Source organism: Lingula anatina, chromosome 7 (assembly GCF_051362555.1).
Source record: "Lingula anatina isolate TDL-2025a chromosome 7, LinAna3.0, whole genome shotgun sequence".
NCBI classification, from domain to species: Eukaryota; Metazoa; Brachiopoda; class Lingulata; order Lingulida; family Lingulidae; genus Lingula; species Lingula anatina.
This window is the reverse complement of record NC_141773.1, coordinates 22,060,252-22,132,340: the sequence shown is the minus strand read 5'-3', so window position 1 is coordinate 22,132,340 and position 72,089 is coordinate 22,060,252. Positions and strand designations below refer to the sequence as shown.

Genomic DNA, 72,089 nt, shown 5'->3' with positions numbered 1-72,089 from the left:
ACTAACATGCCACCTGCATGGTGGTATTGGTAGATTCTAAGACAGCCCCATTTCCTCTATCCCTCACAATACACTGGAATGGCTTCCCATTATCTGACTTCTCAAGCTGGACAGTTGCAGTCGCTGTGACAGACGTGGTGCCATCAGAATTACTGGAAGTTGACAGACTTGTCACTTGGTACTCAACATCATCTCCTTCTTTAAAGTAGACGTCATATGGAGCTGTAGGTGGTAGAAGTATTCTTCCTGTGGTACACTGGACACTGATAGACACACCTTCAGTTACCAGTCCACTCAGACCTGTTATCTGGAGATTGGTGGGCCTCACTGGAAGAAAAAAAAAATGAATTTCTCTTCATGGTATTGGCCCAGCTTGAATAATGTACATATCACGATTATCTGTAACACCATTGTTTAGACTTTGCAAATGACCTGCATTCCTTTGTGGTAATAACAAAAAGGAAGCCATGAAAAGGCCACCAAATTGGCACCAATCTTTTGTAAATATATTTTAAAATTAAATGCAATGGTGTGTGGGGGAGGTGCAGTGGTGCATTCTGGAAAAAAAACAGCAAGTATACAAAATTGCATGTGGTAGATTTAATATGAATAATAATGGAAACTGTATTATGTTTTATAATATCATGCATTATAATCAAATTTACTCACCAAATACTGTCAAAATGTACTCCACTACAAGTATTTGGAAATAGCTCTCATCATACACTCTACATTCATATCCTCCAGCATCAGATGCCATCAGACTATGTATTGTCAGGTTTCCTGAAGGTGTCGCCACAGTTGCTCGTCCATTGGTCAGTGGTCCAATATACGTAGGCTGACCTGATCCTGTCCAATAGGCTACTCTCTTGTCAGGATCAGGATCCGTCAGGTACCACTGTATACTGGTTATTGTTCCTGATGAATCAGATCGGCACTGCATTTCAATAACCTCTCCTTCATAACCAATGACTGGAATGGCAGAGGTGGTGTCTGGAAAAAGCGACAGAAACGTTAACAGTCTTTCTTTTCAAACAAAGACATCGATATGTATGCCTATGGTAGATATGGAATATGTTTATTATGAGATTAAACCTCATTTTGCTAAATCGTTCCCATCATTGTCATTTTCTACAGATTCTATTCTGTAATGATCAAACGGGAAAAATACATGTAAAACTACATAATATTGCAATTACCTAAACTTGTAAGCATTTGCCAAAAATGTTTACATGCCTTACATACATGTGTTTGAGTATATTTTAAATAAATAAGGTCAAGAAAATTGTGGAATCCTAAATGCCTCCTGACATCCTGAAAATAACAATATATCTTGGTCTGACAATATCAGTACACTCAATATCTTGGAATTTTTGGATCATCAGACGTATGCAGGGAAAACCCAATAAATGTTGAGAAGAGGTAGGCGTGTGTGTCATCAATGTCCATTCACATTTTCACTGGTTGTCATTTTTTATGCTATTGTTATTAATTCGAATATTGTGCTTAAGGCAAAACTTCATTTTATCAGTTAACAAATAAAGAGAAGCATTAAGTGCATTCAATTCTATACAGAAAGTACGTTGAAACTACAGCGTTGGTCAAATATACCTAATCAAGACTTACGACAGCAGAAAACCATGGAACATTTTTTAAATTAAATAAGCTGAAACATATGTAGGACCTACATCATTCAATTGTGTGCACTAAATATGTAGAAGCATACTAACATGCCACCTGCATGGTGGTATTGGTAGATTCTAAGACAGCCCCATTTCCTCTATCCCTCACAATACACTGGAATGGCTTCCCATTATCTGACTTATCAAGCTGGACAGTTGCAGTCGCTGTGACAGACGTGGTGCCATCAGAATTACTGGAAGTTGACAGACTTGTCACTTGGTACTCAACATCATCTCCTTCTTTAAAGTAGACGTCATATGGAGCTGTAGGTGGTAGAAGTATTCTTCCTATGGTACACTGGACACTGATAGACACACCTTCAGTTACCAGTCCACTAAGACCTGTTATCTGGAGATTGGTGGGCCTCACTGGAAGAAAAAAAAATGAATTTCTCTTCATGGTATTGGCCCAGCTTGAATAATGTACATATCACGATTATCTGTAACACCATTGTTTAGACTTTGCAAATGACCTGCATTCCTTTGTGGTAATAACAAAAAGGAAGCCATGAAAAGGCCACCAAATTGGCACCAATCTTTTGTAAATGTATTTTAAAATTAAATGCAATGGTGTGTGGGGGAGGTGCAGTGGTGCATTCTGGAAAAAAAACAGCAAGTATACAAAATTGCATGTGGTAGATTTAATATGAATAATAATGGAAACTGTATTATGTTTTATAATATCATGCATTATAATCAAATTTAATCACCAAATACTGTCAAAATGTACTCCACTACAAGTATTTGGAAATAGCTCTCATCATACACTCTACATTCATATCCTACAGCATCAGATGCCATCAGACTATGTATTGTCAGGTTTCCTGAAGGTGTCGCCACAGTTGCTCGTCCATTGGTCAGTGGTCCAATATACGTAGGCTGACCTGATCCTGTCCAATAAGCTACTCTCTTGTCAGGATCAGGATCCGTCAGGTACCACTGTATACTGGTTATTGTTCCTGATGAATCAGATTGGCACTGCATTTCAATAACCTCTCCTTCATAACCAATGACTGGAATGGCAGAGGTGGTGTCTGGAAAAAGCGACAGAAACGTTAACAGTCTTTCTTTTCAAACAAAGATATCGATATGTATGCCTATGGTAGATATGGAATATGTTTATTATGAGATTAAACCTCATTTTGCTAAATCGTTCCCATAATTGTCATTTTCGACAGATTCTATTCTGCAATCAAACGGGAAAAATACATGTAAAACTACATAATATTGTAATTACCTAAACTTGTAAGCATTTGCCAAAAATGTTAACATGCCATACATACATGTGTTTGAGTAAATTTTAAATAAATAAGGTCAAGAAAATTGTGGAATCCTAAATGCCTCCTGACATCCTGAAAATAACAATATATCTTGGTCTGACAATATCAGTACACTCCATATCTTGGAATTTTTGGATCATCAGACGTATGCAGGGAAAACCCAATAAATGTTGAGAAGAGGTAGGCGTGTGTGTCATCAATGTCCATTCACATTTTCACTGGTTGTCATTTTTTATGCTATTGTTATTAATTCGAATATTGTGCTTAAGGCAAAACTTCATTTTATCAGTTAACAAATAAAGAGAAGCATTAAGTGCATTCAATTCTATACAGAAAGTACGTTGAAACTACAGCGTTGGTCAAATGTACCTAATCAAGACTTACGACAGCAGAAAACCATGGAACATTTTTTAAATTAAATAAGCTGAAACATATGTAGGACCTACATCATTCAATTGTGTGCACTAAATATGTAGAAGCATACTAACATGCCACCTGCATGGTGGTATTGGTAGATTCTAAGACAGCCCCATTTCCTCTATCCCTCACAATACACTGGAATGGCTTCCCATTATCTGACTTCTCAAGCTGGACAGTTGCAGTCGCTGTGACAGACGTGGTGCCATCAGAATTACTGGAAGTTGACAGATTTGTCACTTGGTACTCAACATCATCTCCTTCTTTAAAGTAGACGTCATATGGAGCTGTAGGTGGTAGAAGTATTCTTCCTATGATACACTGGACACTGGTAGACACACCCTCTGTTACCAGTCCACTCAGACCTGTTATCTGGAGATTGGTGGGCCTCACTGGAAGAAAAAAAAATGAATTTCTCTTCATGATATTGGCCCAGCTTGAATAATGTACATATCACGATTATTTGTAACACCATTGTTTAGACTTTGCAAATGACCCGCATGCCTTTGTGGTAATAAAAAAGGAAGCCATGAAAAGGCCACCAATTTGTCAACAATCTTTTGTAAATATATTTTAAAATTAAATGCAATGGTGTGTGGGGGAGGTGCAGTGGTGCATTCTGGAAAAAAACACAGCAAGTATACAAAATTGCATGTGGTAGATTTAATATGAATAATAATGGAAACTGTATTATGTTTTATAATATCATGCATTATAATCAAATTTACTCACCAAATACTGTCAAAATGTACTCCACTACAAGTATTTGGAAATAGCTCTCATCATACTCTCTACATTCATATCCTCCAGCGTCAGATGCCATCAGACTATGTATTGTCAGGTTGCCTGAAGGTGTCGCCATAGTTGCTCGTCCATTGGTCAGTGGTCCAATATACGTAGGCTGACCTGATCCTGTCCAATAGGCTACTCTCTTGTCAGGATCAGGATCCGTCAGGTACCACTGTATACTGGTTATTGTTCCTGATGAATCAGATCGGCACTGCATTTCAATAACCTTTCCTTCATAACCAATGACTGGAATGGCAGAGATGGTGTCTGGAAAAAGCGACAGAAACGTTAACAGTCTTTCTTTTCAAACAAAGACATCGATATGTATGCCTATGGTAGATATGGAATATGTTTATTATGAGATTAAACCTCATTTTGCTAAATCGTTCCCATAATTGTCATTTTCGACAGATTCTATTCTGTAATCAAACGGGAAAAATACATGTAAAACTACATAATATTGTAATTACCTAAACTTGTAAGCATTTGCCAAAAATGTTTACATGCCATACATACATGTGTTTGAGTATATTTTAAATAAATAAGGTCAAGAAAATTGTGGAATCCTAAATGCCTCCTGACATCCTGAAAATAACAATATATCTTGGTCTGACAATATCAGTACACTCAATATCTTGGAATTTTTGGATCATCAGACGTATGCAGGCAAAACCCAATAAATGTTGAGAAGAGGTAGGCGTGTGTGTCATCAATGTCCATTAACATTTTCACTGGTTGTCATTTTTTATGTTATTGTTATTAATTCGAATATTGTGCTTAAGGCAAAACTTCATTTTATCAGTTAACAAATAAAGAGAAGCATTAAGTGCATTCAATTCTATACAGAAAGTACGTTGAAACTACAGCGTTGGTCAAATATACCTAATCAAGACTTATGACAGCAGAAAACCATGGAGCATTTTTTAAATTAAATAAGCTGAAACATATGTAGGACCTACATCATTCAATTGTGTGCACTCAATATGTAGAAGCATACTAACATGCCACCTGCATGGTGGTTTTGGTAGATTCTAAGACAGCCCCATTTCCTCTATCCCTCACAATACACTGGAATGGCTTCCCATTATCTGATTTCTCAAGCTGGACAGTTGCAGTCGCTGTGACAGACGTGGTGCCATCAGAATTACTGGAAGTTGACAGACTTGTCACTTGGTACTCAACATCATCTCCTTCTTTAAAGTAGACGTCATATGGAGCTGTAGGTGGTAGAAGTATTCTTCCTATGGTACACTGGACACTGATAGACACACCCTCTGTTACCAGTCCACTCAGACCTGTTATCTGGAGATTGGTGGGCCTCACTGGAAGAAAAAAAAATGAATTTCTCTTCATGGTATTGGCCCAGCTTGAATAATGTACATATCACGATTATTTGTAACACCATTGTTTAGTCTTTGCAAATGACCCGCATGCCTTTGTGGTAATAAAAAAAGAAGCCATGAAAAGGCCACCAAATTGGCACCAATCTTTTGTAAATATATTTTAAAATTAAATGCAATGGTGTGTGGGGGAGGTGCAGTGGTGCATTCTGGAAAAAAAAACAGCAAGTATACAAAATTGCATGTGGTAGATTTAATATGAATAATAATGGAAACTGTATTATGTTTTATAATATCATGCATTATAATCAAATTTACTCACCAAATACTGTCAAAATGTACTCCACTACAAGTATTTGGAAATAGCTCTCATCATACACTCTACATTCATATCCTCCAGCGTCAGATGCCATCAAACTATGTATTGTCAGGTTTCCTGAAGGTGTTGCCACAGTTGCTCGTCCATTGGTCAGTGGTCCAATATACGTAGGCTGACCTGATCCTGTCCAATAGGCTACTCTCTTGTCAGGATCAGGATCCGTCAGGTACCACTGTATACTGGTTATTGTTCCTGATGAATCAGATCGGCACTGCATTTCAATAACCTCTCCTTCATAATCAATGACTGGAATGGCAGAGGTGGTGTCTGGAAAAAGCGACAGAAACGTTAACAGTCTTTCTTTTCAAACAAAGACATCGATATGTATGCCTATGGTAGATATGGAATATGTTTATTATGAGATTAAACCTCATTTTGCTAAATCGTTCCCATCATTGTCATTTTCTACAGATTCTATTCTGTAATTATCAAACGGGAAAAATACATGTAAAACTACATAATATTGTAATTACCTAAACTTGTAAGCATTTGCCAAAATGTTTACATGCCCTACATACATGTGTTTGAGTATATTTAAAATAAATAAGTTCAAGGAAATTGTGGAATCCTTATGCCTCCCTGACACCCTGAAAATAATAATATATCTTGGTCCGACAATATCAGTACACTCAATATCTTGGAATTTTTAGATCATCAGACATATATGCAAAACCCAATGAATGCTGAGAAGAGGTAGGCGTGAGTGTCATCAATGTCCATTCACATTTTCACTGGTTGTTATTTTAATTGTTATTATTATCAATTCGAATATTGTGCTGAAGGCGAAACTTCATTTTATCAGTTTACAAATAAAGAGAAACATTAAGTGCATTCAATTCCATACAGAAAGTACTTTGAAACTACAGCGTTGGTCAATTAACCTAATCAATTCTTACGACAGCAGAAAACCATGGAGCATTTTTTAGATTAAATAAACTGAAACATATGTAGGACCTACATCATTCAATTGTGTGTACTCAGTATGTAGAAGCATACTAACATGCCACCTGCATGGTGGTATTGGTAGATTCTAAGACAGCCCCATTTCTACTATCCCTCACAATACACTGGAATGGCTTCCCATTATCTGACTTCTCAAGCTGGACAGTTGCAGACGCTGTGACAGACGTGCTGCCATCAGAATTACTAGAAGTTGACAGATTTGTCACTTGGTACTCAACAGCATCTCCTTCTTTAAGGTAGACGTCATATGGAGCTGTATGTGGTAGAAGTATTCTTCCTATGGTACATTGGACACTGGTAGACACACCCTCTGTTACCAGTCCACTCAGACCTGTTATCTGGAGATTGGTGGGCCTCACTGGAAGAAAAAAAATGAATTTCTCTTCATGGTATTGGCCCAGCTTGAATAATGTACATATCACGATTATCTGTAACACCATTGTTTAGACTTTGCAAATGACCCGCATGCCTTTGTGGTAATAAAAAAGGGAAGCCATGAAAAGGCCACCAAATTGGCACCAATCTTTTGTAAACATATTTTAAGGTAGTAATTAACAGTAAATTGTCAAAATTTGGGTGTTTTTCTGAATTTGTCAGTATTAGATAGATGAAATATCAACTACATATCAGCCTATCTTAAAATAATGGAAGTTTACAAATAAACCCGTAATTTTAGCCTAATTGCTGATTTACCCCTGTGGTAGCATGTCTGAGTTTTAAAGTAGGTCACACTTGTCCATATATGTGTTTGATTGGCAGCTCCACTGTGCAGCTGTATATTTCCCGTACTAGATTGCTGCTAAGCCTTTCACATTCTGTGAGTAACGTCGGTCGCACTTTCACTTGCCAAACAATACTTTTCATTTTGAATTTATCAGTGAACTTAATTCTGACGATCTATTAAAGCTTTAAAAAGCAGACATACAGATGAGACGTATATGGGCAAAGGCACTCCCCCTAGGTGTCACGTGGTGAAGAAGGCTGACGTCACGACTAACATGGTGGCTGCTGTCAATGCATGGAGGGGGCCTCCGGTTGAAAATGTTCAAAAATAATGTTGAAAATGGATGAAAGACATAGTGACAGTTACAAAGGCAGTGAGTAGAGGGCTGAACCAGTATAAATAACTAAATTTCTCAGCTTGCCAATGCAGCTCACTGATTATATAACGTTGGAATCTCCGGGGAGCACTAAAAGGCTGATTTCTCCGCTTCAGTTTATGGCTTCAAGAGGACAATTTAGACCAGTGTCAAAATTAATTAGAACTCTCAACCGATGAAAGCTGGTATTCATTCGTTAGATCTAAGGTTTGTCTGAAAGTATGTGTCTGGGATTTCATAACATCAGCTCCGTTTTCAACTTAGGCATGCTTTAGTTAGGCTAGGGGGTCTCGTTGAACTGGAAACCAAGTTTATTTTGATATCTCTGCTAATTTAACACATATCGCTAATTTGAGGCGCATTCTTGTTGATCCCTATGAGGGCTCACGAGTCAAGCTGTCTACACATGTCCATTTGTAGTGGACTTCTAGTTTTTAAGGTGTAAAGATCATGTTGAGCACACCTATTAAGCATTATATCTCATTACGTAAAGATTACATAATAAAATAAGGATATGAAATGAAGAGCTGTTGAAATAAGCTTTCTATTGATATGTAACATGTTGGTATATCTTGGCCGGTTTAGAAGATAGCTACCCCTGTTATCTACATCCTTAAAATTAAATGCAATGGTGTGTGGGGGAGGTGCAGTGGTGCATTCTGGAAAAAAAACAGCAAGTATACAAAATTGCATGTGGTAGATTTAATATGAATAATAATGGAAACTGTATTATGTTTTATAATATCATTCATTATAATACAATTTACTCACCGAATTCTGTCAAAATGTACTCCACTACAAGTATTTGGAAATAGCTCTCATCATACACTCTACATTCATACCCTCCAGCATCAGATGCCATCAGACTATGTATGGTCAGGTTTCCTGAAGGTGTCGCCATAGTTGCTCGGCCATTGGTCAGTGGTCCAATAAACGTAGGCTGACCTGATCCTGCCCAAAAGGCCACTCTCTTGTCAGGATCAGGACCAGTCAGGAACCACTGTATACTGGTTATTTTTCCTGACGAATCAGATCGGCACTGCATTTCAATAGCCTCTCCTTCATAACCAATGACTGGACTGGCAGAGGTGGTGTCTGGACAAAGCGACAGAAACATTAACAGTCTTTCTTTTCAAACAAAGACATCGATAAGTATGCCTATGGTAGATATGGAATATGTTTATTATGAGATTAAACCTCATTTTGTCAAATCTTTCCCATAATTGTCATTTTCGACAGATTCTATTCTGTAATGATCAAACGGGAAAAATATATGTAAAACTACATAATATTGTAATTACCTAAACTTGTAAGCATTTGCCAAAATGTTTACATGCCATACATACATGTGTTTGAGTATATTTTAAATAAATAAGGTCAAGAAAATTGTGGAATCCTTATGCCTCCCTGACACCCTGAAAATTACATCGGTTGAAATGGCAAATAAAGTTTGAAGTATACTGAAAACTGAATCATAATTAAATGAATAATTCAATAAGAAATAGTTTAAAAATAATTGGAAAAGATTTCAATTCCAGCAATGTTTCTCTGTGTCTATGCACGTGCATGTTATATACTTACATTTTAGCGTACAGGTAATACTGGTGCAAAGCCACATTATTACACATGTCCAATTCAGATGAACGTTCCTGTTGCTGTAAACCATGATGATCTTTTTAAAAAAAATAAACGTATTCGTATCAATAGTGCAAACACATTGTATATGATAGTTATAAATCATCAAAGTTTCAAGGTGCACACCCTTTTTTAAATAAACAATTGAACAATATAACGTGTCAAGATAACGTGAGCGTTTTCACTTTATTGTCCATTTTCTACTCTAATTATAATACCTGTATACTTCTAACAACGTTAATATTCGTGTATGGAAAACTGGAAAACTATTTTACTGGGGTATTTCCGTTGAGTTTAAATATTAAATCAAAATGACACTATTTCCTTTTGTAATAAACAATCGGAAGTCATAACTGTATGTATATTCCGTCCAAAAATCTGAGTAGAATCAAAGTCACATGCACACATAACAGGTCGTGTCCTTATTAGCTTCTGAGGTTTATGTAGCTGAATCTTTCCCTTTTACCCCTTCTGTCGCTGGTCGTTAGCATGTGAAGTTAAAACATTCAAATTCTGCCCAGTATCTGCATTTTTGTAGGTGATCTACTCAAGTGTTAAAAATGTGTATTGACACAAATAACAGTCCTCAGTAACTATTTAGCATATTATTCAACAAAAAGAAGCTGGCGGGCTGCCAGATCTGCTAGCCCAATTAAAATGTCACCGCAGCAAGTGGAAGCCACGGTATATTTGTTCAGCCCCCGCACTTAACACACACACACACACACACACACACACACACACACACACACACAATGACATGTATAGCACGCCGTGTATATCATAATCCAATACCGACTATGTGATACCAATGTGCTTAAACTGTCTGTGATTTCCCGTCTTCCTTGTCTTCAGGAATCGTGATCTGACCTGAAATATGGCTGCCCCTGGTGCCCCTTAAGGGTTATTTATTTAAGATATTGGCAGAACCAAGATAAGTAGATGAAAACCAGGTTGGCCGAGAGACAACAAATGGGGATTTTAATTGACATATAGAACAAACATGAACAAGTCGTAGTGATGCTATTATATTCACCAACTGTACTAATCACCATGTTGCTGGTACTACCTGTTGTGCCTATGACTTCTGTCATAGCTGTGGTGATTGGAGATCCTAAAATATGCATGTTAGTAAACAAGAAACGGGGTTTCTCTCTGAGTAGTTGATTTATTGACTTTCATGTTATCTAAGATAATTTTCTACAATGTTTAAAAACACCGATGGTGTTTTCTTCTGTTAATGACTAACTAAAGCAAAATAGAATATTCTGTTTTTAGTTCACTCTATTATTATCTTATTTTATTCCACAATCCTGCTCTGTTTACAATAAATGCTGTACACAATTTTAAGATTATTCCATAGTCAGAAAAAAGAAAAGTCGGTATGTAAAAAAGATGATCCTATAAATCTGTAATGAAACAGGGCCATACTACATGATATAACTCAAAGGATTTCAAAGAGGGTTTGACACTCATGAATCGTTCAAGTGATATTTATTGAGGTTTGCTTGGAGATATGAAGTGGGGCCTTGTCTGCCTGGTAGAATCATTCAGGTAAAAGGGGAATGTCTGTCTTTAAAGTACGATACAAAGCATGCCTTCATCAACAGGTATTTGCTACTTTTTCTTTTTTACATAAAAACAATTAGTGGAGGTTAAAAGTGGATTTTCAGTATTATGTTTTGAAAAAAAATGAAATAAATTAATTTGACCTTATGGTTTTCAGGAATTTTCCGGCCTGTTTGAGAAAGAAAATGACATTTCTGACACTCAAACAATCGATTCCACAATGTCAGTTATGTTGAGGCATATCGGGAATGAGCAGTGCAGTTTTGGAATCACACAGTTATCCTTTAATGCATTGGTAGCTGTTATGACAATTTATTAATTTATGCACAGTGGTGGGAAGAGACATGTTTTTAGGAGAAACTGAACATGTTGACCCCAGTAAGTGGAACAAAGGCTCCCTCAAATAATCCTACTTAAAGGGTTTTTATTTAATCATCCTTACCTGACACATAATTTATCATAATAACCTTACAAATTACAGAGTTCAAAATCTTACAGTTTGCCATATTAAGTATCATCGCCACAACTTTAATTATCCATTCTTTGTAAAGATGGCTAATATATATATATATATATATATATATATATATATATATATATATATATATATATATAAACAACTGAATATAAAAAATAAGATGTTGTTAGCTTATTTTTAGCACATTTATGTTACATGAAACTAATTGATTGCTGAGATATTGACACAATGCAACTTTTTTTTATTAAAAACTATTCAGACTTTTGATCCACATTCAGAGCTGGGAGCTGATACAATGGATGCTATTTGCCTTCATGTCTGCATGCGTCAATAAATTGTGCTTCATGTTGGTTTGGGTACAACCAATGTTAGTCGATAGATGATGAGGGACAGAGGAAAGTTGTTCTTTCACGACACTTTTCACAAATCCTATGGCAAACATCAGTCGTCTGTCCTCCACTCTACTACAGTAAAGGTGGTAATTTTGCGGTCAAAACGTTTATAAAATGTTATGCTGTCGAACAGACCACAGTACCTCTGTGTAATATACTGTTTGAACCATGTAACTGAAGTCAGTTAACTTAGGTCTTTGATAACATTGGTTAAACATACCTGTATGTGTTAATGTGTCCACATGCTACCCTGCGTTTCTCAAAGAGCACAATGACATACTCGTGAAACTACAAACTCAATCCCCACAGGTAAAAGAATGTCAAGACATTTAGGTTATCGCGAAAGTCATGCACAGCAGTTTCAAAGTCCAGTTAGATTACTCAAGAGACCACTGTGTTGTTCTTTGCACTTCGCAGATGTCGATCACTATTTAGGACAAAACTAAAACTGTGTCGCGTAAACAAGCTCAGTGCCAAATAACGTGCACTCTATTATATGATCTTCAAGAGTGCATTTCAGAAGTGACCACATCCATGTTTAGGTTCAATCTATCAAATGGTCTTCAAGAGTACATTTTACAAGGAAGGGGCATACTGCAATACTTGAAAAGATGCCAGTAAGAAATGTTATTCCCGATACACTCCAGAAACACAGGGTGACCCACCCGAAAGCATCACAGTGTTCTTCATTTAATCATTGCAGCACCCTGTTGCACTGGGTCACTCCAAGATTACACATACCAAAGGTTGTGTATGGTATAGTTTTATAGTCCAGATGGATTACGCATTAAGAGACCGCTGTATTGTTCTTTGCATTCAGGAGGTGATGATCACTTTGAAGACATAACTGAATCTGTGCTGCATAAACAAGTTCAAAGCCACATTAAATGGCCTTCCAGAGAACAATTTACAAGCGAGAACACTCATGTACATGTAGGTGTTCAATCTACATTAGTGGAACAAAGTATGATAAGTGTTACATGTAGGTTCTTTATAACTAAGTATACAGACATATTGGTCAAGATGGAAAATAATGCCTTTAATCCCTTCTCCTCAATAGCTGAAGACGAGACTAAAACGTTCATATGAATCTTCGTTTTTGCCAAAAAATGAAATTTTCTGGAGTAAACAACAAATTTTCCATACTTACCAATGGTTAATGGATCCATTTTTACATTCAAAGTTAGTCCCTGTTTTTTTTTCTAAAAAGTTTGGCTTTTTGTTAAAATCTCTTAAGAGATTATAACTGAGTACAGCCATCAATGGAGGTCACGTGACCTAAAGACAAGCTCAGATATCTGAATAATAGCTATAACTGCCATTTTTGTGGTAAAACAGAATATATTATATATCTATGACTTGTTCATAATGTTTTTATTGTGAAATATAAATATCATACGAAGAGTTATTACCCTTTAAGCCTCGGTCACAACTGGCCGTACGGGCTCTTACGGGCTGTTTGCGTCCAAAATTTGCGCAGAATTTCACGTCCCACGCAAGTCCTTCTTACGAAATTCGAGTTCACAGACAGCCCGTCAGCACGTTTGGAAGATGTTGGACATGTCCAAAAGATTCTACGAATAGCCTGCGAACAGCGAGGCCGCAAGCGTAACTTGCTGCCCTTGCATGGAGTTAGCAAGAGAGATGCGCGTTTTGCAAGACGCACGACGCAAGCAATAAAGGAGCAAGTGCCCTTTGCGTGTTGAGTAAGGCGCACGCCCTCACAACTAACAAACAAAGTCGATAGCACACCGGGAATGCGTCGTACGTGCGTCACCCCCGCTCCTGGTGCATTAAATACGTGCTCACGACGCTCGCTTGTGTCTTTACAATGAGCGTCGACTGCACTGTAAAAACAGTGTTTAGCTCCTAAACACATTTCTAAGCGCCTGTTTTGTCTCATTTTTTCGACGCGTTTAGCTCCTAACATGCTTAGCTCCTTAACATGTTACACGCTTTTAGACCGAATGTGTTTAGCAGTATGACGCGTTTGACGCGTGTGTTTGTTTAACTTTTAGGTACTAAAAGTTTCAACGGTTTTAGTCGCACACACACGCGCCAATGTGCTTAGCTTGTGATAGACTTATTATAGATTCATATACCGGTGAAGCTAAGCACATAGCTAAACGTGCAACACTGCCAACGTGTCTAGCATTTTCTTCCGTGAAACGCTTAAAAAGCTATACGTGCTTAGCTTTTACACATATTTCTAAATGCGTATCTACTTAACGTATGTTGTATGTATTTAAATGCTAAACACTGTTTTTACAGTGTGTGTAACGTATGCAACAAATTTTCAAAATTTTCCAATTTTTGCTCAAATTACTTTCTAATCTGCCTCCAAAAGGCAAAAGAAAGAAGCTTACATAGAAGAAAAAAGGGGGGAGGAAGAAGAAAGAAGAGGACAACAGAAAACAAAACTGACGTACGTCGTCAGCACGTCACCACAAACGTGTGAGGCAAGTGTGAAGCAAAACTGACGCAAAAAAAGGACTACTTTCACCGTGCGTTGCATTCTCTTAGTAAGTGGTGAGTGTGTGCCACGTCCACAGGAAGTAAGACAAACCCAAGAAATTAGTACAATTTCTTTGGCCATTGCTCCTTGCAATTAGCGTCCCTGCTTGAAAATACATCTAACTTGAAAGGCAGACTTTCCACTACCTCTACGACATGATCAACAGCCGCTTGATTCTTTCTCTTTGATTCAAAACGTAATTGGGACCTAGGCTTTAGGAAATTAATATTTAATAATGGATTTCTAAAATGTTTGTTCAAACCATAATTGTACACAGTATGGCCTCTACAATGGCGCCTGTTAGAGACAGGTAAAAATTCAGTAATTCAGTTACGACAAGTGGGTTGCAGGGTTGGCTGTCTGACGGGTCATATTTTATGTGTATTGGAAAAAAGGTCCTAAAAATAGCTTAGGTGGAATAACACAATACTTAAGACGAGTGAACCCCATGACGACGGTTTCTGTGGTCCAGCAAGCGCGACAATCCGCTGTAACTAGGTGTAATTAACAGCAGAATACATCAGCCAGAAGGTCCCCATTGTTTGTTGCGGCGATAGGATTATAGCTTTATAATATTGAAATTAAATGAGGTGCATTGACAGAGGCACAAGGACAATCCAACTCCAACGTACAGCTGGGGGAAGTCTGACTGGGTGATCATACAATATATGAAAGTGCGGTCAATTAACAGCGTAAATCATCAGTTTAGTGGAGGGGGTCTTACTATAGCTCGCTATCTATTGTTAAACGCGACTGTTATTATCCCTCGAACAAGCTTATACCATGCCTATGCAATAACTGTGTCTCAGGCTGCAGAAACGCCATGTCAAACAAAGTGTCGTATATTAAGTAAGGCTAAGTGAAGCCTGTTTCTACTTCACAGTGTTCATCCCAGCTATAAAATTGCATGAAGGATAACAAGACCCCGTAGCGAATTAACTTTCACAATGCCCTGTGCTTCAGGTTTCCAAGAGTCCCGTGTAACACAATAATATCGAAGAGTATGGCCTGAGAGTAATACATATATGAGGCCGTCTATGAAAGATTTTACAAATTAGAAATTCAAGAATTTAAACATGCTAGGTACATGCACATCACTTAATAAGTCATTTCACAAAAATCACATCTAATTGTTTAGATTAACCTCTACTTTTATCGATCTCATCGCCTTGTCTCATCCACTGAAAAGAAATATAGTGAACACGAGGAAAAGTAACACGTTTACATGCAGGCGAAGGAGGTATACTTCAATTTTAATTGCGAACAATATAAACAGCGACTCAAGACCGTTGCTTGTCTTTCACACTTTTACACCAACACACGATATCTATCTCTTTCCTTTGAACAAGCAAAGGGCTCTCCGAAGTAAGCTTTCTAAACTAATTTCCTTTTTATTGTATATTGCAATTACTCCACTTGCTCGCCTCCATTGTCTTGTAAAAGTGACAAAGAATGTGTTGTATTCACACACGAGTTGAAAGAACTTTACACAACTCCTTTGCCTTGTTGCATAATGTATTTCTCAAGGTTATAATCAGTGTGAAGAGGGTGTCTTGCCTCACTTAAAAAGGGAGTTGATCTTCATACTTGTTGTTACTTAACTTATGCTAACCTACTCTGTACAAATATGGTTTCAATAAATCGCCAAAATTATGACGTTAATGAACATTGTGTATCAAACGTTTTGATAGTGATTTAAATAAATGGACGAGAAGGATTACGGTATTAGTTACCATTTTCCTTTGGCGTTAACTTCACCCTGCTATATAAATGAACAAATGTTGTAGATCGTAACAAAAAAAACTTTCTTATAGTGTTTTTATGACATATGATTTACATATTTGATAGTGAAACAACCCTCGGCTTTAACGAATCACCTAACGTTAACTATGTCTCCCCCCGACCCCGAAAAACTGCTTCTTTTAATTTCAAAATGAATTGCTTTTAAGACAAAGGAGTCCATTAACCCTTTTAGGACTCATTGTCATTGTACAGCATGTTGTAATCGATATTTAAAAAAGTTAATTTTTGTACTCCGCTTGTCAGTGTTCAATCTGGTGCTTTCATCAGGGATACCTCAGGTTGAGGTTACAATTACGTCGCTCGCCTAAATCCATATGCTACTGGAATATATTTAAGGACAAATAAAGTTTTGTAAAGTCCCTATTGTCACACACCATAGATACTAAATTTTGTCTTGAATGAAAAAATACCCTCAAATTATTGTTTTGTGCTTAAACCTTTCATAACTTGAACCAAGATCTTATAAACAGTGTACTATAGCTACTATGGCATTCCTCAAGTTGGGTCTGCTGGAGGAGGGGAGCATTTAAATGATAAACGAGGAAGTCTACCTGTAAAAGCAGCACCAGTGGTTTAAATGATCGCTATCTCGGCTCCCTTTTCTTTGACAGCAACATAGAAAGTGTTTAGGGAAAAAGTCACGCAAAGACCCGACGTTGTTTTGTCTACAGCATTTCCTCTTCCTTGTTTACTGCAATTACTATCGTCAATTAATGAAATCGAGAAATCAATTAAGGGACGGCACATTGAATATAGTCACTAGGTGCATTTCGCTGAGTGTTTACAAGATGTAGCGACACATTTTATCGCCACGCGTTCTAGTCTGATAAAACAGTGGGTGCTTATTCTGAATCGGGGAATCAGGAGACATGTCCCTAAATGGGGAGATTCTCGAGGAGACCGGTAGTGTTAAAAGGTCTGGATAATTTTGTCTGAAAAATGTGGAAACTAGCTTAGATTATCATACAATGAATGGTATCATATGGCTATGAATCTGACATCGAATTTAGTCGAAAATATTAGTAAATTCAAAATTATTAGCTAAAACGTAAATTGACATCTGCCCTTATTTGTGAGATAACCAAAAATGCCGGTGATCCTAGCGGAGGGTATGCTTTCCTGAAGGTAGCGGCGACGATATTTTTCTGAACAGTGGACCTGTATTAGTTACGAAAAGCCCCCTTTTCAAAAGGCGTGTTTTATTAATTACTTCATGTCACAAAGTAAATTTATACAGGCAAAACTTTATTCAAGGAACTAATTTCACGAAATGAACGAGAGTAAAATATAAGTCGGCACAAATATAAGTCATACAACAATGAGTCTGTATTTAAAGTATACTCATCATGTATATATATATATATATATATATATATATATATATATATATATATATATATATATATATATATATATATATATATTCAAACGGCTGGTGTAATATATATTCAAACGACTGGTGCAATAGGTAGATAGCAGAAAATACGATGTAAAAAGTAGAACCGACTACACTCAATTCACAATTAAAAGAGCCTTTTAATCCCTAATGAAAGGATTATCAATATTTATATGTACATATAATTATAGTTTGGCAAAAATGTTAAAAATCCATTATTAAATATCTATAGCATCTGGTTTGCAAGGTGTGGTCCCTTATCGCAAGTCATGCCAACCTACACTGATGCTCATAAGTTAAGCAACACTTTCTTATTTCTCGAATTTCTCAGCAAGCAAAATTTTGATTGAGGCAAAATTTGTACAATAGCTAGATATTTCTCTTGTTTTTACTTTGACTTACTGGACCGGACTATTTACTGTTGGACACGATAGAATATGAAATGGGGGTGCCATGCCATGAGGAGCTTCATGGGCACAATTTGTTATTTTGGACCAACCAATGGTTAGAAGAGGACTCAACGAGGTAATCAGATGACAAATAATGGGAAGCCATCGTGCTGGGGTGCCAAAGAGACAGATTGCAAGGCAACAAAAAAGCAGCACCAAGTCAAGTGTCCAAGCTAGTAGCAAAAAGGCGCCAAACTCATCATGTAATGGACAAGCCTCTTTCTGGTAGACTAATATTAACTGACGCAAAAGATGAAGATATCTGGTTCGATTATGCCACCAGGACCAGTTCATTTCAGCCAAACAATGTAAAATTGCCACCGTACGTCATTCAAGGGAGGCGCCCTGGTCAACAATATAGAGACGAAATACCATTGGGGTGCATACAATCACACATTCAAGCAAATCCAGAAAGAAAAATCATTTTGGTGCAGGACAAAACGCCCATCCACAAAGCATGGTCCGTGCAAGACGCGCTGCAACAGCGCGGTATCCCACATTTGGATTGTCCTGCATATTTACCAATTCTTAATGTAATCGAGCATGCTTAGGATATGATTCACAGGGCAATAAATGAGAGACAACCCCCAGTTAGAGGTCCAACCCTCTAGAGAGGTCCAACGGGCAGTAAATAAGGAATGGAACCGGCTCTCAAAGCAAGATTGGCAGAATTTGGTGGCAAGTTGCAGGAGACAATGTGAAGCTGTTGTTCAAAACCAGGGAAAGCACACCCGATATTTATTGCATAATAGACGATTAATCATCTATTATCTACAGTCTTCTTTTATTAAAACTAATTCTTAGATGATCGAACTTAATTTTTTGATAATAAGCTGTTTTAATCAGCACGTACTTTTTGCTGTGTGAGCATACTTTTTTGACACATGGTTTGGCATATTTTAGTACCGTTTGGTTAATAAAGTCATTTTGATTATTACAGTAAGCTGTGTGGTGTATTTCTTTAACCGAAATATTCAACTTGAATAAGTTATTTATAAAATATGAAAGAAATATGCATAATCCCACCAACAAATGAAATAATGATCATGATAGAAGAAACTTTTGAAAAAATCGGGGTGTTGCTTAACTTATGAGCATCAGTGTATGTACCTGAACAAATGCTACCTCTCCTGATGTGTACAGGGTTTGTGAAGGCTGACTACTCAGCTTCTCATGATCACTTGACTTGAAACTGTCTGCACAGCTATCATTTGCATTCAACAGTGGTGGTGGTTTGTTTTGCAAGTCAAATTAAACATTTGAAATTGATCTGTATAGATTGTTTGCATACTTCAAGTAAAAATATGAAATAGCTTAATTATAAGTTCTAAATTTATTAAGATGTAATTATTTAACCTGATATCTTTGTTTATACAGTAATTATACTAAATTTTAATCAGTGATAATTTGTCTCAGTGTAGCTGTTTTAAGAGCTCATGTCAGTTATCTTAGTACTTGGCTGAATAAATTAATTTTAATTAATCTGAATATACATGCAATATAAGTTTGACAAAGACTAAAAAAGTCCCTCATTAATTATCCACATGTAAAACACATAATGAGCACGGTGTGGCCCCTTTAAAAGGATTTGGGTTACATTCAGAACGACGTAATCTTACCTGGTGACATTGAACTCAGCGGTTAAATAATTATAGTGGGGGCTTCAGAAACAAAAGTGGTTGCACAAAATATGATGAAAAATGTGTTATCTTCCGATTTTGTGGAAGATTGTAGCTTGAGAAAGACTGAAACAAGGAGTTAATTCTGAAGAAATACCTGTCAACACCACGAGTCATTTATGAAGTTGTTAAGCAAAAACTGTGCTCGTGTGACAGAAAAAGGTTTGTCCGTTTAATGCACACTTGATCTCATCAAATTAGTTTTGCCTTGGAAAAACAACGGGGAGCTAGAGAATTTAAGAGGCGATACCGCCTCCGGGTATTATACAACCCACTTGAGAATGGAAATTTGTATGGAAAAGCGGTGACCACTTCCAGTGTTGTGTTTGACTAACTCTAAAATGCAATGAACAAAGGGGTGTATTTTTTGAAGATTACCATAAAACAATAATAATTAAACGCAAAATGGTGGTAAAAAGTAGGTCATAGATCAAATTCAAGGTTACAGGAAGTCTGTCAATATGTGAATTCCTATTCAAATGTAATTGTAACTATGGGAATATCTCCGCCAGTATTGGAGAATTAAGGGTCAAAAAATTTTGCAAAGATCAGTCCATGAGGAAAAATCTTCAAAGGTCAAATTCTAGGTCGCAGGAAGACTGTCAATGTAAAATACTTGTATATATAACGCAAAGTGCAAATAATCATAAAAGTAGGTCAAAGGTCAATTTGAGGGTCCCAGTATGATTGCTTGTGTATGACTTTCTATTCACGCTCAATGGTGGCTATGCTTATTTTGGAGGATTTCACATTTAGTTCACCACCAAATATTGTGATGTATTTTTTAATAGAGCCTAACTCCGGAACCAAGTGGAAAACTAAAAATGCAGACATCTCCTACAGTATTGTACCTGTACTATTGTACAAACAAGATGTCTCTAGCATTTACGGTTCCAGAATAAGAGAATTTTCAGTTTCTGCATCTAATAGCTGCTTCTCCTATGACAATGCACAATTTGATCCCATACTCCCGAAGATAAAACGGGCCCATAATTGCAACTCCTCACAATACTATGAGAGCTAAGGTCCGTGTATGTTCTGAAAATTGGCACAAACACTTTTTTCAGAATTTTTTTTTTTTTTTTTTGGGGGGGGGGGGATTTTGAACTAAGGGCGAAAGTTCTAATCCAATAGCATGTCTCACATATTTACATATGCCTTTGTGTCAGCCTGCTATAGGTACTTTCCCCATAATCCCTTTGGTTTGGGAGATATTTAGTATTCAATTTTCTAAAATTTGGACAAGAGTAAATTGTGACGAATGTCATACCTAGACCAGTGCACTAACAGAAAACAAACTTTGCATGGGTCGAATTGAGATTATATGTTACATGTAACTAAATCAAATAGATGACGACATAGCTAGGCCCTTGTAATCTAGGAGAAGCGTTAACGGCGACATGGCGGCGGAGCCAACGAATACAGCAATGTTTTGAGCTGCCAAAAATGGGTCCCGTTACGTTAATAGTAAAACATTCTTGACTACACATAATACAATTCACTGAGAGGTATGAAAAGGAAAAATTGGTTTTGTTGGTCTGGGTGGATTCTATTCTGGACAGGTCATTTGCTGTATATTAAAGTTAATGTCGAGCCTTGTTACAGTTCTTATTAGATTACTATGATCATGTAAGAGCGTTTTTGGTCTGAAACTGTAGATTCAGACCACTTCAGGCGCACTAGTAAATTTATCTATAACTATTTTTCTCACAAACAAAATTGCACAATTGTTACGTTAAAAAAACAACAAAAAACAAATCGAGTATTTTGTTAAAACAAGTTTATCATTGAATAATCCACTTTTCTATCACTTACAGGTACAGTAATATAGCACAGACATTGAGTTTGTTGTATTTGAAATGAAAATCAGAAAGCAAAAAGATAAACATTTGCAAATACAAAAAAAATATAGTGTACTCGTTTCTACAACAGAGATGACATTGCATTCAAGTCGTTACATTGATAGGTTGCGGTATCTGAGAACACATTATTAATTTTACGGCGGGTCAAGATCATTGAACCTACCTTGTAATGGTTAAGAATCATTAACTCATTTACAAAAAACGGATTACCACAAAAAAACTGTCATTAATTAAGGATGAAAAAGGTTTCCTATCTTCACAACAGGTAAACAATTTGTTTTTTTAACAAGTAGCAAACATACATTATTTTTTGTATGTACAGACTAATTTAACAACACTACGAATTCAGTCACTTTAATAATCATTATCCAATCCTGATATATCTCATTTTCATTTTTTGTTCTTTGCAATGATGCCCTTTTGAATTTCACCACCAAAAAGACGATTCAAACCACTGCCACGCAGAATATATATAAGCCAATAAGAAGCCCATCCAACCAAGGGAACAAAGGCTGACCTGAACCTGATGTAACATTGGTATCACCTAGAAGTAAAAACAAAAATAGAAATTGTCATTTACTCAGAGGCAATTACATTCTCACAATCCAACAAGATGCATGAAACAAGCCAGTTAAACCTGACAAATGAATACCACCTAAATACATGTAAATCAGAGTTAAAAGCACAATTATATCCAAATTGTTGACGGTCTACCCCCACACTAGCAATACCAAGATGTTTCATCAGGACCTTAATTGTTGTAAATACGAAGTAAAGAGAGGAACAAAGACCAGGGCATACTGCCTCCTGGGTTTGACAAAAAAAGGGGATAATAACACACATGAAGTACTGTCATGCTATTTATTCCGGCGACATTTTGTACATATCAATCTTATAGACAATATATTCTGTTTATTACCAAACAAATCTCACAATAGATTGTGAGGGTAGCAAACATCCTCGGAGTCATCCTCGGAGATGGGAGTCCGTCCTCACCAAACGCGACAAGGTGTAAGTTGATGAGCGCTATATTCCAACTGAATGAACACATATTAATTTGACAGTATTGCACCTTGCTTTAGGCTGAAAGCCAACCTCCCAAACGTGTCTCGCTGATTTGTTTTCTTCTTACAATTGGGGGCTTAGGCCTCAGCTATTTAAATACTTTGATGGGGTGATTTTTTTGTGTGTGATTTCTGTAAAGTTCTCAAACGCCAATTAGTCTGTGGCCCATGCCCGTCAACATCCCCAATGTCGCCATGATTCTCACGACTTGGGGACATATCTACATATCTCACAATTCAGACTAAAAATATCCTGATATATCTCGCTTTTCTCTTTGTCCTTTCGTCGGAACGCTCAGTGACTTCATTAAGGAAAATGTGTTGAGACAAAATTGCTTTCTCAGCTTTATGCATTAAGGGTATATATTTCAGCAAACAATAAAAGGTAATTGCCAAAGACAAAATCTAGCAGGGTCTTTGTGTGAAGACCTTCTACACGCTGTACAGGTACAGGTATGTTGTGCCGAAGCTTGTTCAGAAAAAAAAGATATCGATAACTGAAACAACAGCTGGGTAAGTAAAAAATTAACAAGCCACAAACCTAGCTGGAAAAAAAGCTGAAAATTATGCGACATAACTCCATAAGTTGAGGATACATATTTTATGAGAAAAAGTGAGGGTGGCTTACACTAGTCATGGGATGTTATGTGACCGTGAGGACATATATGGCTTAAGGGGTTTATTATTATTATTTTTTTAATTTATTTAGTTTTATTACATAAAATGTGACGTTTTTTTCTCATTTTAAAATGGGAAATGGGTGCATTCTTACCTTTTTTAAATGCAACAGTCGCTGAATGTCCAGATGATGCCTCACATGTGCAATTGGTGGAATTATGCAGAGGACAGATTGCCTGGAGTTTTGTTACCACTGCTGAGGGTATCTCTGTACTGTTTTCTGTTGTACCTTGAACAACGCTGCATACAACACCAATGCAACTCCATGTCAGAGTAACTGCAGGATAGGACGGTCCAGAGGAACAATTAAATGTCTGGTTCTTTTTTTCCTTAATTGTTTCAAGACTTGGTGGAGAAATTTTAATGTCTGGTAACTTTGCTGAAATCAGAAGCAATGTTTTTATATTGTCACTATATATTCACTTGCTATAGATCTGTCATTTCTATAGCCTAATTGTTTCATTTTTGTTTGTTTTAAAGTATTTTGGGCAGATATGTAAAAGATAATCCTTTACGCCACATAATTATGCACACCAGAGAAGACCATTCCAAAGGGACATATTACAAACCTTCTATGTATACTATCTCAATGACAGTGTCAGTCTCGAAGGTTAAAGGGAGCATTTAGATTCAGACATACCAGTTGGATCAATTTAACTCAGCAGGGATTCTCGTTAAAGTGCAGTCAATAGATCAGACTTAACTAGTGACCTTGACTTTGCCTTAAAGTGCAATTTTTGATCAGAATTTAATTATTAAACTTTTTTCATTTTCCGTTTTTTCGTGTATTTGATTCATTGCTTACTCAGATAAGATGACTTTGCAAATTTCGAGTGACATACAGCAATGAAACATTGGGAGTATCACACCCAAACCCAATATAGAGATGTATTTCACATGCTGAAGTGTCAAAAAATAAAATTGAATGAATTCAAAGTTGTATTCAATTTTTAAAAACATATCTGTGTATAGAACAAAAATCCGCGACTGTCTCAATTTAAATTCAAATTTGAATTTTTACCAGTTCTTTTACTTTACACAAAGAGTAACGTATACCATGTTTCCATATATTTTGTAGTGGTTCAGTCATGGTAAATAAGACATGACGTCAGGACGTTTTCATAAATATTTAAAAAAAACAACTATATCTCAAGGGTAACGTGTGTTCCCTAGAAAAATTGTTTAAGTACTTAGTGTGCAGAGAAAACAATGTTTTCTTTTCCTGTCCGAGAAATATATTGTGATTCCATGATAGTTTGACATTTCTTATATGATATATGGAGCACGAGGGGAAAAATAATTTATTTAATGCTTATTTTACTGTCGGTAGGGAGTATTTTACCCGTTTTTTTAATATTCAGTGACAAGCAAACTAAAGTAGCTCAAAGACAATTAATTGCTCTATACAGAAAATTATTGTAATTTTTACAAGGTTATATTTGTTGGAGATAAATCAAAGAACAAAATCAAGTGATGATTGAATTTTCGAAGTGAGTAAAACGTTTCGTAGTTGAACGTTTTACATTTGTTACAGTAAGGTATGTTCCTTTTAGGGAATAGAAGGTTTTTTTTTTTTTATTAATCATGCTAGGTTTCAGGAGAGTGAAACTTTCATATAAACTTCTTCACGTGGGACCCAGACATAGTTTGCAATCTGTGCACTAAATATTTTATGAGCATGCCTGTGACATCAATTGCACCTTTATATTGGGTTTCGGTGATCAGCATATTTACCCATGGTATTTGCAAAATGATAAACTACTAGCGTAGCGTTACAAATTCGTACATTGCTTCTTAGCCTCATATTATTTTTTTAGTTTCGTACGTTTAAATACGTGACGTATGTAAACTTTGAGAATAATCGTAAAATCTTGCCAACAAATGCAATTTGTTTTCTTTTTCTAAAGCATTACGGTTTATTATCATGATATTTAGAAGACATACATGACAAATTATGAAAAATTATCTCCGCCAAAAGCGACAACCATCCTACGCACACTTTATTTCTGTCGAATGCCTGCGACTGGTAAGAAACCTAGCCACTATATATTTATAAAGGCCGTCAATCGACCATGCATTTATAATTGCAACCTTCTAGCGACTGCTGCCGACTTCCTGCGACTGATAAGAAACTTGTAAGCGACCAGACGACTAAATACCGTCAATTGACCGCGCAGTTGCAAGTGGTGTGCTACTGCTTATAGCGACCTACTAGCAACCAAGAAGAGAGCGATAGGCAACCTTTAGGTTATTGGTATTTTTCAACTTTAGTCGCACTGGTTGTCAGTGCACACAAAATGACCCTTCATGCGTCAACGATCGTAATGAGAATGCTAAGAAGAAGTGAATTGTCACCTTAATTAAGTACTTACAGACAGTTAAATACCCGGAGCCTGTTGTACCCAAACCTTCAACAACCATGGTACAGGCATATTTCCCTGCGTCCTGAAGAGTAGGGTTGTATAGATGTAACTCAAAGTGTCCAGGAGAAATAAATTTGCCATTCACTCGACCACTAAAATCTCCTAAAGATCCATTTATTGATGAATACACTTTCTTATCAGGGTTTCCAGTTTTACTCCAGTTGACAACATCAACTGTTGCACTCCTGGGGGATATCGTACATGTCAGGATGGCAGTATTGTTATAACGAGCTGTGCTGTCTGATAAAGTCACTGTCTGAGATGCTGCTAAACCTGAAACAATGGAATAAACTATTGATAAACAAAAATTGATGAAATCCGAACAATTTACAAAAAGGCAAGACTGGTACACACTATCTCTTGAAAATGATATATAACTAGAGGATCAGAGAGGAAATACCGCCTCCGGATATTGTACCACCAGCTGGATTAAGCGCATTCGAATGGACCCCCACCCCACCCCCCCCCCAAAAAAAAAAAAAAAAAAAAAAAAAAGAGGGACACCTCCATCTTGTGCTTGACAAGCTCTATAAAATGCAATCAACAAAAGCTCTCAAAATATGCAACAAAAAAAATATTACTAAAAATGGTACAATCAAGCAGATTTTCGAATTGACCTGTATTTTCCTAACACTGATCACTCCTGTGATTCTCTAGACAATAGGCCCATTGGTTTTCCTTGAAATGTATTGTCAGTGTTGCATATATTTGGGATGAGACAATAGACCTATAGAGATTAAGTATAAGAGCAATTTGTTCTGTCAATTTGGAAGCTATGTGAGAATTTGATATGTTTGTTCATGGGGGAATTCAAAATGCCCTATGTGGTAAAGGCAATCTTGTTTGTTGGTGTAAAATGAGCATTCAAAATTGTATAATTGTAGTGTAGTATACTTGTTTTAAGCTATGATCCGATAGGAAATTATTTATAGTGTCGAAATTTTCTCCCCGTTTGAGTAATTATAGCCTGAGATGCGACAAAAATGATACCTTTAATCGTGTCTTGAATTAAAATGACGCAATTTCTCTCCGATTTCTTAGGCTCACTGACATATTTTTAGGCTGTTTTTATATGTACCTTTTACATAAAGATAACATCAAGACTGACGTGTACTTTATATATAGATTCATTTTACTTGCTAAAATCTGCTGTATTTTTAGAATTATAATATAGTTTTTTACTCTCAATATCGGCTCTCGTTGTAATATGGCACCACACACTCATTTGTAACACACAAACACGCATCCCTGGGCTTTTTGATATCCCTTCATCAAAGTTAACGTTAACACTGCTGTGAACTGCATATACCTGTCCATTTTACCGGCTAACGTTTACTCGATTTTGGGGATGTTAATAAATGTTGTTCTCTTTTACTCTCAACATCGGTTCCCGTTGCAATAAGGCACCACATATGCATTTGTGACACACAAAAACGCGCCTGGGGGTCTTTTGATATCCTTTTATCAAAGTTGACATCAATATTGCCGTGAATTGTATGTATATGTTCATATTACCGACTTTTGTCTGCTCTAATTGGGGATGTTAATTGATAATTCCATTTCTCTCAATATCGTCTCTCGTTGGAAAATTGCACCACACATCAATAGGCCGATACATTGCTTTAAAACCAGTTATATATCAGCTCAACATAGATAATTAATCTTGGACATGGTAACAAGTATAGAAGAGAAACATAACCCATTTTATGAGGTAACAGGAAAAATATTTTGGTGCCTTCCTCGGTTGGGGTAAAACTATCCAACATCAAATCAACCAAAAAAAGAACAAGCATGTATTTCCTTTAAGGAAGCTTTCTTTCTATTTGATGGAATGATAACACCCATTCTTTTCTACGGTGCTGAGATATGGGGTTATAAACCAGTAGAAAGTATTGAGATCTTCCAGGCAAATTTTTGTAGATATTTATTAGGTGTTAGTTCAAATACTGTGACGGAAGCTGTACTAGGCGAATGCGAAAGATATCCATTGTATACCAATTATATGGTAAACAGCATTAAATATTGGTTAAAGCTTGTACATATGAATGAAGATCGATATCTTGCTCATGTATATGATATGCTATTTAAATTAGATTCAAGTGGAAGGCACACTTGGGCCACAGATGTTAAAACGCTGTTATACAGATATGGATTTGGGTATGTCTGGGGGGCTCAGGATGTGGGAAATTATGTTTTATTTATTAAAGTTTTCAGAGAAAGATTAGTAGATAATGCTGGCCAAATATGGCACAGTGACATATGTAGGAGCAGCAAACTGGATACTTATTCATTATTTAAGAGTATGTTAACACTGGAGTGTTACTTATTAAGCGTTAAAATGTAAAACATAGAACCTCACTAGCAAGATTCAGATGCGCAAATCACCTACTAAATATTGAGAGCGGTAGATGGAGAGGTATAGACAGATGCAATATACTCTGTTTAATCTGTAAAAAAAAATAATATGTATGATGTTGAAGACGAATACCATTTTTTAATGAGATGTGTAGCATATACAGAATTAAGAGAAAAATATCTGCAAGTGAATAACCCTACTAAAGAAAGTTTTTTTAAGATTAATGACCACAAAAACACAAATTTAATCTCTAGTCTAGCTGCTTATATATTTAATGCTTTTATATTAAGAAAAGAAATTTTGGATCACTGACAAAAATGAATAATCCTTAATACTTCTCATGGACTTTCCTATTATTATTATTATTTATTATTATTATTATTACTATTATGTACTATTATGGGCCGGGGGCCTTGAAAAACTGAATAAATTATCTCATGAATATGCATAAGGTCTATCTAACATTTCCCTTCTTAATTCACATATAAGCCACACGTACATGTGACTGCTAGTTTGGTGATTTTTCACTCCTTTGACTTTTGGCAAACATGCATGTAATTAAATGTCAGTCCCATTAGAAACAAAATACCTGTATGTAAATATATGAGAATTGGCAGTAGTGCATAAAGAAGCTTCTGGTAGAGAATTTACCCGGCACCCACCCAGCATCAGTTGAGATGAGAGATACTTGTAGTATTGTCCCCTACATTTTGGCTGCTGATAAATTCACTTTAATATTTCTGTGAAGGAAATCACAGAAAAACTATCAACAGAATGTAGTTTATTAAATTTGACCTGCCCTTGTTGACAGAGATTGGCGATGGTTGATAATGGCTAGTCGAGACAAGAACACCTCTTCATTACTTATGGATTTTGAGGTTACATCCCTTTACTTCCCTGCACCAAAACTCCAAAGCACCGATACTCCACCGCACTGTCATTCCCCCACACCGAAGCAACCTTGTTTCGATACCACCCCGCATCTTTACGCCCCTGCACCAATACTCCCCGCACCGCTACTCCCGTGAAACGTCACTCCCTCACAGCGTGGTTTTCCTTCGCTTCGATTTTAAATGCTACACCAAAACACAGTTAATTTTCTGTAATATTTTTTTCAAAAGATCACAGCCCTTTTTGTGACCCAAAAGTGACACTTTTTTAACATTTTGTGAAAAAATTAGAAAACATGTACTATTTTGCTTCGTAACTTGGAACATAATGGATCAATCTAGTCATAATGTGTATACATATCAGCTTTATTATTTTTGAGAAGTCTCTGTATACTTCACTTCCTCTTCAACAAGGTCGGTGGTACTTGTAATGTAAGTATTTGATAGCCCCAAATAAGGAACAGGGAGTGTTTTTTAAAGTGTTTTGTTGAATCGCGTGCTCTTATGATACTTAAATAAATGTGTTTAATATGAACGGAGAGAAAGCCGCCTGCAATTGAATGAGGTAGAGATATAATGAAAAAGAAGGCGGTGCGGGAGCCAACTGGAGAGTAGTTAATAAATAACAGAGGATTATAACGGTGTTGTATTCACTGCCACGCGTAACAGCAAAATATAAAGATAAAAACTTTATGGCGTTATTACCGGCGACTTACCCGGTTTTTGAGGCCCTAGAAAATTCAGTTGGTTAAGTTGATTAAAGATGCATACAAAGTCAATTTTTTGTCACAAAAACCAACCAAATGCCAGCATATAGTCTCAAGTAGTATATCTAAGAGAATTACCAAAAGGCATTGTTTAGTTTTACCCGAAAATGATGTTTGAACGGATTTTTCTGCTGGCATTCTAAGCTGTATGTCAATGGGACAGGAAAGTAGGTAACGAAAGTAGGTTAAATTTACAACCAAAAATTTAAAGAAAGGAGCAGTCTAAAGGTCTTTTATGGCTGATCGAGTGATCTATTCAGTTTATCCCTTGGCATGTCGAATTTATTTGAGTCATATAAGAATCTAGTAGAAGTGGTTTACATGTGTTACTGGGAATCCACGCTCCACCGGTGCTCGGTTCGTATGTACCTTTAACAAGGAGGATACATCGATCGCTGTATGTCTTCGCACCATTACTCCCCTTCACCGATACAAAACATCCCCAGGCCGGTGTAACAGTAATCCAAGTCCCCCAGGACCTCGGTTCCTGGTAATGATTGCCCGTAGGACTACCATTACTTGGGAATAGTAGTCTTACTGGGACTTGGGCTCCTGGCTCATAATTATAGTAGGTAGGACTTATATTACTGGCGGACTTTATTTCCTATGGCAGTAATGTAAGTCCGGCCATTTGAAAGTCCTATCCTTACGCAATAATACTGTTAAATGATAAAACTATAAATGTATATAAAGTCCTTCTGGTGAGCCATATATCAGGCAAATAATGTGTGGTTTGCAACGTCAGCTCGTCTGTGTAGTGGTTAGCGTGCAAAACCGTAAGGTAAGTGTTCATTAATCGCACTGTTACATCCTTGGGTTCGAGACCTACCTTTGACATGACCTTGCCTCCCCCCCTCCAACCCCCTCCTCGGATAACTTGTTATACCCAACAGTTTATTGATGTTTTTAATGTATAATATTCTAAATTCTGTGATTATTACACTTACAACTAGTTTTTTTAAGCCTCAAAGAGCCAAAATACCAGAGGAATATAACAGAACATTATATATAATTTCAAATTCTAAACTGATTCTAATCTTGATTTGCCTTAAATCCAAGAGCAAATCCCCGTTGAGTTTGAGGTTATTGTTCAATTTCTGTTTGTGTAAACCGAAAAATTAATCTAAGAACGGAGATCCCGTGTTTTGTGTAAAGTGATATTCCCCTCATTTGAAGGCCTAAGAAGGTCAATGACACCATGTAAAAATATGCGTTTACTACAAGAAAATTACACAAAATAAAATAAATGAAGAAAAACTATGGTAACCGTGTTTTGTTACTTCATTAATATGTATATAAACTTCCTAACGGAACATAAAAAGATCGTAAAATATTAAAATAAAATGAAATAAAGCAAATCTTTATTATATCTTTAAATTTAGTATACCTCAATATCTATTTATTCATGTCATTTCTAGATGTAAACTATATAGGACATGCGTTACTAAAATGTCAGGAACGCACGTCCCTTTAGGACGTACATTACTACACGTAGGACTTGCATTACTTGGGAGCCTTCGTCCTACGGACATTGAATCCTAGTAACGTTTGTCCTAGGACTTCCATTCCTAGCAATGCATGCCCTAGGACTTGCATTCCCAGGACTTAGTGTCCGGGAGTACTTGAGTTACTAGGACGTGCACTCCTGCCACACCGGTACTCTCACACATCCTTAAATTCCCGCACCAGACTCCCGACCACCTTTACTCCCCACAGCATAGAATCCCTTGGCTTTGGTTTAAAATGAGACATTTTTTTTTATTAAAAATGTTTTTGTAATACGAATTTTTTTCAAAAGAGCCCACCCTCTTGGCACCAATTTATATGACACAATTTATATGAAACATTGTGGAACAATAAGAAAACAACTTAGAACATAGTCAATCCTTTACCTCGGACTGTATGCAACTTGGCTTAGTGATTTTTAAAGATAACCGTTTACTTATCTTCATTACTCAACAGTACTAGTGGTTTATGTAATTAAATTACACACCCTTCATTTGTTAATTTTACTTTTAACCGCTCAAGCACCGCTGAATTTTTTAACTACTGACAAATGAAAAAAGAGTGTTTAAGCGACGAAATGCCATCTTTGTCTTCCTGGAAATGTGCCATTTTACAATTTACGCTGCCCTTGGGCGATTCTAGGAAGCACAAAACTAATTACATTACATGTTATATACTGGATTTTCTTTTAGATTTTATTTGCAATAAAACTTCAAAGACAATATTAATGTAACATTAAATGCGTATGGAATAGATTACAAAATCCGACGGTGTGTTTTGCCAGCACGAGGCAATACCATTGTACAGAAAGCAATAAGAAAAATATTTAGACTTATACCACCATGATGTCACTGTAGTATGTCCAGCCCGGGTAAGCAAATCAAAAGAAAGCATATAATTGTAGACCTAGCATTGACAAAGGTTGGGATGTCCGGCAACGGTATTAAAACTGCCACATTAAAACCAATAGTGCAGGACAAAGCACATCTACATTAATGGAGATAATGAATACTTTTTGAGTAGATCTACATAAGCTTAGTCTAAACAAAATTGTTAAGTTGGTTAGCAAACGGAGATTACATATAAACATGTTCGGAAAGCAATTTTAATTTTTTTTTATTTCAATTGCACCCAAATTTCGATCCTTAAGTTCTGTGTCCGGTTGTTTAAAGGAGGCCTTAACTACGCCCGATTAACGCTTCGTTGCATCACTGCACAACAATACGTGGATGGTATAATTGGGCAAATGAGGAGTTCGCAGCATGCAATTATAAACACAAAATGAGCATTTCAGTGAGGGATAAATTCCTAAGCTTCTTTATTCCATTTTGATTTGGAAATTAACACGTTAAAACATGATAATTTTACTGTTGCCTTGGATATATCCCATCAAAATTGTAAATGTATTCCGATTCAAAATATTCTTATAGTATGTTATTAAATTGAATTTTTTGATTGATTGATGCATTTATAAATGAGAAAAACGCGTTGAAGGCAGTACGTATTCCAATTACTGTATTTAAACACCTTCACAATTGTTATTCTACCAACTGAATTTGAAAATAATGCCAATATTGCACTTTAAACGCCAACATTGTTTTTTTAACTTAACGATGGTGTCGACAATTACATTACCTACTTGTCTATAGTTGCACAGTGTGATGTCATTTAAATTAAGCAAGTTTGCATCTAATACAGATGATATGAACCTTAAAATGTATCTATTCTTAGCTTCCGTTTCTGTGTTGATATATAGTAAAACATGAATAAATTGTGAAGAAAAAATGACAATAGCTAGCCATGGTTTGTAAAACTTTTGAAAAGAAATAAAAAAACTCGAACTGCTGAGAGCCAGGATTCGTTATTATGTCTAAGCACTAGCTAGCTGCAGTTAAATTTGTGCCAGCTGTTATTTGATTTAATTTTGCTTTGTCGGACGTTGTGAACCAGCCCACTAGTTCATTGACTCTTCTTTTCTGAAGATTGGTGATGCAGATTTTGGGTGCTTAATTATTTCCCCTCCTTCTAACAAGAGAGAGAGGAAGGGAGAGAAACAGAGAGAAGGTCAAATGAAATGGGTAATATGAGTGATACAATATGGCACTTAAATTTGAGGTACCCAAGGTGGAAGAAACGATAGACTGTTTCGCATCAAGGTGTGCTACTATAATCAGTACATGGCCCTTAAGGAAGGGTTACATTAAATGCAAACGCATTGTTGTAGTAATATACACTATTTTGTGGAATAGACATCAATTTTAATTTGATCTTTCAGCAAATCGTTTTGGTTCAAATATCACAGCAACCTTTTAGGCAATTCCTTTAAAAATCCTTTTGATGCTGTACCCTTGCCTTGATACTAGTAAGATTGGTGATGATAAAGATACGCCCTGTCATGCACGCTGATTATGTAAAGAAAAATTTGACTACGAATTGGATAAGTTAGCTAGGTGGTCCAAAATATGTCAGGGACCAATTAAATTTTGATGCTCAACCTCAAACACTGCTATATGTATTGCCATGTGTAATTTTGAAGTCTGTTGCACAAGAAGAGCTAAGCATATATCCTTGACATACTAATGTTACGTCTATCTTTAAAGAACAACGAAAAACCCACCCTTCTTGTGACCGTAAGATAAATTCCATATAAAATCATTTTGACCCCACTTTTTAAGAGCGTCCAAACGTTTATACGGTAAAAAATATTTGATTAAAAGAGGTGCACTTGCAGCGGCGCAAGGATAAACAATTACTGTGTGTCCGGCTGTCATGCAGAAACGTCATGTCGAACAGATTTTGCTTCAGTTACATACACGAGAGACCTGTTTTAGATCACTCTTGTAAGAAAGCACACGCGCGACACCCGGGCAATAACAGTCTAGTATAACATTGACATTTCGTTTAGATATACATACATATCACGCGATAAGAATTAAGCATTGATCCTCAACAAATAACGTTCATTATTAAACATAGTTATGAGACATACTTATGATTCAAATTGCTTAAAATAAATTAATAAACTGTGGGCAAAATCTACGTTGTAAGACATCGGTTAAAAAGGAGGTGGTCTTACTATAGCTCGCAGTCTATTGTTAAACGCGATTGTTATCATTTCTCATTAGATCAATGTGAAAAAATTATGTTGGTCCTAAGTTGACCCAACGTTGGTCCTACATAGGTTAAACGTCAAAAATTATGTTGGTCCAACAATGGCCCAGTGGCGGCATGACAATGCCAACCAAAGGCCAACTATGCCAGAATTGGCCCAACACCATCTTGCTATCTGGGTAGGGGGAGTATTGGTGCTGGGAATATCGCAAGAATTATTTCATGGTCTGTAACGAACAGACTCTGCAACTTTACTCAGACTCTCTCACAGAATAAATTTTCCATGTCTAGCTTAAATCAAGACTTACCGAAAAGTAAACAGAATTTTAACACCAGAGATTGACTCTTTCTTCCCATGTCCGTGCAGTTAGAAACACGCGATGTAAAACTTCAGAAATATGAAAAATGAAAATGAAAAGTTTGTGCGTTTTGCCACACGTATCACCTTAAATTTAACAGAAGGATGTAAGGTAAAATATATTCTTTTTATTGCACTTTATCTGAAAATGTGTGTTTATCTGTTGATAATGTGCCCGTTTAAATTGTGTGGATTTATGCGTGCATCATACCTGATCAGATAAGTCCTTCATTTCCGGTTATGAATGGATTCTAAGATACTTGCCTATGTTATTGGCTATGGAATTCTGGGTATCGTTGTTATCGATTGGTAAAGTAACTCTCAATCTGTATCAAAAAACTCTAAAGGCTATTGGTTCAAGGATCCAAACTCCACACGCAAACAGACCCTCTGTAGCCTCTTCAAATGGGTTCTCTTAAATGCAAAAACAGGGTCCACATTTTTTTACTTAAGCTGCAGACTGGGAATTTGATACGCATATAGATAGCTTTCCACTGTTAATAGCTGTAGTGATCTATGAGAAGAATACTAAGGTGTTCGCCTCAGCTGTGACTGACTCTGTCATTTTGTCTTCTTAGGGGCGGAGGCTGCAGCTTACATTCCCGAGGCAGGAAACAAGGGTATGGGTGCTATTATTCTTTTAAAGCCATTTTCCCTTAAAATTGGTCATGTTAGAGTACAATAAGAAGGGATGACTAAAATTAAGTGGAGTCTGATAGTATGATAGTATAGGTGTTTTAGGGGAGGGTGGCATTTGTAACATTTGTTTTTCAAGAAGTTTCGGAGAAAAAAATATGTCAATGTTGCACAGTTTAGTTTATCTATGGCTTCCATACAACATTAAAGTCATCTGTAAAAGATATTCTTAGCAGGTGGAAATTCATAGTCTTAGTGTATGTTGCACAAAGTACCTACTCAGGAAGCGTTCCTCATTCATATTTATTTTGTTCTTGGTAAAGAATAATCCACTGTTGGCTTATGAATAACCTAACTTTTAATTGAACCAAGAAGTAAAGTTACTGCAGTAACTACATGCGTCCACGTCTGGCAACATGTATGCCTACATGGAGTCTTCATGTTTCTAAATGTTTATTTAGCCTACCTTACTAGCAACGTCCAACAAATGATTGGTGTGTCATGTTGAACAGCGCATGCTTATCAAAAAATGTCAAAAATTGAGGGCGCAGTTACACAGGGATTCTGCTAATCTTCCTATGCAACTACAATGCCTCTTAAAAGCAAAAATGCCTCTAAAAAGCAAATTTTATTTTGCATTTGATATACGTGTGTGTGTTTGTTTTCATCCAAAATAAATTTAAGAAAATAAGTTCTTTTTTATGTTTAAGCCAAAGTCATACGTTATTAAAATGCCCTATGTTGCTGATATGGACACATGACACTTATAAATCACAGTTTATTGGACTGATAGGGTGTCTACCAGGATGACCTTATACCTCTTGATACCAAAATTTAAACACAGACATGAACGCCGTATCTTAACCTTTGACATATTTGTCTGCTAATAAAATCTGTCTGTTTACACCCCTTCTCCTCCCTTGAGAGATCTTTCAAGTAGGAAAGAAGGTTGAAAAAACAGCTCAGGGTTGGTGATCCACAAAATAGAATACAAAAGTGAAACTTACGGTAATAATTAGAAATACATTATGAAACAGTGATGTTCTTATAGGGGCAGAATGAAGCAGTCTTCTAGTTCTTCAGGAAGATGGTTATTTTTTTTTTCTTCACATTGGTGGGCATCTTATTTTTTCTGTCGGAAGACGGTCATAAATGAAGGATGGATCAATGAAGGAATATTGGAAGAATGTCAGAAAATATTTTTGGAACTGCGCCGTTTTAAACCCATCCCCCTCTGTCCTTTCCCACACCTCACATGGTAACGTCCACTTATTTTGAAAACATTCTCGCCTGTTGCCACCCAATATAAACCACTTGAACTCTCTACACCACCTTGTCTCTCAACTACCTGATTTCATGCCTAGATATTATGTTGGCCATTATATTACGGCCCCATCATTCTACGATTTCCCACATTCCAGATGCATTTTCCCAGCAAGCTGATATATTACAATCTGTACATTATTCACCAGTTCATAACCCTAACAAGGAATGCTATGTCTCCTCCTTCTCCTTGAGGAGAATACTCAGTACAGAAAAGCTGGTGATTTATTGGAGAATGCTGGAAACAAGAAAAGGTGTGTTAATCTGTTAAGCTGATTGCATTCAGTGAAAGTCCCTGTGGAGTTGGATCGATCTATGTAGAACGGTTTCACTAGGAATGGCCGACCCACTTGAATGCTTAATGTGTAATACCTGCAGGCCTACGGATTCCAATTTTGAATACCTTCATATAATATCACATCACTCCCCCCCCCTTTGAATGGCTGATAAGAACAAAATGCCCTATGTTGCTGATATGGACATATAACACAAGTTTATAAACCACAGTTTATTGGACTGATAGGGTGTCTAGCAGGATGAGCTTGTACCTCTTGATACCAAAATTTAAACACAGACATGAACACCGTATCTTAACCTTTGACATATTTGTCTGCTAATATAATATTTCTGCTTACTCCCCTTATCCTCCCTTGAGAGATCTCTTAAATAGGAAAGAAGGCTAAAAGAACGACTCAGGGTTGGTGAATCACAAAATAGAATGTAAAAGAGAAACCTCATAATAGGAAATGTACATATTTTGAGAGAGAGAGAGAGAGAGAGAGAGAGGGGCGGAGCAGAGATATATCCTTTTGCCTGGAAAGGGCTCTTTACCAAAATTCCATCTGCTTTTAACTTCATTTCTCATGTTTGATTAACTAAAGGAGTGATTTGGTTATTTTTTTATTTATTTATTTATTATTATTATTATTATTATTATTATTTAATATAAATCCCTTTGAAATTGCTGCAGAGACCCCAAGCTGTGTAGAGGTAATAAAAAGGAGGCAATGTGCACAGATCTTACACTACACGGTATTCAGCTCAATGATAAATTGGTGTACATAAGACTGATAATAAGGACATAGTAGCAAATATTGCCACATCAAAGTGATATACCTGCTGACGCTAGTTGTGGAACAGACCAGGTAGAAATCCAATTTCTGATTGTAGTAAATATGAACCTACGGTAATCCTTCGATCTTTTCGATGACGCAATCTTTGCGAAATTTTAAATTTTCCGTTAATGGAATTTTCTTTAAGTTATACAATTCGATGAATCACAGCTTTTGCACCATTTCAAAAAAATCTATATCAAGTATGGGCTGACATGCTCGTAAGATCGTTAACATCTAGAACTGTCGCACCTGCCGCTAAGAATCTCCAATAAGATGTTATCACGAGTCTCGCAAATCAACAAGGTGTTCTCGTCTGATACGTACGGGTTTTGCGGGGGGCTGATTAATCAAATGCGTGAAACTGTCATCACAGCATGTATTTGAATTCGACAGTGATGGTGGGTCATTTGAAAGTCAACGTAAATATATGAAGTACTGTAGATAGCAATCAGAGACGCCCGCAGACTTGCAAAAATTGCTCGCACAATTCCCGTAAAAAAATAAAACAGGTCATTTATTTATTTCTTCATTTTTTTACCTATTACTGTACCACCTCAAGGGTGAAGGACTTAAAAAAAGCACATACATAAAATTGCAAAAATAATTTACATAGTCAAGTTACATAATACAATCGCCATAATATTATTAATCAAATCATTCTAAAATGTGTTCAGGTTAAAATATACATGTAGGAATAAAATGACTAGAATCTAAAAAACTTTATTTAAAGTTGAATCATATTTTGTTTAAATGCACCAGCATTATATCCTGGACTGATTGTTAAAAATTCTATACTGTCTGTAGGGTCTGAGGGCGGAGTGTGAAAAGTGTGAGTAGTGTAAAAAGTGAGACCTAAGAATAGATAATAGTTAAAGAACAGTTCCTAACGCAGTAATACGCAAATGTTCTTACCTGATAATTATCTTCATGCAGTATATTTATTTTTAAGTCACGTTGCTGAATAAATATATTTAAAAAAATCTAAACATCCATACAGTGTTAGTTTGACAAAGATTCAAATTAAATAGGTCTAATTAAAAAAGTATTATACCTGGTGAGCACGTAGTGGCCCCTTCAATAGGAATGTAATTGGTTAAGATTCAGAACGACGTAAACTGACCTGATGATATCGTTTTGGCTAATAAGATATTTATAACTTGGGACCTCACATATCAGAATCATCATTTATCATCATCATTTAGAGCCTATAGTGTTCCACTGTTGGACAAAGGCCTCAGCATGCTTTTTCCATTGTTTCCTATCCTGAGCCTCAGATTTCCAGTTTGGCCAAGGTTTCTTCTTCCAAGATTTCCAGTAGTCATCTAATTCATCCCTCGATCGTTTGACCGGCCTTCCTCTTTTTCTTTGTCCATACCTTGGGGTTCATTCTGTAAGCCTGATTGTCCACCTATTGTCCTTCATTATTTTGACATGTCCTGCCCACCTCCATTTCATTTCTTTAACTGTGAGTAGTACGTCCTTGACTTTGGTCTGTTCACGTAACCATACATTCGTTTTCCGCTCTCTTGGATTGATGTTCAACATAATTCTTTCCATCTTTCTCTGAGCTACTTGTAGCTTGTGTTCCATGGAGGCATTCAGTGCCCAGGTCTCTGAACCATAGGTGATTGCCGGCAGCACACAAGCATTGAACACTTTCTTTTTCAGGCAGGTAGGAAGGTTGCTCTTGAAGATGTCATTGTGCTTCCCATATGCTGCCCATCCTGCTTTTATCCTTCGTTGGATTTCTTTCTCCAGTGTTCGATCATTAAGGCTGAACCGTTGCCCAAGGTATATATACTCTTCCACTGCTTCTATCTCTTTGGTGTTGACTTTCACTGTGCAAGGGGTGGTTAGTGGTCCAAACATCACCTTTGTCTTGCTGGTGTTCATCTTTAGCCCACTTTTTGCGCTTTCATCTGCTAACGCCTGTAGCATTTCTTCTAGGTCTTTTGCATCATCTGCTACTATTATGATGTCGTCTGCAAACCTAAGGTGATTGAGCCTGGTACCGTCTATGTTTATGCCCTTGTCTTGCCAGTCTAGATCCCTGAATATACGTTCCAATGCTGCTGTGAACAGTTTAGGAGAGATTGTATCTCCTTGGCGTACACCTTTCTTGATCCTGATCTTATTGGTGGTCTTGTGTAGTTTGACTGTTACAGAGCTATTGGTGTATATGTCTCTGAGGACGTCTACGTATCCATCTTCGATCCCTAGATCTTGCAGGGATGCCAGTATATACTGGGTTTCTACTGAGTCGAAGGCTTTTTCATAATCAACGAATGCTACACATAGTGGAATGTTATACTCGAGACATTTCTCTTTGAGCTGGTTGACAGTGTGCATATGATCAGTAGTGGTGTACTGGCCTCTGAAACCTGCTTGCTCCTTTGGCTGCGCTTCATCTAGTTGTCTTGTTAGCCTTTCGGTCAATATTTTCGTGTAAATCTTGTACAAATTAGAAAGTAGGCAGATGGGTCTGTAATTCTTGGCGTCTTTCCTATTGCCCTTTTTGAACATTATGATCATGTTGGCGTTCTTCCATGCTACAGGAATTTCCTTCAAATGTAAGCACTTTGTGAAGAGCCCCGGCTAATTCCTGAGATAGGATATCTCCTCCTGCTTTTACCATTTCTGCTTTGATGTTGTCATTTCCTGCTGCCTTTCCGTTCTTCATTTTCTGGACTGCTGACTCTACTTCCCAAGCTGTTATGTCTGGTAGATCGCATGCCTTTGTTGAGATTTCTATTCCCTTGTTGCTGTCATACAACTCTCCATAGAATTCTTCTACTCGTTCTAATATTTGGTCTTGTGTGGTGAGCTCATTTTCATCTTTGTCTAGAAGAGTCAGCATTCTATCCTGCCCTAGTTGAAAGGATCTCTTTGCTCTTTTCATGCTCTTTCCATTTTCGATGGTCTTTGCTATCTTCTTCATGTTCTGCTTCCTGATGTCTTCCCTTGCCTTCTTCTTGATGGTCTTATCCAGTTCTGCATATTCGATGTTGTTTCTGATGTCCCTGTTGTTGTTTACCTCCGTTTTCTTCATCATCCGTCTTTTCTTCATGAGAATCCTCGTTTCTGTTGAGAGCTTTGAGTCCTTCATTTTACTGGCCGGTGCGACTTCTGATGCACATTCTAGGATGGTGGTCGTTATTCTATCGTTCATTTCATCTACTCCATCTTCACCTTCTAGCTCTAGTGCACTGAATCTGTTCGTTAGGAGGATTTGGAACTCGTCTTTCTTTATGACCAGTTGCTCGATACTATGTCTCTTTGATGGATTTGACAGGCATTTCTGTCTGTCCTTCCTGACATTGATCCTCATCACTCCCATAACTGCTCTATGGTCACTGCCCGCATCCAGTCTGTTTAGCACTTTCACATCCGTGAAGATGTTCGGTCTGTTTGTCATGATGTAATCAATTTCGTTTCTTGTACATCCATCTGGGCTTTGCCATGTCCATCTTCTTGATATCTTCTTCTTGTAGACGGTATTCATGATCTTCAAGTTATTTGCTGTCGCCCATTCAATCAGTAAGTCTCCTCTTTCATTCCTCTCTCCGCTGCCAAATTTCCCTGTGGCACGCTCTTGTTCGTCTGACTTTATCCCGATCTTGGCGTTGAAATCACCCATGACTATGTGGTAGTGGCAGTCTGTTGTCAACTGACGCTGTACTTCTTCATACAGTTGTTCTACTTCTTCATCTGGTCTGCTTGATGTTGGTGCATATACCTGAATGAGTTTCATTGAGAATCTCTGATTCACTTTGAGCTTGACTGTAGCCACCCTTGCGCTAATTTGCTTTACCTCGATGATGTTCTTGCTTAGCGCCTTGTGTATCAGAAATCCAACTCCTTGTTGGCCATTTGAAGCATTTGTATGGTACAATATATGTCCGCTATTCAAGGTAATTAAGCGTTCTTCCGCTCGCCTAACTTCTGACAAGCCTATCACATGCCATTTAACTCCGGTGTCCTGGAGTTCAGTTTCCAATTCTGCAAGTCTTTCATTGTTCTTCAGAGTTCTAATGTTGTAAGTAATGATGTTGAAAATTTTCTCTGGTCTTGATGTTCGGTGATCCTTGCTGCCCTAGAGATTCTTAGCACCTCCTGCACTCTGCTGGTCTGAACCAGGATCACCTCCTAAGTTCAGGGCGTTTGTGCGGCTGGGTACTGGTGTGTTTGTTGGTTGTTTCATGCTGGATTTTAGGCCTACTCATCCCACGCTGGCCATTGCGGGTTGGGAGAGGGTGTTGAAGTTGGCAACACCATTCCTAGGCAAACTTGTGTGAACACACTAAAGAGCTTTGCCTGCCCTATGTTTGTATACGGTTTTTCCTCCGCTAGCCTTATGATCCGGCTGGATTTTTGCTACTAAGGCAGTAGGGTTTTTTTGTGTAGAGTTATCCTAACTCCTAGTCAGGTTGCTGTTCAAAGCTTACGGGTCCTGACCTCCCGCATGGTACAGGTAGTACTGGTTTTACATGTTTACCAGAATGATAATTAAGTCGCGGCTACAGGATTTGAACAATCCATGAACATATCAGAATGTTTACACAAAATATCATTAAAGGATGGGTGTCTTCAGATCATGTGCAAAATTAGAGCTTGACAAAGACAGATAAAATAGTATAATCTGATAAAATAACTATTAACAGCCTGGTTAATGACAAGAGGCAGGGTATGCTTTTATATCATTATTGCTAAACCCTTTGTCTTCCCTTACTGTACTGGTCTGTACACAATTTTAACATTTTAAATCCCAGAAATTTCAGTTTTTCAGTGGAAACATGATAGAAGCTTACAAAGATATTTTCATTTTTTTTATTTTTGAAGCAACGAAGTTTTTTTCGCACGTTTTGCATAACTGTAAAAGTCCCGAAAATGGTTTATTTTCGGACATTTTAGAATAGAGACAAACCGAAATTACGCACTCTCGCTACTTCTAGGTAGGTGATATTTCCTATATCTCATGGCTTTTTATTTCTTTATTTTCAGGTTCGTGGAAGGAAAAGTCAGGTTTCTAGTCATTATTGCTAAGCCATTTTGGATGCATGCAATAACTTGGGGTACGTTTGTAATAACATGTAAGAGGACAGAACAAAATGTTTCTTTGCGAACAGAGCGACTTTTTGTTATACCTGAATTTTTGAATAACTGTTACTTTGTTTGGTCTACCAGTACTAATTTTTCTATTGAATGGTCTTCCACAACATATTTTCATGTAATTTCTTAAACCGATTTCAATTTAATGCCGGGGGATCATATAATAACAACATGAAAATGTAAGGTATTTTGTTTTTTTTATCATTTTTGTCATCTATTTGTTTATTGTTATTATCTAACAAAATATATTTTTGTTTTAATCATCATTCAATCCACGGTGTTTATTATAACACGCAGAGGGTGGGCATAATTTGGGACTTTTGAAACACAAAATTGAGAATGTATATTGGAAATATAAGGAGTTAATTCTGCATGTTTCTTTCACTGAAATAAATGAACAATATGTTTTTCCTACCATTTTGGTGATCCTTAAAGGGACGTTTTTGCAAGATGTCTGTTTTTGATCAATTTCACCAATTGATCTTTGTGTTTAACAATTGTTTACACTTCTGCTTTTCTTTTGAGGTGATTTGAATATAACGAGGCAAAATACCTCTCCGCAACATTTGGGATGCTTCCTGGCATACATGTATTTCCGTTTTCCTGTAATATCCACATCCATATCCCTCCCATCAAGAAAAAGGAAAAGGGGCCTGGGGATGGTTATCGGAACATGTCCGCATGTTACCCAGTCATTTACGTTCAAACACTTCGCTAAATGTACCCTTATGTCGACCATCAGGGCCATTCACATCAATAAGAAGTTTCTGTGCAAACACGGGAAGATGAATGGTGGCCAGATGAACTCTTACTTTATTGAAAAATCCGCTCACAAGTGATATCATTGAAAATGACGTGACTATTCTGATGCCTTTTTATAATCACTGGATTCATACACTTGTACAGGATTCACCATTTATATTTAAATGTAGAAATCCTAAGAGATGGTGATATGATAAACAAACTGCGTCATTAGATTACTCAGTCATATTTTCAACGACATCACAGACCATGCTCCTGAAAAGTGACAAAAGAAAAGGTGGGCTGCTTGGATGGAAATATCAACTCCAGTAGTTTTGAAAAGTTACTAAGGATAAAAGCTTGGCATTGCACAGCACAGTTGAAATTAATCATCTTTTAGCCAGTGTCACAGATCAAGGGATTTGGTCGGATGTAATGCTCTTTCATTTGATTTCAAAATACAGTTGTTTTGAATAATTTGTCATAATAAAACGATGCAAATATAAATGTAACTAGTGCTTTGTCATATTAAAGATTTTACAGATGTTAATTGGTAAGGAAAGAAATTTACAACGACATTGTAGTTTTTCTAGCGATATACAGCATTGGTCAAAAAGGTTGTCCCACCCCCATTTCCATGTACTTTTATTTACAAATGATCACCTAACAGCTGTTAATTGTTAGAAATAGTGCTTTTTATTAAGTATACCGTGTCTAACATGATTAATGGTTTAAAAAATACAAAATAGTGGTTAAAATATACACATTTTATACCATTTAGTAAAATTTATAAGAGGTACCCCCTCAAATCGACTGTTTCACTGTGACTTCTACAGATGTAAAGAAATGTCTATACAATTGAAAAGGCGCCATCAAATGTCACCAAATTCACACACAATTAGCATTAGGGTGTGCTCGTTAAAGATCACATGCCTAACAGCGTGTGCGTCTACCGCGTACTGCAATTATCTCCTGTAGACGGCGCGACAAGCCTTCAACATGGGTAACAATTCTGTTATGTGGGATATTGTCCCATTCATCCTAAAGAGCCTGGCGGAATTGGTCAAGATTATTTAGGAATTGGTTCTCCTCTGCAATGCACATTCCAATTTATGCCACAGGTGCTCAGAAGGATTAATATCAGGACTCAAAGACGGTTGTCCCATCCTCAGAGCCCTGTGTTTCTGCAACAAACCGTTTGCCAGACGAGAGCTGTGAGCAAGTGCGTCGTCACAATGAAGCCAGTAGTATCCCTGAAGTCACCTCTTGCAAATGGAGTGAGATTTCTGTTGAGAATGTTACATCAAAATGCCCCTGTTACGTTTTGTTCCAAAAGGAACAATGTACTAATACCATGGGCTTGGAATGTTCTCCAAATGCGGATTGATCTAACACCTCAGGCGATATTATCCTGCACACACCCTTCCAAGAGGCATTTTTTAACATGTCTATGGACCATCTTTGACCATCGATGGGATACAAGAAATAATTTGATTCTGCATCAAAATCAACTTCCTTCCAGTGATGGATGGCCAGGTTCAGGTGCCTGTGGGATCATTGAACGTAACATTCTCAGCTGATATCTCATTCCATCTTCAAGAACTGACTTTGGGGTTAACTCCAGGCTTTATCATGACTGCACACTTGCTCACACCTCTCGCCTGGCAAATGTTTGTTGAATAAACATAATGGTCTAAGGATGGAACCACCATCTTTGAGCCCTGATATCAAACTTACTAATCAACTGTGACATGTATTGGAGTGCGCAATGCAAAGAAGAACTAACCCCATAAAAACGTGGACCAACTCCCCCAACTTGTTGAAGAAGAATGGGACAATATCCCACAAAACAGAATTGTAACCCGTGTTGAAGGCTTGTCGCGCCGTCTACAGGAGATAATTGCAGTACGCGGTAGACGCACACGCTGTTAGGCACGTAATATTTAATGAGCACACCCTAATGCTAATTGTGTGCCAGTCTGGTGACATTTGATGGCGTCTTTTCAATTTTATAGACATTTCTTTACATCTGTAGAAGTCACAGTGAAACAGTCGATTTGAGGGGGTACCTCTTATAAATTTTACTAAATGGTATAAAATGTATATATTTTCACCACTATTTTGTATTTTTTAAACCATTAATCATGTTAGACACGGTATACGTAATAAAAAGCACTATTTCTAACAATTAACAGTTGTTAGGTGATCATTTGTAAATAAAAGTACATGGAAATGGGGGTGGGACAACCTTTTTTCGAAGGATTACCGTAAACTGTTGTATTGGAAATAAGTTAACTCACCTGCCTGTGGTAAGACTTCCAAAAACTAAAGTAGGGGAGACACCTATTGGCAAACTCTTGCATTCATTTATCAGCAGTGTCCTCATTTAAGCGCAGAAAAGTCAACTTTGTGTCATCCCAACCTTATCAGTGTTTGGATAGCAACTGTACAGAAATTCGTCACATAAATACAGACTCAGGGTCTGTATTGTCTAGCCCAGTGCCATGTAACATGACTAATTGAACGCAGTTGCTGATTATCTGTTCAGTGGCCCCATTGCTTACAAGTGGACCTTGACCTGGATTTTCATGTGCAACCAGGTGTTTGTATTAAACTTGGAAGGTTAGAAAGGTTAACTGGTAACCCAATCCTTCCCAAATTTTAAACATTAAAGGGAAACTGGAAGATTAATCAAGTTGTGTATGATATTGCATTTCTGTTTACATTTTAATCCACAGATATCTGAGGACGTGAAGTTTTTTCTGTATTGCCTCATATCATTGCTATGTAACGTGGTAGCTCTCATGATTATGTACTTCATTTATCAACCTGTGTCCCCAGTGGGGTGACAGTTTACGTCCTCAAGAGATGAGCCCTTATTCTAATTAGGTTTATCTTAAACCTTGATTCTGTGAAGAATTTGATGCATCCGCATGTAAAGAGGAGCTTGATTGCAATACCTCCACATGGTCATGCTTTTTATGACCTCCTCTGTTGGTTATGCGGGAGATATGATGTGGTTGGTTGTCGTGGGTGGGGGAGGGGGGGAGGCGGCAGGGGAGGTGTACCTTAATGCTATCTATCAGATTGATTAGATTAATTACCTCAAGTATAATCAGGTAAAGTTTTCCGACTATATCTAAGAATTCTTTAATTCTGACAGAGCCTTTAACAGACATCGCCCCCTTCCCCCTCCCTACCTCCCCACAGCCAATTAAATATTTGTTCCCACAATACTTGTTACAATCCAAGCAAATGTGTGTATAGTGTTACCCGGCTTCTTGCTGATACATACACCATTTCTTCGTTTTTGTCATTCCTATACTCTATCATCACATTTCAAAACAATAATTAAGAAGCTCAATTCTTATTACTATACAATTATTTTCATGCGCGTATAGAATTACACCAAATCATTAAGTTCGAGGTTTGTTGATGTCAAATAATTGTGATAAACAAACTTTTTTCACCAGTAAACATATTGAATTCAATTAAATCGATAATTCCAATCTAAGAAAGCTTAGATATATTTTACATATAAATTCACTACATATAAAGATAAAAAGAAGTACATGTATTTGCAATAAGCGATATATAGTGTTAAATGCATATTTTCTTTTTCCAAGTAATGTAATATGTAACTTCGGGCACATCCTAAGTAAACAGGGCGCAGTGTATTACCTACACTCTGGCTACTAAGTCAGCCAATGCAGTCCTCGGGGGAATAAAAAGCACGCCTGAAATTGAAATTTCCATGAAAAATGTATAAGCATTTTTTAAGCATTTCTCATTAAGCCTGAACTGTCTTCATAAAGCTCCTCCTCAAACTTTCCAAGGGTAAGGTTTCGCAGTCTCTTCACAGAATCGCATTCAGGGATGCTGTTTTTGCTTTGAATGAAGGTCGCGAGCTTGGAAAGTCCTCCCAGCAAGACAGCATGATGTTATACCTGGTATATAATAATATATATTTTAATTGTTGATAGAGTTGTTGGAAAATATCATATAAGACATATACATTTCGTTTTCAGTCTTCTTTTTCTTAAAAAAATTCAATCAGTCAAGCATTTGATTTAACAATGTGCAATTAAATGGCAATTAAAAACGTTCCGTAAAAGATAGTATAAAGTTTCCTGTGTCGGATTGTGTCGGATTGAATGGATACGCCAATGAATTGTGTATAGCTACAGGGTATGTTGTATGCGGTCGCCCTTGTCAGCTGTCATATCCAGTCAGTAGGATCTACCCACATTTAACCAGCAAATATTGAAGAATATCGCTTAAAAAGAGATATATACATATACTAAGTATTTGTCAGCTTATATCTCCACCAAGATATTTTTACAATGGTTTGTGTGTGGGTGTATTTTTTTTTTTTTTTTTTTTAGATGGCAGCGTATTTATTTATTTTTCACAAAGTGATCCAACTAATTATTATCTAATTCACATTGGGTACATAATTAAGATATTTTCCAGGTTAGATCATTGTTTGTGGTGTACGTGTTTATTACTTATGTTCATATTTTGGAATACAGCTGTCAAGAAACTGACTGAAATCAAGTTTGAATCGATATATTTTGTTCCATTTTGCCTCTATCAGGCCTACCCAACTACCAGACTCGGCACCTAAGGATCCTGAATTAACCAGTATATCGGACCACACTACCCGTTTTCAAGGTGTGTGTCAGATCGCATTTTGGAGTATCAGCCAGAACACCGACAGGATGAGCCCTAGCATGCTCGGCTGTCACTTTGATTGGATAGTAAACGATTGTCGTAAAATCGCTATATGATTTTTAAACCGGGCGCAAAAATTTGAAAGCCACCTAGATGAACCTTAGACTGCCACATTAATCTAATACAAGCAAAAAAGCCCTATCAAAAGTGGTTAAAACATTCAAACCGAATGTCGTAAAGTCCCCATATACCCCCATAGAGACAATAAAATAGAGTACTCTAAAGTAAGAGTACAGTTTCAGGTTGTTCAGCCGAGCGTGGATGAGCCCGCAGTCGTGCTACAAAATTTGTTCTGGGGTATGATACTCTGAAATGCGATCTGACACACACCTTGAAAACGGGAAGCGTGGTCCGATATACCGGTTAATTCAGGATCCTTAGGTGCCGAGTCTGGTAGTTGGGTAGGCCTGTCTATCACCTTTCCTCGGTGAAGTGTTTGGGTGGGAGTAATATATCTGGTGCAAATCCTCGATATTTTACCAGCATACAGAAACATGACATACTGATACAAATCAATCCATCTAACATATCCCACCAATATCGAGAACTCCCTATTATTACTATTATTATTATTATTATTGTTTATAGAAAACTTGGTAAACCAAAGTAAGAAGTTTTATTTTTAAATCTGTTTAAGATAAAATATATATCTTACATATCCCGTGGACATGTAAGTGTCTAAGTAAGCAATCATTTTTACTGACCTTACTACCCTGGAAAGCTGATGACTCACTGGCAGCATTTCCTCTGTTCTTTTCATTATTTCTGTTTGCTACAATTAACATAATACCTGTGCGATGAAACATGCATGTTAATTAAATATTATTGGGTAGGTAAGAAAGAGCCACGAAGAGAAAACAAATATGTACCTATAAAATAAAATTAAATATGAGTTAATTCTTCATATACAGCACTACACATGCGACTGCGGTTTTCAATGGACACCCTGAGGATGATACACCGCAGCTGTCATAAGAGGTGCTGGAAGCTAGCATATGAACCATATCTTTCATTATCGGGGTCCAAACTTTACCCTGCTTCAAGCCCTACTTTACCCCTGCTTAAAAATGCAATGCATTTATTTCCATTTTGCCTAGACGAAAATGTATATGTATACTTACAACCATTATGTTGTTGTCCTCTCCGTCTGAGATATATAAATAGAAAAGCCCCAGTGACAGCAACCACTACGACTGTAGCTAGTACTCCAACCACCAACCCGACAGGGAAACTGCCTTGCGTCGTCAGTGCATGTACTTATACCAAAAAGGAAAACATAATTCACTGCAGTCCAAACATATAACATATGAAATTAAGTCTGGTTTTTATGGGCACATTCACAGTTTTTGGAAAACATTCAAAATTCAAAGCCGCCCTTCTGGTACTTTGAGTGTCATAAAAGAATGGGAAAATAGTTATTATTTCTTATAGCAAAGGAGAACAATTTACTGGCGATAAATGAGGCTTTTATTTTAGTGACGTTATAGTGTGTATAGTTTGTGTTGGGTGCATGCAAAATATACATACTTTGTTTAACAGGTAATGAGGTGACCACAGCATCTTCCTCTTGGTAAACAATCAGATAGAATTCATAGTGTCCACCATCATCAGGCAGTGTGATTTCAGCTGACGTGGTTGTCAAGTTGGTTATATTGTGGGTGTCACACTGGGTTGTTCCTTTTACACAGTACTTTATTCCATAACTTGTGAAGTTTCCTTCAGGAAGGGACCACTTGACTGTAGCTACATGTACATTACCTTTGACATCCACTGCCACAGGCGATTCAGAAATTACTGATTTGGCTAAAATATAAAATAATCTAATTTTAAAGCCATTCAAATGTTTTTAAAAAACAATGTGTCTCTTAATTGTATCAAACTATAGTCTTGCGCTTAAACTTATTTGCCGTAAATACATAAAATATTAATATGGTCCACGCACGAAAATGCAGTAGTATCGAAGAAGCATATTAGCATTAATGCAGCAGTGGTGTGGAGCATGTTTGCAGTAGAGGTGCAGCATAGCCAACTGCACTTCTACGTCAAAAATCACAGGGTTGTACAGAGAGGAGCATTAATACTGTAAATTAGTAACATGGTAGAAGCATGTTTCAGATATGCTACTAAGCTTCCAACTCTACTCAAGTGAGGTAGAGAAAAAACAATGCTTCTGCTGCACTGTACTGGCGCTCACCGAATACTTCAACGATACTCTACAGAGGTAGTTTTGGAGTATATAGGGAAAGAAGCAATGCTCGCGTACTGCTCCACGGAGGGAGTTTTGCAGTATATAAGAAAAAAGCAATGCCCGCCTACTGCTCCACGGAGGTAGTTTTGCAGTATATAAGAAAAAAGCAATGCCCGCCTACTGCTCCATGGAGGTAGTTTTGGGGTATGTAAAAAAGGCAATGCTCGCGTACTGCTCCACGAAGTATTTTTGGCCTATATAAGAAACCATGACTCCAGCAAACAGTGAATGTATATAAACGTAGTCAGTAGACAAATTTCTTTTTTTTTCCAATTCCTAATATGGTTAACAGACATCGAAACTTTATTATATGATCACTCGGAATTTAAAAAGTACTCTTTACTCCAAAGGGTATGGCAAAGCTAAAGTGTAGGGGATTTAAAAACAACATCAAGAGTTGCCCTGCAGTCTGTCAAAAATTTGTCCATTTAGCGCACCAATACCCATTTGAAAATTGAATATAAATGGCCTATATTTATTGCAGTATTGCTGTGCCCAGTTCCACCAACAGGGCGTGAGTTTAATTGGATACGGCTGTCGAAAACCAACTCTTTGGCCAACTTACCAAACGTAAATGGCCTATTTTTAACATAATATCGCTGGGCCCGGTTGCAAAAATGGGGCCTAAATTTGCTTGGATACGACTATCGTAAACTGCAACGCCTGGCGTCCGTGCGCCAGATTTACGTCAACTGTTTACGCCCGTTGCACCAAGATAAAAAACGATTGCTAAAACTACGTCCGAGTAATCCTCGTTGGATCACTGCCCAACAATTCGTGGATGGTATGACGATTATTGAGCAATCCTTAAAAACGTTAAAAATGTTAATGTTTTTAGCTTCCGTCACAAAGGTTACATATAGTAAAATATGAAACATATAAAATGTGAAGAAAGAGTGACTAAGGTTAACTATGGTTTATCAGAAATTGTGAAAAGAAATAAAGATATCCAACTGCTTAGAACCAAGACTTACATGCGTGGTAACATTTAAGATCAACATAAACATACGGATATATATGCATGGCTACCATATAAAAAATCTACATAAGCATTTGTTAACATTACCAACATAAGCTCACAATTTCCACATCTTATTTCAACAAACATAAAATTTATGATAAAAAGGCTACATGAAGATTATGTTTAGGCCAAGGAACCTTCATGCAAAGTTAGACATTTGTACTACAAAATGCAGCGTTTGGCCAATTTTGGGCCTTTTAATAACAAGCCTACAATTGCGCTGAACCTACGGGGGCGCAACTGCTACGCCGGATTTACTAACCGTTGATGCAACCGTGCCCTGGGTAGCAATGCGGTGATATGAAAAGCACAGGGGGACGAAAGATACAGGGAAGCAACGGTGTGGGAGCTGAGGAGTAACGGTGCTTGCAAATCGGTTAGTTTACAGGGGACGTATCGGTGTTGGGATCTTTCGGGGGATATTGGTGCGAGGGGATATCGCCTTGACTCTCTCTGTAGAATGCAAGAATCATTTTATGGTCTGAAATGAGCAGACTCTTTACCTAGACTTTACCCAGAATAATTTCTCCATTACAAGCGTGGACGCAAAAATCACGACTTACCGAAAAGTAAGCTGGATACTAACACCAGGATTGAACTCTTTGTATCCATGACCGTGCAGTTAGACGCCCGCGAGGTAAAACTCTTCAGAAATAGATATGAAAGTTAGTACGTTTTGCCACATGAGTCACTCAAGGAAATAACGTAAAATATCTACTTTTCATTGCATCTTATCTGATAGTGTGTATTTATCTGTTGACAAAGGGCGCGTTTTAATTTTTCGGGATTTTACCTTATCAGATGAGATTTCATTTCGGGTTAAGAATATAGTTCCTCGTGGTGAAAATGCTTGATCTGTTATTGGCTGTGAGATTATAGCTTTCCACTGTTAATGGCTGTAGTGAGTTATGAGAAAAATACTAAGGCGTCCACCTCGGCTGTGAATGGCTCTGTTGTTTTGTCCTCTTAGGGGTGGAGGGTATGGGTGCTATTGTTATGTTAAAGGAAATGTTTTTCCTTAAATTAGCCGTGTAAGAGTACAATAAAAAGGGATTACTAAAATTAAATGAAGTTTGATTAGTAGAGTTTTTTTTTTTTTTTTTTTTTTTTTTTTTTTTTTTTTTTTTTGGGGGGGGGGGGGGCATTTGTAACTTTTATTTTTCAAGAAGTTTCGGAGAAATTAACTGTGTCAATGTTGCACATTTTAGTTTATCTATGACTGACATACAACATGAAAGCATCTTAAAAAGTATATGCTTTGTATGTAGAAGTGCATAGTCTTCGTGTATATTGGTCTGTTTAGTTTGCACTATACCATGTGGATGTATTTTAACAAACAAACAAACAAACAATAGTTACTTGTATATGCTCTTATTCTACTTAGGTGTGGGGGTGGCATGTGCTGATATCTAAATATACATTCTCATTATCCTAAAGAAGGTTCAGGCTTCTAACCTTTTCTTTTACTCTGCAGAGCTAGACCCTGGTGTATTGTACACAAAGCCTGAAAACGTTACAGGTAAAGTCGAAATCAGTGTTATCTCAATAATCTCAGTAATCTCAGTGTAAAACAAAATGAATGTAAAAGAAACTTAAACAATAAAAGCGACTTAACTTGAATTGAGTCCGTAGCTTTCCCGCCTTAACACCATGTCATATAGTGGCATTTTTTTAAATATCACACTAATTTTCTTCTCTTGGAACTAGAATTTTATTTTTACCAGCTGATTCGTAGTTCTAATCTAATCGAGGGTCCGTTTCGTATCCGAGGCCTGTCATTCCTAAAAATAGGACCACTCTATCATATAAACCTGGATCCACCCCTGTGCATTAAATTGTACCTCAAGAAAAGTACACTATTATACCAATTCTGTACGTCAGTGATATGTGGCTGTGGATTTTAATAGCCCTTTCATCCTTGTGTGTTTGTTAAAACTGCCGTAAGATGATCTCATTTTGACGGACTCAGCATGTATGTAAATGAGGAGGGGATGGACTGGCACCATTTGACAGCACACTACTCATGTTAACATAAAATGAGACATAAAATGTTATAATAATCTTTAATATCTGCATCGAAGCTTGGGGTTCATAGGACACTGTGTTGTGTTAGTTGTAAGCTGTGACACCTAACGCATTAACCGATCGCAGTTACACATGAACTAGGGTTTAACCTCTTAAACTCAAATCGCATACAATTCCTGGCTAAAAAAGTGTTAAATGATGATAAACGCTCATATCATTAGCGACGAGAAATAAAAAACACTGATCTTTAAATTATTGTTTTTCTTTTTATCAAGAGCTTATAAAATGTGTGGGTATTACCTTCAATATCTCTGTGACTGTCAGTCACCATCATCAGGGAGTAAATGACTAGGGTCATTTCACCTGGAATGAAAATCCAGGTCAATTGCCCCTAATAAAAAACGCTGATATTTTATATTTTGAAATATATATATTATTAGCAAAAAGGTATATGCATAAATGAACAATTAGATGCACAAAACACTCATTTTCAGTATTCTGATGAGCATTGGGTTTGACCTCTTAAACGTCACCTTGCCAGGCCATGTTATTTATATCAGAAAGGAATGCGGAAGTAACTGCAGCGACTTGGGTTGTACTGCAACATGTTAGTCTGGAATTAAGTTAATCTGTGGCGTTTCCTCATGTTATGGTGTCCTCATGTTATGGTGCGTTGAACGAACGAAATGCGTATGCTGAAATGCGTATAGCAAAGTTTAAATTTAACTGACTTGGATACCATAGTATACAAATAGTGGCTTTCAAAATTCCTATGGGCAGGACGGAGATTTGATACACTAGACTGAATGATACGCATTGCTATTTGCATTTCTGGACCCCAGTGACTTGGTTGCTTGCGCGCCAGTGATACTAGTTTTGCCAGCACTTTTGTCTTAAAATGTTTCATAAGGTCTCCTCTCCGGGCTTTGCATCATCATGTAACCTCACTGAGGGATAGGGATAGAGATAGGACCTCCTATATGGCATGACATCATATCTGTTGATTCTCATTAAATATACAGAAGTGAAAATTAATAGTTTGGCATATAATTCATCCGCCTGACCTGTATCTCTACCATAGTATGAGAATGACAGGACGCTGTGTTGTGTTAGCTGCACTCAATTACATCAAACGCAATACGTTGTACCTGTTTTTTGTGACACTTTAATTTGGTTTGTCAGGCTCTCCATTGTTTAAACTGACAAAGTATAAGACCGTTTGGCTATATTCATCAATACTGAGATGAATCCATCTCGATGTCAGATATGAGGTCATAGGCATAATTGTATCTTTTATTTGCATTTCTTCTCCTTTAGATTTATATCCATTGGTTTATCAAATTAAAATACCAATCTACAAGATCAACACCTGATTGGTGACTTCTGAGGCACGTACGAACTATTTGCATCTATTTCTACTTGCTTCAAAGACATGTATATAAATTTAAGTCTTTGAAATTCAAGAATCAACTCATGGATGAGTTATTTATTTATGCGGTTCCTCATCCATTGAGTGTGGTATAAAATCTTCAGCCAATAATATAAAATGTACCAAGTAATGACGCCATGTTTAGTCCAGCCATGATTACCCATTACAACTCCATATGCTTCTCTGATTGTAATAGTTTATTTTATGTCGAACGCGTCTCAGTTGTCAATATATATTAAAAAATCAACGTCGTATTAGCTTTATTCACATTTTTCTTCCTCCAGTTTCTGTATAATTTATCCAAAATACATCATTCAACCATGCCGTAATTGAGTTCCAAAGCAACAATAAAAATATTTCAACTTGATATAAGAAGAAACTTATTCCTTTACCTTTTGTCCATGTAGATGTAAATACCATTGGCATATTTGGTGATACACTGAACATCTGGTGCATTTTATGTACACAGGCCCAAGATGGGATATGTTCTTATTTCATGGGCACCCTAAGTAGTTATGATGGCGTGGCAATAAGATTTTATGTACAATAGTGTCAAATTTTCATTCACGATTTTACGACAGGGTAATACACAATTTTTTTTTTTGTAGAAAGACAAAATGCTAGGCAGTAAAGTACTGACTTATTAAAAATATTAGCAATTTACTGCTATCTTAAGTGCACAGATTCTAAATATTTGAACAGTTGCACCGATTCTATCTAGCAAAGACAGCCTGTTAACACTAAACTATCGCTTTTTTTTCTATAACTTCTATATTTCTAATTTTGTGAATTGGTGATGCACGTGCGTGGTACATATAAAACAGTTATTGGTTTGATATAATAGGTGAATTTTAATTTAAAGATGGAACGAAATCAATTTTGTAATGTGTTCCACCTTTAACGTTGTCAAATATATTAATAAATATTTTTTTTCATTTATTCTTTCATGGAGAAAAAAGAAAACATTGTTCATACGCTTGAGGAATGTTCACTACCGCTTTCGATATGTCTTCTTCAGGACTCATCGCATAGCACTATGAGGCTGGAGGTCTGTGTAGATGGGAGTTTCATTTACTTGATGATCAGGAACATCATAGATACTGCTTTCCGTAGCCGGGGGCTTCTGAAAATATTAGAAAATTAGTAAGCACATGTATGTTTACGAGATACAAGTTTTTACAGACACCCTCAAGAAATATGACTGCAAGTCCACAGTTGCATCTGACCAACAAAGGATTCATTGCTAAGAGCATGGATATGGATCCATTAAACCTCAACAAAATGAAATGGCTGTAGCTTGTTTGTATCTTGTTTGTATCAAATACTCAGTAGAGAAAATACAATTAAAATTTTGTTAAATAACGAAAACACGGTCGGTGTTATGAAACTTGTGTGAACGTCCATAACGGTTTGACAGCCATAAAAACATCTAAACATTGACACTGACTGTAAAAGCGCAGTCTTACAACAGAAACGCCCAACAAAACTTCATGTTCAAATACTTAAGCTCATATTCTACTCACCACTGGGGGTTGTGAGTTTAGATCCTTCATCTCAGTTATCCCACCTGTCGCTGGTGTCTCTCGGCTAGGTACATCTAGATGGTTTGGGATAAATTAGAAGTATCATATTGCATTTTATGTGATTGATCTTTCCATTGATTCTTATACAACTTTCATTATAGTTTTGTTTTAAGGCGTTTATTTTATTATCATTATTTTTTTTCTTTTTTGGTTTGTGTTTTGAACTGATTCATTGCAGTTTGCAGTACAATATATTCTCAAGTCGACGTTTGTTCTATTTTAATTTAAAAATCTATAACTAAAATATGTGGTTTTCACTGAGTCGACAAAAAAAGACCCACCTCTTCCACTCTTCGACTTTCTGAAGTGACGCATAACAAATGCAGTTATCACAGCCAATATGACCAACACGAGTACAGCAACCACAGTGCCAACTATCACGCCCTCTTGAAGCTGGACTGGGGATGGCTCTGCATACGCAATGCAAGTGTTTTGATCAATAACAGTTATTAAATACAACCGTAATTGTCTTATAATAATTGTGTTATCAGCTTACAGTTTCGCACATGTAGATATCAGCTTTGTCAATCCCCCCCCCAAAAAAAAAGCGTTCCGAGTTTAAATGTTTGAATAGAAAATTAGATTGTTAACTTGTTAAATAAATAAAACTGCTGGTTATTGAACAATGCACTGGAACAATTATTTTGACATTTACATTTTTGTGAAGCAATAACTTTTGCTTTAGTAAGATAACATTTTTGACACCGTACTCACCTGATGTTGGTTGATTGACAACCTGTACCAGGTCATCTTCTTCATAAACCAGCAGTGAGAACGTGTAGTCCTGGAATCCTTCATCTAGGGTTATAACGGCCGAGGTAGCTGTACCGTTTGACACTTTGTGCCTGTTACAAACCACGGTGCCTCTCTCACAGTATTTAACCACGTAGCTGGTGATGTCCTCGATTCCACTCGATATTGTCCAGCTAACAGTAGCCACAGTGGGCGTGATGGAGACGGATACTTTATCATCTAGGACTTTGGGTCTGGCTAAAAATAAAAACAAAACACTAGCCATTATCTTATAGAATAACTAAAGGGTGGGTTCCCCTTTTTATGTCTATAGGCATATATCCGAATACTTTAATATTGTAATTTTTTTGATACCTTAAATTAGGGGCGTTTAAGGAAAATGCATTCTGTGTTATATGGTTTAACAGTTATCCGCTACTTAAAATGTACCTTTTGTTTTCTGTGTAAAAGCGCCAGTAAAGCCACTGCCGTTGGTGGACGGGTGATTGTTGATAGAAACCAAACGAAAATCATACGACGTGGTTGGGTTGAGGTTGTTTACTTTTGCCTTGGATGTCTTCATGTAACCAGGATCAGGGAAGACGAGTTGATCATCCTTTTGCCATCGAGTTCCAGACGTCTCCTTGTACTGGATGTGAAATGACTGATTACTGCCTCCGCTAAACCCGGACATCCAGGTTAATGTGACGGAAACCGATGTCCAGCTTGATATCCTGAAATCTGTGGGTCTTTCTGGGGGTCCTGACATTGATTAAAAGGGGGGTACAGTGACATAGATGTCGGACACAGTGTGTGAAAATGTTCATGCGGATTAAAAACGAACATGTTTTGGTTAGATTCTCTAATACCAATAAATGAATTTAGGAAAATCCACATGACATTATTTATATTTGTATCGTTTTACGGATTCTAAACATCACACAAGATATGACTGACACTGTCAAATAATTATTTTCTTGTACCTTTCGGTCTTATCTCAAAAGTAAATTCCCGGCTACCCACTGTGTGTGACACTGTGCACACATACTGTCCGTAATCACTTCCTTGTACACTAGGAATAAACAGTTTACTTTTCAATGAACTTGGATCAGTAAGGACAACACCGGCAACAACAGGCTCCCTGCCATCGCCAACTCTCTTCTTCCAGGAAAATGAAACATTGGCTGGGTTAGCGGTAACTGAGATAGACAATGTGGCTGGTTCGCCGATAGATGCAGAACCTATGCGTGATTCCACTGCGATCTTTGGTGAATCTGAAATGGGTTTTATTTTATTAATAATACATTAAAAGGATGCCCTACATTTTAAAGTATGTTCACAGTGATTTGGTAAAAGATATTATCTTCAACACTAAAGGATACCATATTCCATTTATATGTAGTTATGCAATATTATATGCTAACTATCTACTTACACAGTACGTTTAGCCTCTTCCTCCCCAAGCCTTGTCCAACGCTGTTTCTAACACCACAAACGTATTCACCGTTGTCTAAATATGTAACACGTGACAGCACCAACTCTCTCCCAGTTGACACTAATTGAGACTCGGGACTCTTGAATGTAATATGCGTCCACCTATATTCCGTATACACAGGAGGGTTGCCACGTGCATCACATTGTAATGTGACGTCATCCGCCTCGGCCACTGTCACCGGATTACCCTTAAGTGTTACCGTGACTGTTGGTCTATCTGAAATTATTTTGAGAAAAGGGAATAGCAGTCATTAAATCGCCCGTGCTGAAAATCATTCTAAAAAAACGGAAGAAACAAACTAACAGTTGTTCATCTATATTTATCCGCTGTCACCATATTTGCAGCATCTGAACATGTGACGGAAGTGAGGAGGATTCACCCTACGGGACCATGAAAAAACTGCAATAACACGGGTAAACTGATGTTCTGGACACAGTAAATAGATAGTATTAAAGTACCTGTAATTGTAGGCACACATCTGAAACATAGTTATCCCATCAGACATATGTTAAATGAAGATATCGAATAAAATATGTCAAAAAGATAAAAAAAATGCATGATCAATTATAAAAAAATCGAAACAAAATGAAAAGTAACATTTCAATTACCCATTTCCAACTTTGACAATAGTGGATCATTTTGATGCTCTGCTTTCGGAAAATATATGTACTAGAATTCATGCATGATACGTATATAAACTCACAGTGTATGTCAGCCAAGTTGAGTACATTAGATGTTATTTCTCCAGATAGTCCCGTGGTAGTGGCTTTACATGTGAATGTAGCCAGGTTATCACTGCCCAGTATGATTCTAGGGTACTTCAGTGGTGAGGATCCTGTATTGGATACTGCAGTACTTCCTCTATATATCTGGAGGATTGGAGCTGGGTTACCATCTAGTGTTGTACATTGGAATACAACTTGGTCACCTGCTTGGATGGGGTCAGATGTACTTTTTTCAACCAGGGATAATAATGCTGATGTTGGTGGATCTGGAAAAAATAGAGTTAAGCATGATAAGTATATGTATATAGTTGTGGACCTTTTCAGTGCGAGAGCTTATAAGTGTCGATGCCAGTGCAAAATGTATGTACTTCTGTTTAAAAGACCACGGTTTAAAATACCACGTGTTGAGAAATGAGAATCTATCCATCGAACAGCATCCGGTAATTTACTTAATTGCTAATATGGCAGCTAAAACTGTACCCGTTACGTACATGCCACCTGCATAGTAACATTAGTAGATCCTAGGGCAGTCCCATTTCCTCTGTTCCTCACAATACACTGGAATGGCTTCCGATTATCTGACTTATCAAGCTGGACAGATGTAGACGCTGTGACAGATATGGTACCATCAGAATTACTGGAGGTTGATAAACCTGACAATTTGTACTCCGTAGCATCTCCTTGTTTGAAGTAGACGTCATATGGAGTTGGTAATAGTATTCGTCCTATGGTACACTGGACACTAGTTGGCATCCCCTCAGGAACAAGTCCGCTTAGACCTCTAATTGTCATATTAGATGGTTTTACTAAAATGAAGTTAATGAAATTACCTGTTTCAAAGAAAATGGGGACAGCATACGATTGATATTTAAAAGAAACTTTAACATTCCAGTTGTAGTTGGTTGGCTATTGATGGGAATTAAATGTGCATTTTGCATACTTTTTGTATTAAACTGTTTGTAGTCAATTCCAATACGACTTCATCTACTACGTTTTCAATGGTCTAGAGATTAGAGTTTAGAATAAAATGTTCTTGAAACAAACATTAATCACTTGAATTATTTCTCTTCTGAGGCCGGTATATATATATATATATATATATATATATATATATATATATATATATATATATATATATATATATAACAATTCGGTCCATAAAAAGGCCCAAAAATGGAGATGTAATTTCCAGGTTTGGCACTTTGTATTACTAACGGACCACATCAGAACTGAATAGAGTAGGACAGAAATGAAACAAGTTCTGGTTAACTTCTAGCCATCGCACATAAAGCTAGCTATGGTAATTTCATACACTTTTATTTCTATTGTAAATGATTTATATTATAGTGTAAATCTGGTCCTGAAATGTAGTGCTGATATTTAGCCGTGATTCTTGCTCTAAGTTAATGTTGGGGAAGAATATTGCAAAACATAGTTTGGCGTGGTATTTCTGATGTGGGATACTCGAGTTAGATATATAATGTACCCTTATCCTAGGCGCACAGAAAATGACTTAAAGCAATCTACCAACACTACCTGTCCCCTCTCAGGGACGGACCAATTATTATTTGAAGGGGGGATCTACGGATGCGAAGCAGACCTCCCCCCTCCTTCGCGTGGGGCTCGGGGCCCACTGAAAGGCCCCGAATTATTTTGGTATTTTAGAGGACGAACGGTGCCATTTGGCACTGTTAACAAGTATGATTCAGCTAGTCAAAATTCTTATTTTTTAGAGAGGACCGTTGGTTTGATATATTTTTCAGAAATCGAAAAGGGGGGTCAGAATCCCCCTGAACCCCCCTCTAAATCCGCCACTGCGTCTACTATACAGGTGCAAACCAGAGAAGTGAGAGTCTACATAATACACTTCCTACCTGTCACGGCAATCCTGGTATGAGCCCGTCTCTCGAAGTCGTTTGCATCTACTGTGCAACCTGTTACAATCACCAAACGGATCTTACAAGTGTACTGTCCACCGTCCTGCTGTGTTATAGAGTTCAGCCTCAGAGATGCCTGGTCAGTGAGGCTGGCTCTGCCTCCCCATGTGTTGGTGCTTGGTGGTTGGAGTACACCATTGAAATATGTCTGTACCAGGGTGTTACTGGAGGTCATCCATGTGACAGTGTAGACAGGAGCAGCCCCGTTACTTATAGTAAATAAACATGGTAGAACAACAGATCCTCCTAGAACACCATCCAATGTGGAAGACGTTGAAACTAACCAGTTACAGGATGCACCTATTTATATATAAAAGACAAGTGAAAGCCAAATATTGTTTTGCATTTTTAAGCCCCTGAAAAAGCCGAAAACTTAATTAACCCGCACGAAAACGGAGTAGTATCAAAGTAGCAAAGAAGCATTAACGCAGTAGTGGTGTGGAGCATATTTGCAGTAGAAATGCAGTATAGCCTACTGCAATTCTACTCTAAAAAGTACATAGGTTTTTACAGAGAGGAGCTTTATTGCAGTAGATTAGCAGCATGACAGAAGCATGTTTCAAATATGCTAATTAGCTCCCAAATCGAAGCAGATTTGAAGCATGTTTTCAGTAAGATTGCAGTAGTCTACTGCGCTTGAGTATCTACTGCGTTTTCGTGCGGTTGGTCTTTATTCCAATCATGGTTGATATTAAGGCTATTGTAACCCTTTATTACCATCCAGATACTGAAAATGTATCTTTGTACAGATTTAAAACAATAAAAAAGCCTTGAAAATATAAAATATCAGCGTTTATATTTTTTTTCGTTGCAATGTATAAGCATAGGCAACTCAAAGCTTAAATTTAATCGACAATTTTACACCTTTCTATTTTGGGCTGAGATAGCAATTGGTATGGGTCGTAACTTCATCCCTTTACAAGATTATATCACGAAAATTAGCCTATATACCTATTACCTGATATAGGTTGGTGTATTAGCTATTATTTAGAAAGGGGATCGAAACTAATTTGATAATGTGCAGAAGCTCGATTGATCTACTTTTCAATAGACGCCAGATAAATTACTAAATATATCATATTTATTTAGATTATGTACGATATCAAGTTCATAGCAGAGTTAAAGGTATGTTTTCGTACATGAAAATGTGTGCTGGTGGCATTATTTTTCGGCCAAAGCACCACACAATGTACATAGTAACGTACCTTTTGTTATCCCAATGACTGTGAAATTTATAAGTGAATATATCCATATAAATATCAAGGTTTGCTTTGACTCGCTTCTGGCTCCCATTACATCAACACGTTCACAGTGTGCAATAATTCTGAAAATATACATAGCATGCATTTGATGGTTTTGAAAACACTGATAAAATTTATTATTTTAATCACTTATAAGTGTAGATCTTTAAGGATCACAGTTATTGTGTTTTCGTCAAAGATTCGTACACCATTTCCACTTGCACAATCATGCATTTACTTCCTAGTTGTTTCTGCAAGACCTATTTTGCTTAACCCCATAGAACCCAGTTAATGCTGACCCATAAAGTTCTGCTGCGCCCAATTAATTCTGTGAGCTAGCCTTGAAAAGCCGGGTCACCTCAGTAAATTGGCCATAATTTGTTAGTTTGCTCTTATTACCCATACAAAGTATACATTTTTAAAAAGCCAATATTTCAAGCTAAATGAAAATAGAATTATATTTAAATTCAACATGCAGTACCAAAAGTTATGGCCGGTTAAAAAGTACATTTTCATTTGGTAATGGGTGAAATAAAACAAAGTTGATTTATCTTATGCACATTAATTTTTTTTATTTCTCCAAACATTTGCCTGAAAATTCACAGAGATGATGTCAATTAAAGCAAGGAGTTATAACAGAAGGAGATTACACGCGTGGGGGCGGAGCCCGTATTACGGTCTCTCATTGGTCGGAATGAATAGAACCCAGAGAACAATGGATGCCTATCTCTGTTACGCTTAATTGCTACTCTCGTTTAAATCTCGTTTGTTAGTATCTGTGCCTTCGTCTGTTGATTTTTGAGGACAGAAACAGAAACGGAGTCCCAAGTTTCTAAAAAATGAGAGAAATACAGAATTTATATGATATTACGTTGGACAAGGTTTTCAAAAAACAGGTAAGTGCTTTTAAATGCATAACTACACGAAATATGAAGATAAATTGCAACTTTTATGTCGTAGGGTCTCACTGTGTAAGTGTCCAGCTTCACGTTGATCTCGCGAGGTGGTGTGTGGAGAATAAATATTGCACGAAAAATATTTCCCACTCATAACAAGTGCCTATAAATATAGTATCAGATGAAGAAAGTTTGGTCTTTATACAGTTGCAATTGTTAAGTAATTTGTGGGAATAGCAAAGAATAAAACTTAGGTGCACTTTCAGTAGCCGAATAACAAGCAGATGCTTAAGCCGCCATCTTGTTAATATTTCGAAAAAAAAATTACTCCAAAAGACATTTTCCTCCTACTTTTTGAAACTTGTGTCACATGACAGTCATAAAATTTAACTAACTGTTATGTGTGCAACACACTTGCTTGAGCAGTATTGTTTTTTTTTTGCGATTTTACATGTGGTCTAGCTTGGATACGACAATTGACAATTTTCATGAGTTCCGATCAAAAAGTGTTACGCTTGTTATGGCCAAAAGCCTTACCGCTTTTTGTACTTTTCAAATGCAAGATTATAAAAAAATTTGGAGTGTTTAGATTCTTGAACATCTTGGTCGTGGCGTGGTATATATTGCATGGATACTGCTCCAATATTTCTTGAAAAAAATAACCCGATTTGTTCAGAATACCAATTTTTTACTCTAGTGTTATGGGTAAATGTACCATTTTGGCCTTTACCTTTTTCATGTCTAAATCTAAAAAGACTTATCATGACAGTTGGTCATCATTTTTCTTCTCACCATGGTGGGTGGCTTTGGAGTGGTAACTTTGTTGTTAAAGTAAAGTGCTCAGTTTTTTTGACTGGAAAATTTTGCCTCCACCCAGCATTTTCCATCATGGCGGTCTAACAGGAAGTTAGACTTCACAGTGTCTTTGGTATAGTTATTTTTAACTTATTTAGTCTTCTTTTTACATATATATGTTTTAATTCATATTAAACCTTTGAAAAAAGAACACACATGAATCCTGGTGCTTCTTAATTTAAAGTCTTAAGGTTTTAAGTTCACCTAGGCTCCACCAATTACTTTACCTGTTATCTCACTACACATCTCTCTTTGAGTCGAGGTGTGTAAGACACACTTTATTGTGTAAGACACCTCTATAATTAAGGGGTACTTGCTTCTCTACTTAAATTATACTTCACTACTTTGGCATGTTAGGTGGCAAGCTTGGATGTTTCAGTTCATTTTAAGAAAGAAGCTTTGCCTTGGTGGTTACAAAAGAATAGAACTCTATTAAGGTTTATTCATTACTTGAAATTAAATATTTCATCTTGTAGTGTTGAAACAGAAATTCTCTCAAAATTGATAATGAATTTGACATGCATATCTTAACACTACTCAAGTTTTTTTTTTCTATTATAGATATGGGAGAAGGCTGCATTGAATATATGAATTATGGTCAGGCTGGAAAAAATTAAAATATGTCAATGAAAAAAGGAGGTCAGTGTGTCTGGGGTAAGTTACTTTTGTCATAATGCCTAAGATGCATTAAACATTCACTAACAACAGTACCCTATTTAATTTTTTTTTCAAAATACAACAACCTTGGGCATTTTCCTTTTAGCAACCAGCCTCTCTGAAATCCCCTTTTTGTCCTGTCAGAAGAGTAGGGACCAGGGCAGATTTAAATAATTTCTTGTAATAAGTACAATTTCTTTCAATTTCTTGGGGTTATTAGCTTGTGATCATGAATCTTGATGTTCTATATGAATTTAGTTGTAAATTGTTCATTTATGTGGTGAACATTATTTCAGTCAAGTCATAACAAGACGCATTGAACTTCACTGCATAATTCCATAATGTCTACATGGATACTAGTAGTTCATAATGCTATTATTATGTTTTTTTTTCTAACCTACAGGTTTCTCTCTTTTCTGAGTGGCATGGCATTAGCAAGGCAGAAGAAAAGGCCCTGAAGAAATTCTCACTTGAGTTGTCCTTTTTGGAGAAGAAACTGGATAAGACTGGCCAACAGAGATTGCATTAAATTAATAGTGCTCCTTTATGACATTTTAAATTATTTTCAGTCACCTAACTGACTCTATACATTGCAAAAGTGGACATAAATTTTATGTTACTGTTACATGGAAAAAAATTCAAAACCTATATATAAATTGTTGATTGCCAGTGAAATTTCTGTTTCAGTGAAATTTCTTTAAAGCAGTCACTTACTGCTTACTTACCAGTTAATTTTTTCAGCTGTTACATTTTATAAATGTTCTTACTAAGTGTTGTCTTGATCTATAATAACCTTTTGAAAATCCCATGTTTTTCATCCTATTTGTAAGAATTAACCACTTTATCTTCTAGGATTTTTTTTTTCATTCGGCCCATTAGATTCTCAGACCTTGCTGGCCTGTAAGTGGAATAGTATCTGGCACAGACTGGTATCAGCAAGTCAGATAAAAAAGAATATAATTATTTCTATTTGCACGGTTGAAAAAAATGCCATCATAGACTGCATAAAACTGGAAAACTGTAGCAACTTAATCATTCTTATGACTTCATTTATTACTGCTTATGTGTAAAATTTTTGTTTTTGTTCTTCTATTGATATAATAAAATGGTTTTACTCACAGATGCTACTTTCATGAGTATAGAGTGCTTGAGTATAGAGTTGACTTAAAAGATATTTTAAGTTAATATAGTAAATAATAGTTTGAAATTCAATATACTCATCTTTATTTGTTTCACTTTAAAGAGCTCAGTGAATACTAAAATTTCTGATATATTTTGTACATAAATATATTTCTGAATGAATAAAAATTATTCTTAAAGCAATAATAACTCTTCGTTTCGGCCAAAAAATGAATTTTCCTGGAGTAAACAACAATTTTCCCATGCTTACCAATAGTTAATGAATCCATTTTTACATTCAAAGTTAGTCCCTGGTTTTTTTCTAAAAAGTTGGGTTTTTTGTTAAAATCTCTTAAGAGATTTTAACAGAGTATAGATGCATTATAATATGCATTATAATATTAAAATTATACCGAGTGAGAGAAAAAATACTTAAAGAAATTTAAAACCAGACACAAAGCGTAGGCACTGTCACAATGTATATGTTTATGGGACCCAAGGGCAGGAGGGTCCAAACGTTAATGTATTAATATTATGTCCTTTGGCAGTGAGGACAGACGTTCACTTGAACGTCATTTTCACAAACCACAGTTGGGACGTTTTCTTTTGACTTCTCCTTGGTGATTTTTCACCGGGTTGTGCCATAAAAAAGCCATCTATCACCGACTAAAAAAAGCTCATGGCGACCATCCTCAGTCACCACCTTATAATCGCTTTCTATGATATCGTTCCCTTCCAGCACATCGTCCAAATAATTACCTGTGAAAAAAATCGTCAGCATACAGCGGCGCTTTGACATTACTGATCTCGAATTCTAACGCGAAATAACGCATATGAAATTTATCTCCAAGCTGAGGAGAGCGACGCAGACGAAACCTTGAGACCGGAGGCCCCCCGTAGCTAGCTCCGCCCACCGTAACAGACATCGGACAATAGAAAGGCTTGCGTGTAATCTCCTTCTGTTATAACTCCTTGATTAAAGTAACTTTCAATCCAGGAAATTTCAGCAAGTTACCTCCATTAAATTCCAAGTTATGCTCGTTTTGCTATCAGGTAAACATGAGCCAGCTTTTCAGCTCACCTGAACTTCGTGGCCAGGGCTGAATAGAAGTCAAATTTTAACACCATCTATGACAAAAAACATCTATAAAACTTATATCATAAATAAAGGAATATCATCGTCACTGTCTATATCACTGTCACTCAAAAACACCTTATCAGTGTCGTAGTTTTCAATCATTTCAATACAAGTATCCATTCGCAGGCCCCTTCCGTAGTGAGAAGTCGCCATTTTGATTTTACTTTCTCCAGCTAAGTCTAGAAAATCGCCGATTTCTCGCTCATATATATTTCTATCGTCCTTTATATCATAAATAAATGAATATCATCGTCACTGACTATGTCAATGTCACACAAAAACTTCTCATAAAAGTCCGGGTTTTTAATCATTTCAATAACAGTATCCCTTCGCAGATCCCTACCGTAGCGAGGAGCCGCCATCTTGATTTTACTTTCTCCAACTACGTCTTGAAAATCGCCGTTTTCTCGCTCATATATATTTCTATCGCCTTTAAAAATGGTGGCAATGAGAGACAAGAAACATACCCGGATGTTAAACTATATATCATTTCATGACTCACGATACAAAAGAGTACAGAAGCCGGTCTTTCCCAGATACGCACATATGCGGTTCTGGGCGTTTGGGGTAAGCGATAATTGAACCGCACATATGCGGTGACGGGCTTTATGGGGTTAAATATGTATACAATCGTTTATTAGAGTCGCATTAATAATATTGAAATATATTTGGAATTCGAGCATACAGATAGTGTCTCCTTGGAGAAATGCAGTTTATCCCCTGTCATGTCTCTTTCTAGTGCATATGCATGTATCGCACTGAGAGAGGAAAGTTGTCGAAGGGGACGACTAATCAGCCCATGTATCAAAAAAACCTACACACTGGACGGCATCCTTTCTGTGCCCTTTGTGTGATATATGTAGGTGAAACTGGCATCGCTGTAGTCGAAGCAAAAACATTAGTTTGGAGGCAGAGTGGCTACTCAATGATCGGTCAGTTGTCAGCACGTAAAATATTATTATTATTTTCTTTTTACTATCAAAGGGGGGCATACATACATACAGATACCTCGGACGCCGTCCAGTGTAAAGGGGGCTTAACGCATAGTGCTGAAAATGCTGTTAAGGCTCAGTCACGCTGCTTTTGCAGCGTGTTGGCAACCACAGAATTGGGTGGTCGCATGTGACATTTTGCGAGCTTTGGCATATTTGATCGCACACCGGTTGTAACAAGGTTGCAGTATGGCAACCATACCCCTCTCAGAGGACAGGAAAAACGTTCTAGTAAAAAAAAAAAAACATCAAAAAACAACTTCACAAAGAGAAGGGGACGTGTTGGCTGTTGTAATACTTGGACGTCAGGTTGTTTTATTACGTATTTTGCTCATTTTGCAATTGTAAGAAAACAAACCTAAAGCCTTGGTCACAACCGGACGCACGAATTTTAGGATCGTACGGCCCCTGCGAAATTTGGGTGCAGTGGAGTCCGTAGAGTTCATAGAGGTAGAGAAAAACTTGCAAAGGAAAGGCACAAGTCTGCCTTGCGAGTCGCAGGATCCACGTGAGAAGCAGGGACGCTAATTGCAAGGTGCGATGTACTTATTTATTGAGTTTGTCTTGCTACCTGCGTACGTGGCACGCACTCATCATTTGTGAAGAGAATGCTAGGCACAGCGAAAGTAATTTCCTTTTGCTTCACACTTCCTCACACGCTTGTAATGACGTACAGACCCTGTACGTCAGTTTTGCCTCCTGTTCTACCCTTCTTTCTTTTTCCTTCTTCCTTCTTTTCTGCTCTCTTAGCTTCTTTCCCTTGCCTTTTGGGGGCATATTTGAAGTTGAATCGCTGTTCGCAGATTATTAGTAGAATCTTTTGGACATGTCCAACATCCTCCGTATGTGCTTACGTGCTGTCTGCAAACTCCAAGTTTCGCAAGAAGGACTTGCGCGGCACGTGAGATTCTGCACAAAATTTGGACGCAAACGGGCCGTAAGAGCCCGTACGACCGGTTGTGACCGAGGGTTTACCAACGTTAATATCAACCTCGTATATATATATATTGTAACTAGCACTGAATTCGAATCACAGTAATTATAAATGTGAATATTTTTTAAACCTAGTTAAGTTCCGTAAGTTAAAGGACAAAATGTAAAACGGTTTTTCACTTATCATGTTATAACGGAAAGTGTGCGACAACGGCAACGGTGACGGCGACAGAAGCAGGTGACGGATATATGTACAGACACATCTGTGTCTGAACATAAAAAATAGGCTATAGGCCACCAGCGACTAAAGACCGTCAATCGACCACGATGTTGAAACTCTGGGATACCGATTTTTTTTTCTTTTTTTTTTTCAGTCGCACTGGTAGTCGGTGCACAAATATTGGCCTTCATGTGTCAACGATCGCTGGCGACCTTTTAGCAACCTAAGGTGACCACTTTAAAACCTATGGTAACTTCCTTGCCACTGAGGTTGCCAAAAATTTGCCAAAAGGTTGGAAGCGCAGTGTGACCCACGCTTTACTCAGGAGTGAAAATATTCAGACATGACCAAGTATTTAACTTACCACTTACATACGTGTGGCATCTAGCTCAAGCACAACACCGTATCGCACGTTATGTCAAAGATAAAGCTGACCTACTTCCTCGTTCCCGAATACTGAATGCTACACATAAACTGGGTTTAGTGCACATAAAACACTTGGTACACGATAAGGACTATTAGGTAGTTTTTTTTTTAATAACATATTTCTCAAGCTCAAAATGGCCAAAAGAGAAAAAAATATTTAAACCAAAGAATTTTTTATTTTTTCCCCGACTTCCGACTGATCGTACTGTTCGATCGGAAACACGAAACTTCACAAGTTTCACGGGACTCTCGCGTCACATGACTGCCTACAAGTTCAAAACGAAAGGTATTTAAGTCAAAGTAAACGATTGGTTTATTTCCCCCAGCCTCCGGTTTTTAAGCCAATCAATGCTTCGCTGATATTTTACACTGCATGTGTCAAATTAATGCAACATGGCGGGAGACGCATACTGGAGTAGCTGTCTCTACTTAAGCAGGAAATTGACCACTGTTGTGTGGCTCAGTGTTATAGTGAAGGAAGGACGAAAGATATTATGCCAAAAGGTCTGTCCGGCCAGTGTTACAGACGTTTTAGGCCATTTTATTGACTGCTTTCTGTCTTTCTGTCTTTCTGTTACTCTCTCTCGAGACGTCCGCCGATCGATGTCTATCGATGATCTGTGCACCGCAGCTAGACATCGATCAGCGGACGTCTCGAGAGAGCGTAACAGCCTGCCCGGATACGCGGAGAGGGTTACCTGGTCGCGGTAGACACGAATGCATTGCCAGTTGCCTCTCCCTACGTCCACCCCTGTTTCTCTCAGCAAAAACGATTCTGGCTTCTCAGAATCGTTTAAAAAAAAAAAAAAAAAAAAAAAAACCGACACTGATTTCCGATTGCCAGAATCGTTTTTATCATTATTATTCAATAAAATTAAAAACTATACCTCTAACTACAAAGGGTGAGCCTGAGGGCCCTTCCCCCTTTTTCCTCTCATCCGCCCACCGTTCACGGCTTACGCTGTGAAGGCGGCCTGTGAAGGCGGCCGGTCATCTAGTCCTCACCGCACGCCGAGAAAAAAAGCGTAACTCCCTGAATACCTACGCGGTGAAAGCTGCCTGTGCGGATCAGCGGCCACACGAGCGAGACAGGCGTTATATTATATTATACTTCAAACTACGAAGGGAGGCCCCGGTGGCCCCTTCCCCCCTCTTCACCCTCACCCTTATCCCCCCACCCCCATCCCCAGGTCCTCTTTAACCCCATTCCTTGCTTCCGCTGCGCAGGCTGCCTGAAACTGGTAGAGGTGGTCAAATCGACCTCCCAGCGCGTCGAGGAAAAACCGTTACATCGTAAAACACCCTGTCAAGCTTCTGCGATGAGAGTTGCCCGTACCCCGTAGGCAATAATCGGCGACCGTCTCGGCCTCAGCGCTGGTCGAGGAGAGACCGTAAAACCCTGCCCGGCTTTTGCGGTGAGGGTTACCTAATCGCGGTACACGCTAACCGCTGGTTGTCTCTCCCTCTGCCCACCCCTGTTTCTCTCCGCAAAAACGATTCTGGCTTCTCAGAATCGTTTTTGAAAAACGACACTAGTTTCTGGTTGTCAAAAAACGACCCTGGTCTCTGGGCATCAGAATCGTTTTTGCAAAATTCAATAAAATTAAAAATTATACTTCAAACTACGAAGGGAGGCCCCGGGGGCCCCTTTCCCCTCTTCAACCTCACCCTTGCAGGCTGCCTGTGACTGGTAGCGGCGGTCAACTCGGCCTCCCAGCGCGGCGAGGAAAGACCGTAACATTGTAAACACCCTGTCAAGCTTCTGCGATGAGAGTTGCCCGTATCCCGTAGGCAATAATCGGCGACCGTCTCGGTCTCAGCGCACATCGAGTAGAGACCGTAAAACCCTACCCGGCTTTCGCAGTGAGGGTTACCTAA

The 72,089-nt window shown here is 37.3% G+C and overlaps 6 protein-coding genes and 1 long non-coding RNA gene across 7 annotated transcripts in view; 2 read left to right on the top strand and 5 right to left on the bottom strand.

The window, feature by feature from the left end:
- The window catches only part of LOC147760901 (uncharacterized), a 9,987-nt gene extending 5,333 nt beyond the window's left edge, over positions 1-4,654 (bottom strand). The window contains exons 1-7 of the mRNA XM_087018107.1: positions 4,639-4,654; positions 4,112-4,435; positions 3,451-3,771; positions 2,393-2,716; positions 1,731-2,051; positions 670-993; positions 7-327 (exon numbers count right to left, since the gene is read on the bottom strand). Of these exons, the coding sequence (XP_086874233.1) occupies positions 7-327; positions 670-993; positions 1,731-2,051; positions 2,393-2,716; positions 3,451-3,771; positions 4,112-4,435; positions 4,639-4,654 (1,951 nt within the window). The remainder of the gene's footprint in view (positions 1-6; positions 328-669; positions 994-1,730; positions 2,052-2,392; positions 2,717-3,450; positions 3,772-4,111; positions 4,436-4,638) is intronic.
- Positions 4,655-5,128: 474 nt separating this feature from the next.
- Positions 5,129-12,628, bottom strand: LOC147760900 (uncharacterized). The gene is made up of 6 exons (XM_087018106.1): positions 12,245-12,628; positions 9,532-9,622; positions 8,722-9,045; positions 6,888-7,208; positions 5,831-6,154; positions 5,129-5,490 (listed from the first exon to the last, which is right to left on the bottom strand). Exons 2-6 carry the CDS (start codon positions 9,614-9,616, stop codon positions 5,165-5,167), a joined length of 1,380 nt encoding a protein of 459 aa, XP_086874232.1. The 5' UTR covers positions 9,617-9,622; positions 12,245-12,628; the 3' UTR covers positions 5,129-5,164.
- A 9,001-nt stretch (positions 12,629-21,629) lies between these two features.
- On the bottom strand, positions 21,630-34,912 carry LOC147760899 (cell adhesion molecule 3-like). Its single transcript, XM_087016511.1, has 4 exons — positions 34,832-34,912; positions 25,843-26,166; positions 23,565-23,849; positions 21,630-22,272 (listed from the first exon to the last, which is right to left on the bottom strand). Exons 1-4 carry the CDS (start codon positions 34,878-34,880, stop codon positions 22,175-22,177), a joined length of 756 nt encoding a protein of 251 aa, XP_086872637.1. The 5' UTR covers positions 34,881-34,912; the 3' UTR covers positions 21,630-22,174.
- A 215-nt stretch (positions 34,913-35,127) lies between these two features.
- LOC147760898 (uncharacterized) lies at positions 35,128-44,295 on the top strand. Its single transcript, XM_087017676.1, has 4 exons — positions 35,128-35,190; positions 35,460-35,501; positions 42,957-43,027; positions 43,590-44,295. Exons 3-4 carry the CDS (start codon positions 43,009-43,011, stop codon positions 43,901-43,903), a joined length of 333 nt encoding a protein of 110 aa, XP_086873802.1. The 5' UTR covers positions 35,128-35,190; positions 35,460-35,501; positions 42,957-43,008; the 3' UTR covers positions 43,904-44,295.
- Positions 44,296-47,316: 3,021 nt separating this feature from the next.
- LOC147760897 (uncharacterized) lies at positions 47,317-52,465 on the bottom strand. The gene is made up of 5 exons (XM_087018469.1): positions 52,372-52,465; positions 50,067-50,342; positions 49,661-49,795; positions 49,244-49,311; positions 47,317-47,752 (listed from the first exon to the last, which is right to left on the bottom strand). Exons 1-5 carry the CDS (start codon positions 52,418-52,420, stop codon positions 47,747-47,749), a joined length of 534 nt encoding a protein of 177 aa, XP_086874595.1. The 5' UTR covers positions 52,421-52,465; the 3' UTR covers positions 47,317-47,746.
- Positions 52,466-57,393: 4,928 nt separating this feature from the next.
- On the bottom strand, positions 57,394-61,909 carry LOC147760896 (neural cell adhesion molecule 2-like). The gene is made up of 7 exons (XM_087018105.1): positions 61,672-61,909; positions 60,289-60,603; positions 59,776-60,063; positions 59,013-59,288; positions 58,561-58,851; positions 58,028-58,339; positions 57,394-57,835 (listed from the first exon to the last, which is right to left on the bottom strand). Exons 1-7 carry the CDS (start codon positions 61,907-61,909, stop codon positions 57,432-57,434), a joined length of 2,124 nt encoding a protein of 707 aa, XP_086874231.1. The 3' UTR covers positions 57,394-57,431.
- Positions 61,910-63,606: 1,697 nt separating this feature from the next.
- LOC147760895 (uncharacterized) lies at positions 63,607-66,503 on the top strand. The gene is made up of 3 exons (XR_015335493.1): positions 63,607-63,871; positions 65,288-65,380; positions 65,787-66,503. It is a non-coding gene; the product is annotated as an uncharacterized LOC147760895 (long non-coding RNA).
- The last annotated feature ends 5,586 nt before the right edge of the window (positions 66,504-72,089 follow it).

Bases quoted from the DNA above. Each gene is read 5' to 3' on its own strand.
- LOC147760900 (XM_087018106.1), bottom strand. From the start codon at position 9,616: ATGGTTTACAGCAACAGGAACGTTCATCTGAATTGGACATGTGTAATA. The intron at 9,046-9,531 runs GTAAGTATATAA...CGCTTTGTCCAG, and splicing joins TATTACCTGTACGCTAAAAT to ACACCACCTCTGCCAGTCCA. The intron at 6,155-6,887 runs GTTAGTATGCTT...CGCTTTTTCCAG, and splicing joins TACCACCATGCAGGTGGCAT to ACACCACCTCTGCCATTCCA.
- LOC147760899 (XM_087016511.1), bottom strand. From the start codon at position 34,880: ATGGGAAGAAAGAGTCAATCTCTGGTGTTAAAATTCTGTTTACTTTTC. The intron at 26,167-34,831 runs GTAAGTCTTGAT...CCATTGTTTCAG, and splicing joins AAAATTCTGTTTACTTTTCG to GTTTAGCAGCATCTCAGACA. The intron at 22,273-23,564 runs GTAAGAATGCAC...TTTTACTTCTAG, and splicing joins GACTGTTGCATTTAAAAAAG to GTGATACCAATGTTACATCA.
- LOC147760897 (XM_087018469.1), bottom strand. From the start codon at position 52,420: ATGGATACAAAGAGTTCAATCCTGGTGTTAGTATCCAGCTTACTTTTC. The intron at 50,343-52,371 runs GTAAGTCGTGAT...TTTATATTTTAG, and splicing joins AGTATCCAGCTTACTTTTCG to CCAAATCAGTAATTTCTGAA. The intron at 49,312-49,660 runs GTAAGTATACAT...TGTTAATTGTAG, and splicing joins AGGACAACAACATAATGGTT to CAAACAGAAATAATGAAAAG.
- LOC147760896 (XM_087018105.1), bottom strand. From the start codon at position 61,909: ATGACCTCCAGTAACACCCTGGTACAGACATATTTCAATGGTGTACTC. The intron at 60,064-60,288 runs GTACGTAACGGG...TATTTTTTCCAG, and splicing joins TGTTACTATGCAGGTGGCAT to ATCCACCAACATCAGCATTA. The intron at 59,289-59,775 runs GTGAGTTTATAT...AAATAATTTCAG, and splicing joins CAACTTGGCTGACATACACT to ATAGACCAACAGTCACGGTA.